The following is a 72,089-nucleotide window of genomic DNA, read 5'->3' on the forward strand; positions in this document are numbered from 1 at the left end:
TTAGACCAAGACTGAATCCTCTGAAAATCCCTTAATGTCAATAAATACCTCTACATAATTAAAAGCATGTTATTGAAGTATAAGACTTTATAACATAACAGACGAGGCAGAGAAGATACTTTTTCCACTGTTCTGCCCTCCAGTGAAACTCACTTTAAGTTCTGGGTATCCCATTTTAAGATTAACTCAAGAGAATCTAGGGGAGAATAGATGAATCATAAGAAGATTAGAAAAAAAAGCATAACATGAGAAATGGTTTAGAGAACCTGTATTTCTTTAAAGAGAAGCCTGAGGAAGGATGCAATGACAGTATCAATATGCAAAAGATTGATATGAAGAAGGCAGTGATCAACTGTCCCACTAGAAGTAGAAGAAAAATAATTGGCTTAATTTGAATCAAAGACTGGGAAAGCTTTAATAACCCCAAGGAGAGTTAAGTAACAGGACCCAGTGACAGGAAGCGGGGCACTGCTGGAGTGCCCTGGCTCGGAGAAGAGCAACAGCCACAGGGAGAGAGCAAACATCTCCCAGAGATGCTTTGCTGGACCCTGGATCCCACAGCAGGAAGGAGGACTAGATGATCTCTTATGGTCCCTCTCCCTCATTGCTATTATTCATGCGACTTGCATGCTGCACTTCGTCACGAGCCTGCAGTGGCATACCAATGTTGTTAAAATGGGTGCTGGAGCTTTACTTCATAGGCTATAAAGTGCCATTGGGTCATCAACTCAAAAGCAAATTAGTGTCAAAACAGTGTTTGTCACACTTGTGTCTACAGCTTTTGCAGACTACCAACTCATGACACTGGTGTGTCAAATTAATTGCTAGCTTTCCTTAGATAACAACCTTTTTTTTCTGGAAATTAATGAACACTGAAGGAGATCACTCCATTATGCTTGGCAGCCCCATAAACTCTATGTCATATTTATTGTAATATGTAGCTAGTTTATGAGTAATGTACATTTAAACAAAGGAGTTGTGGGACACGAGCTTACAGTCACTCTTACTGAAAAATCTTATTGAGTTAAATAGGAATAAAATAAATATGGCTTTAAAGAAATGACTCCAAACCCAAAAGAATAAGATAATTAATGAGATTCTTTCAGCAGATTTTTGTATAAATAGAACTCTATAGCAGTAAAATAACTTTTCATTTATTTTCCATTTGATTTTGTTGGCTGTTTTAGAAATAGTATACAAAAAAAATTTCTTCCATTAGAAAAAATTACATGTGTCTATAAAGCCATTGCTCATAGGCAATGTATCCAGTTAAATCCTATGTTAGGCACACCATTCTCCAAAAGCAAAGAGACTAAAAGAATCAAGAAATTTATGCAGAGTTTTCTGTGCCTTATGTAATCATGGGTTGATTGATCTTGGACTACCTCTTGGATTTTGGAAAAACTAATATAGAAATACAAAAATTTGGTAAGTAGTAGATCTGCACCAAAATCAAGCTTTTACTCTTAAGGTAAAAGGCCTGGGAGGTCTGGGCAAAGGGCACTCTGTAGGTCAGCAGTAGGTAGAGCTCTTGCATATGTCACGTCAGCCACTTGTGTTCACAAGCTTTACACAAACAGAGTGAAACTGGAAAAAGAAGGGGTAAAGTATCCAAGATGTCTAGAAATGTCATATTTAATTAAGTCACATTCCACACTAATTTGCTGTATAATTGCCGACTGCCCTGACTCAAAAGTTTATAGTCATAGGAATCATAAGGTTAACACAATATTTCATAGAGTCCTACTTAGCAGCCACCACATGGCTTATCTCTCCTCAGTATCAGAAAGTGATTCCTACTTCTTTTAAAATACAAAAGGGCAAATCCCTTTGTGTACATCACTTTTTAACTGGGTAAGATAAAAATATATACTTACATATTTGTTTCAGTGAAAGACAAAATTCACAGCTTTTTTCAGAAGAGGCCAAGCAATTCTCAGATTGGTGTAGAAAATAAATTCAAGCTACAATAAATATTGTACAAACTTTCATTATAAAGCAGTAATTTGACACTGTTTTTCCTTGATGAAAGATATGTAAGATTATTTTTAAAAGGCTCAGACATGAAATACAAGAATGTGAATTTTCATCTTTTACAGACCCTGATCTTTAATTATAAACAGAAGGTCATATTGTGGTTTCACTTTTTTTAAATAAAATATCCTTAGATATAATCTCATAAGAGAAGCCATAAAAAAATAATATTCTCAGACAGACTGAACCTTCCTTCAAGGTTTAAAAGAATATTTTTAACAAGTACAAAAACATTTTGCTGTCTCCAGCATATTTGGCAATAACATTTCATACATTTTGTAGCCCTTTAGTGCCACTAATTTTGTTCTGTTTTAATCCAAAACATACCATAAGAAATTTTCCATTTTCTATAAAAAATGGAATTATATGAAGAAGCTGCTTGCTTTGGAAAATACCATCAACCTCACAAAACCTGACTCAATGAGCAGAAAATCTGAGAGGACTGAAAGGTCACAGAGAGACTTAGAGGGGGGAATTTCAATAGATGGTGGGAGCTCCATAACTCTGCACAAAATTTCACATAAAATGACTGGCACATAAAGTTTGTGAAGATGAGTCTTCAGAAAAGAAGTAGGAATGGCCCTAAGTAAAGTAGTGGCAAGGGATGAAACAGATATCCTACCAAAGTTACACTTTTCACAGTTGGGTACTTGAGCTCATCAGACTGACCTGGCCATTGAATCTCTCACCCTGGTAGTGCACTCCCCTAAGTGTCCTGGTGATGGAGTGGAGAACTAACCACAGTAAGCAGGATGGCCAGTCACCCTCTTAGGGGCAACACCACCTCCATGCGTGCAGAGGTGGCCCAGAGCCTGGCAATATCTGTGGGAATTTCTGCAGGGACGTCAGTGACAAAAGGCATGGAGCACGGCGCCCATTCAGTTTCCACTTAGGCATGTTCGTGAGTTTAAGGGTATAAAGCAGTCCCAGTTGACTTCAGGCCTTTAATGTTTAACACTTCAAGACCATGGAAGAAAATAAATATTTATTAAAGTAATCTTAATCCTAATGGAGAATTTACCCCCTGCATGTCTGTGGTGATCCAGTATCCAGAGGTTTATTCTGTTGGAGCTGAGAGAATGCAGTATCTTTGGGACCTGGAATGAGAGGTGAGTTAGCAAAATAGACCCTTTGTAAACCATATAGATTTTTATCCTGGAGGTGCGTCTGATAAATAGATTATGAATATTAGGTAGACACTTCAGACTAAATTGTCCTTTAGGATAAAATAAAACCTAAACCATAGCCATACTTGAATACATGAAAAAATAATAAAGTCACAAACATGGTGCTTTTGTGAGATTTGAAAGATTCTACAGAACCTCTAAATTATTAGAATCTTCTTGGACATACTTTTAAGGACTGTTTCTTTTTCCCCTGTTCTCCTATCATTTTAAAAATAATTGTTTGTTTTTGTGACTCTATTCCATCTCCTCTTTTGCCAAATGTTTCTCATTTTAAATTGACATAAAAATGGCTGTAACTGTTTTGCAGGCTGTGAGCTGGTTACATACTGTGTTAACTAGTTCTTGGAGAGCTGAATTTCCTAATTGTGACTAAAAGAAAGATACTTCCTCTTAAAGAGCTGACGCAAACAATTTGGAGAAGAGACAGACTTCAGGAACACAGTGGAAGAACTTCAACAATATGACAAATGACTGCTCCAAACTCTCCAAGTCTCAAGATCCAACTTGAAGTGGTTTTGGTTTTATAAATGAGGAACAGTTCTTGAATAGATTTTTGCTTGCAAGCATATATGTGGCTTCTTCAGATGCAAGCTTTCCATCTCATAAAAAATAGAAAAAAAACCTAAAAAGCTGATAAATTCATTTTAAAACATCCTATTTCATTTTTACATGTAAGGGAAAATAACTCCATACTTAAATTTAGTTGGTAAATTCAAAAAAGTTCAGTACACTGAGACCATCAAAAGTGATTAGGCATTAAGTGTCTGTTTTCTGGCGTATTCATTTTCCAGTGCCTTATGGAATACCTGATTTTCAAAAACTGTGCTTTGAAGTCTCTTAAAAAATCAGATATATTAGAGAGATTGTGGCTAAGTGTTTGTCACTTTTCCGAATGTTGACTTGGATCTCTAAGGAATGCTTGTTCCTGTTATAGTATGATAGATTAAGATGAGTCAAGAGATTCAGTGGCCAGATTTTGAAATGAAATGAAATCCCCAAATGCTGCAATTTCAATACAATGATGTGATTTATAGCCATGAGGGTGTGTCCCAACATGTTCATAAATCTATCACATATGCAGATCTACAAAAAATAACCAGCCACATAAATACAAATAAAGCATATTTATAGTCAAAGTAAAGTTTTATTTTTCTTCAATTGATATAGAATGTATGTGTGTGCCATCCTCTAAATTAAAATGTAGCTGATCTTGGCAGAGTAGGTTGCTCCAGGAATACAGTATGGAAAAAAGGAGTAACTGAAAAACATGCTGTAAAGAAGGAAATAAAGAATAATGTAGAAAAAAGTAGTCTTCTACTTTTATGATTACTAGTAGGAGAAATCTTCCACTGTAATTCAATAACACAAGGAAGTGCAATCACATTAAAAGTTCTTATAGGTAGAATTAAACTCTATTTTGTTTAGAAAAATCCTTTCTTCATTAGCTCAGTGTGGTCTTTGTTCAGGTTAACTATAGAAAATTGCTGTTGAGGAACATCAGTGCAATTACTAGGTCAGGGCAATCATTTGAAGGGCTTATTTATATGAGTAAAAGTAGAAGCTACTTAAAATAGAAAAACAGTCCAAAAAAAGTGTCTGGTCTGTTCATTCCTGTGTTCAAAGCATCAGTTAATGGCGAGGCGAAGTGAATGTCTCTCTGAATGCTTAATGAAATGCAAGGGACCTTTTGAAGCCTGGTACCTGGACTATATCTTTGTAATTCTCTGAGTTTACCTGGAAGTATTTTATGTTTGGTGACCCTAATTCCAAGTGATCTTGGAAAGAAATATGATTCTACATTGATAGAAAAAGATTTAAAAAGTCTTCACATTTCTTTTTCAATTCTGAGACATGCTAGTGTGAAAATGCATTTAAAGCCCTCCTACACTTTCCTGTTTTACCAGCTTTTATTTCACCTTTCTTGAAGAGACTTGTGTTCTAGTTTTCCATGTCTTAAAACAAGGTACAATTAGAATAACTTGTATGATGTTGTCATGATCACCTCTCTCCCCCGAATGCTAGATAACATTGGTGCTATCAGGATTCTGCTTCCACATCGTCTTTTTCTTTAGCATGTCTTTAAATTGTCTCAAATACAGCTAGGTACTTGAAAGGTTCAAGAGCTATTAAGAGATAATCGTTTTCATTTGAACCCTACAGGACACACACTGTTTGAGCAGAATTGGAGCTCGTGTACTCATCAGTATCCATTTAAAGATTCTCAACAGTTCTGCACTAAAGTGAGGTCAAACAATCCAAACAAAAGCAGTAAGTTTTATGATGCCATTGCTTATATCTTTAAAGTCACTGTATCATACGTTTCTTAGCAGAGCTGAAGTTAGAAATTTTTTATTTCCTCAGCAGATTGCCAACATACAAAAATGAGCATTTTAACATAGACACACAGACACAAATCCTATCATAAATGTCCTCTTTTTGGTCTTGCACTCTTTATTCAGGACTTTCCTCAGTAATGCAGTCATTTTTTCCCTCTGAAAAAGTTAGCTCTCCGTGATGACTAAATCGGAAATGAAGGATACGACCTGGCCATTCACATGTTTTTCATAATCTGGGAATAGGTTCCTAAACGGCACATGGCTGTACAGGATGTGTCTCATTTTGCATGCGGGTTCATAACCCCTGACTAACAGGACTTGCAAGGCATATAGTTCCAACAACTTCATGAACTACTGTGATCCTTTTCTAGGGCATTGTGTAATCCAGCTGGGATGGTGAGAGTTGTCCAGAGAATGATCTAAGGGCCATCAAAATGAGAGCTAAGGTTTGGATTTTTCATCTGAACATTGAAAATGGTTGGAGTCCAACACAAGATACTGGAAAATAAAAAGAAAGGTCAAAATTTCATGAAAACAGCTGCTTACTTGAAATTTCATCTCCTCTTACCTTAATCTTCTCTATTCTCCGGTCATCCCTCCTTTTTTTCTTTTTTTCTCTTGGCCCCCACTGCCAGAGTGGCTCTCTTTTCTGGGAAGGTGTTCTCAAGATTGTGTCTTCCATAGGGAGTTGTAGTCTTGGGTTCCCACAAGTCCTTCGGTGAGGGGAATCTGGCAGCATGTTATTTCTTTCATATGCAGAAATTTTCCTAAGGGCAGGAGACTGCTCAAAGTCACACAGTTTTTAGGCAGGAACAATGTGTAATGCCAACTGAAACACAGCAAACGGAGTACCTGAGTACCGATACAAAGGCATATCAGTGCATATAGAAGTAAATGCTTTGGCATATGTTTTCTTCACCATTTTTAGTCAAGATGAGGTTCTGGGGTCTTTGGTTCCACAATTACTGCTATTTATCTCTCACTCTGTACTTCTAGGATGGCTGTTAACTGAGAGGACTCCTAAGAGGTCTAGCTTTACCTATTCACTGTATTTTTGAGGCAGACAGATAATAGTGATCTCAATATGTGCTTCTGTAGTCTACACTGTGAAAGCGTGAGGAGTAGTTAGGACAGACTTCCTCCTCAGAGATGGAAGTTAAATTCAGAGCATTTGAAATCATAGTGAGTAGTAAGATTACATCGACATGTGGTTATCTCCTTCAGCTGCTTGATGCAACTGAACAAAACAATTTAATTCAGGAGAGAGTGCTAAGGGTGGTGGAAATGAATGCCAGCACTGAGTACAGCAACAGACTGCCCCTTCCAAAGAAAAGAGCCCCAGGTGAAGGACGTCATCACATGAGGGATACTTCAACTGGGGGCCTGAGGACAGGTTGAATTTGTTTCCTACAGTGACCTGCACATCCCACAGACTCTCTGCAGAAGATGGCAGGGAGATGATGCTGTGAGGGGTGACCTACAAAGTACATTGCCTTGTGGCATGGGGAAAAGAGGGAAGGGAAGACAGACAATAATGAGATAGACTATTCCCCCAAAGAGAGAGCTCTCTCACCTAATTTGAGAGAAGTTTGGTTCTGTTTTGTTTAAATTGTTATAGAAGAGATGCTTCCACACTTGCAGAAAAATAATGCTTTTGACAGCACACATCAAAAATCTGATATATTGGTGCTTTTGATCTGTAGAAATGTCAAGAAGTTCAGGACTATCATTTTTAAGGTCACAGAGCACTGAAGGAAACTTTGATACTGAAAATATCCTGTAACTAGATTTCTGTCTCTTTAGCTACCTTGTCAGGCTGTGCCTGGGTCAATATTTACCTGGGTCAATATTTACCAAGCTTGGATCAATATTTACCCACATTTCTAGCATAGGAATTCCATTGCTATGGTAAAGAACAGTTTCCTACAGGTGCCTGGAAGAAATCATTACACATAGTGAGGAAAGAGCAGGAGAGACAACCAGTGATATATTAGAGAGCATGGCGAATGTTGTTGTCCTTGGGAGCTTGTAAAGCCCAGGCATCAGATATAGTGACAGTGGCAGTGGAAAGGACCCCTGAGAGGCAGCTAAACATGGGATCTTCTTTCATTCCGTCCTGCTGGAGAGGGGCACTTACCTAGCTGGTTAATGAGGACTTTGAGGCAGAACTGCCTGCCCCTCTTCCTTACCACAAACACTACAAAAACACTCTACGGGCTTTGCTTGTCAAAGTTGGGATCTGTGAGAACGCAGCCCAAGAAAACAGACATTTTCAGGAGAGGAGACTTTGAGCGAGAAAGAACCAAATTTCTGGGCCACGGTGTCCTTGCAGGAGAGATCTTTTCCTCCTGCCTTGGCATTATTCCAGTAACTTTCCAGATTGCAATGAATGCTGTACTTCTTTCCCAGGCACCCCAAAACCAGTGTTTTGTTCCACCCCCTTGAGAGTGGGTTATCTCTCTGTTCCCAGTTTTTCTGAGGAACCTTGCATTCTGCGCCTGCGGCACCAGGGGCCTGCTGGCTGCACCTCTTCCCCGACCCCCAACCCCACGTGCTAGAAGCTGTTCCCCCGAGCACATCCTGTTCCTCACTAGGCAGCTGCTTTTCTCCTTCCTGCAAAAACTGCCCCTGGACCTGGGCACAGCAGCCAACATGAGAGGAGCATGCAGGCTTCCTTTCTTCTCTCCTGCCACTGCCCTTTGGAAGGTCCACAAAATAAGCTATTAGCAAATGAAGCAGATGCTATCCACCAAAATATAATAAAAATACCGTCGTATAAATAACATTAACACGCAGTTGTCTGTAACTTTTGGGGAATCAGTAATTGGAGCAGCATGTAGTCCTACAGGTTTGTTAAGATGGACTAATGAAATCTTACAGAAATCAATTATTCTAATCATGATGTTTTTGTATTGACTAAGCTGTAGTTAAAGTAGATCAGATTGGGAAGGACATCAATCATCATCATTGACATTAAAATAACATAATGACTTTTCTTTTTTTGTAAAAGTGCTTATCTTCTAAGTTACATAGGAATGGGGGTGAGGGATTACTTGTACTGGAAAGGATCACACATTCCCATTTGAGCATACAAATGACCCAAAGAACAGTGTGCACACACACTTAGTAGGGTACTACACCACTATTCAATCTCCCAAGTCACCTTTCTGTTCCTTAGTCCTCCACATATTGCACTTTGCATTTCAGGAGAGGTTGGACATCTAATACATACCCATTCATCTCTGGGTTTTGACAGAGAGAGGAGGCCAGCATTAGTGTTTTCTTAATGGGAGTAACATCTTTCCCCCTCTGACCTTCTTGGGATGGCTATTTTTAAGGAAAAAGGAAGAAAAGTCTCCTTCTGCCTGTACCAGTTCCTCTTCAGGAAGGCCTGCAGCCTCCCAATTCATCATCCACCTGTTTCCACCCTGATATTTATTTTCTGCAGTTATTTTGAGTCTCCATAATGGCAAAGACAGAAAAGAAGGAGATATAGCTGTCCATTCCCTCCCTTGTCTCCAAATAAAGAGATGATTAGGCTATGAAATTATAACACCTCTCGACCCCTTAATAGATATCGGAACAAATGCATTAGGATTTTACTGGGAAAGGATATGAATAGATTTTGTGAAGCAAACTGACAACAAGTTTACCCTGACCTGTTCCTCATCAAAATCTTGCTTTGAAATGTTTTTTAAACAGCAGATGCAGCTGGTGACCAAGGTTCAAATAACTGACATTACTAAGATGCAGCCAAGATTTCAGCAAGCCTCATGGCGACACTTCTGGACAAAGATAAGGCTTTGTTGTAAGCATGAAAGCTTGGAAGACAACTAATCATATGTAGAAAAATGTCAAAACAAAAATCATTAGAAGTCTTGAATGTAGTGGAGAGGAAGAGGAAAGAAGTTAGCTCAAAGACTAGGGAGGAATAAATGATCCTTACTTTTACAGTGAAATACAAAGAAGCTGTAGTATAAAATCTCTGATTACATCTTTGTGCTACACTGACCAGAACTAGCAGTCAATTATTCCACCATGTTTGCTTCCACCAAAGAAAAGAAGCTATAATGGCTCTTCTTAAAATCAAATGAAGAGAATAGCTAAAATTTCAATAGTTTATTGTGTTTCTAAAAATTCAGACTTCTTTTCAACAACCTTTCACATTTTACAGGCTTTAATTTCAGATTTGCACCTGGTCCTAGCCTAGGGGCAGAAATAAAAGGGTACAAGTCAAAACACAGAGACACAAGCCTCCAGCATTTAGACAGGACATCTAACAGCACAGGGAAGCTACATATGTTCACACTGTGTTTGGGTTACTAAATAAATAGTAATTATTGTATTTGGTCTCTTTTGAGCTTGCTGGACTTTTAAAATTGTGCAGGAATAGAGAAACTGCATTTTAGCTTTATTGATATTTGCATCAAAACAGAGATTACTAAAATAAAATATAAATATAAACAATGAGCCAGATAAGTTATTCCATGTATGCTTTATAAAAGCCCCACTGTATCTAGAAAAAAATGAGTTAAAGCTAATTTCCCCTCTGTGTTGCTGCCCTGGTGAGAATGCAGTAAAAAAAGAAAAGTTTATATAAAACAGTCCTAACCACAAATGTTAGAGTCATTCTACTAATGAAAACATGATTTATATATATATCGAAAACATGCCGTAGTTTGAAGAAATACATAAAAAGTTTATTATTATACAGGATAAGAGTAGTATATTATAGGTTATACTACTTGGCTTAGACAATGATTATAGTATAAGCAAAGGCAGGTTGATATCTGTACAAATAGTTTTACCTAAATCCACCCCTTTTTTCTGATGTTAATCTCCGCTTTGACTAACTCTAAGATTAATTTTATATCATGTTCTTGAATTACAAATATTATAAACAAGAGAAACAGCAAAACATTTTTTTTTCTTGGTAATGAATCAGAAAAAAACCATAGTTAAGACCAAAAAAACTTTACTAAGTATATGTTTTGAGGACATAAATAAAATAAGTAAGATGAATTACATCTGAGCATCTGTCATATAGTGTACAAGTAGTTTGGGATCCTAAACAGATGAAAAAGAAATAAAGCAAATGAAAAAAAAAAAAGAGGAAAAGAAAGCAAAAGAGCTGATAAAGTTTCTGGCTACAATACAGGAGACATATCATTACCATATGATCTAATGTGGGTGTCAGCCTGGATTGTATTCATTGAGAGAAACCTTATTTTTTAACTGTGCTATGGAATAGAAGCAGGAGGGTTTTCCACCAAGTGACAGTCACTGAGCTGAACTTACCCCCTCCTCCTTTCCACACCTGCAAAGCCTTTTGCCTGGGTTGAATATTTAGTTTAATTACATCTCAGCTTTGAGAGCTCCTGTTGCAAATCCCTGGATTAAAAGGTATGGTTTTCAGTAATTCTCCTGAACTATGCTGCAGACTAATAAAACTTCAGGCAAGTCTACGGCAAGAACTAGTTGAATTTTAAGAGAAGCAAGAAAAATCCTACTAAATGTTTAGCAATGTTAAATGTTGTTATCCAGCATTTTTGCTTCTTGAGAACATGAGAATGCTTTCTCAAGGGCTGTGCACGTTTCCTACTGTTTGTTTGACTGTTCTGTCTTTTGTTTTGATTTGTATAAGCACTGCTATAGTCCTTTCTTTCTCCTTACTGTAAACTTTTGCAGCAGTATATTCTCTGTTTGCAATCCAGTGTTTAGAGTGTGTGATGTAGTGAATGTAAAAAATGTTTGAGTTCTTACATTTCTGGTCATAAAGTACACTCTGTGAAATGTTTCATTCAGACTTTTTTATATATATTCCAAATGTTTATGAGTATAATTACAATTTCAGAGAGAAAAATGTGCAGTCGATAGTTAAGCAGACTGAATGTATGCCTTTGTAATGTTAGAAAGTGATATGTTACAGTATACAAACAAGCAACTTGCATTTAAAGAAGGTGCCTGTGAATTAAATAGTAGAAAAGGAAATTTCTGGAGCTGAAACTTCTGTCAATAGAGTTTTAATCTCTTTAAAATCCTAGATCCTATGTTTCCGCAGCTAAACTTTATTACACAAAATGGGTAAAACATAATGTAGGGGTTTTTTGGAAACTGTACATATCGTTCAACTTGCCTTTTGTGGCATTATGAGAGATTTCTGACAGTGGATGAACCAATATTTAAAACTTAATATTAAGGCAAACTGACAAGAAGACCACCAATATAGTGGTGACGTGAACTGATGAAGCATATTTCCAGTGCTATTTTGAACTGAAATGTGGCCAAGTCTATCGTATAGTTTCCTCTGTTTGTGGAAAAGTCTTCCTCATTGTAAACACATAATTAAAGCAAATTTAAACAGTTATGTCCTGCAGACATAAATATTGTGTCACAGACATTTAAGAATTCAGATAATTTTTTCCCTCCCTATTTTTTTCTAAGCAAAATGCAAACATTTCTTACTAGTACAGTTCTGTACAAATTTTTAATCTCTGTTTACATTCATTTAGCAATACAAACAATAGGAAGAGATGTGTGTGCATGAAGTAGGAATATGTGTATTAATAAAGATAAGCACACACATATCTATTCCTATTCCTTGACTGATACGTAGTTTTTATCTGTTATATTCTCCACTATGTCCTCAGATTAGATCCTTGGTATCCTTTGTTGTCCTGTAGTTCTCTTTCATATACAACTTTTACTGAATTTATTATAGTTTTGGCAAAGCAATGGACGAAGTAAAAGGCCTACTGCAGTGTTTAACTGATAAGTGAAGTCATTAGTATTAATATGAACAAGAAGTGAAGTGTGAAGACACTTCCAAAGTGCCTTTGAATAGTTTTTCTGGGTAGTAATTTAACTCCAGGAAAGGATCCTGAATGTACACTCTCAGAGTGGATGGTGCTTCAGCAGTGACATTAACAGGAATACAAGCAGGTTTCAAAAAATATAACAATATGTAAAAAAGAGCTGGAGCAGCTCTTTAAAGAGTACTGCCTGCCACTACCAAGCCAGCTTTGGTGTGCGGCGTTCCCAGTGTTTATTGATGCTAATGGGCACTCTGAAATATGGTTTGTTCTCCGTTAGTATTTTATTGATCTTTTCCACAAAGCAGCTATTACAATGAATGGTGACAATTTAGCAAGTTTGTCTTCCTGTTTCAAAGTACTAATAAACTGCATTTTTATTTTACAACTGTGCACACAAAGTAATGATTATGCTAAGCTCTTGGATTAGATTAAACAGGAATAAGAACTCAGCACCGTGTACTAACCGCTTTGCTGTACCATCCTCGCTTTTCCGCATGTACGCCGGACGTGCAGCAGGGGTGTTGCTGGGGAAGGACGCAATCCTGATGCTGGCTGGGGGCCGGGGGCAGGAAGCAGTGCAGGAGGATGGTCCACACAGTGACACTCTGCTCTCTCCCCACTACATGACACGAGCTCTGCCAACAGTAGGGAACACGCTAAAACACTGTGACCCTCTTGTTGCCATCGGGGTCTGCAAAGCCCCTCGGTGCATGTCGTGGGTAATATGGCAGCACGTTCCCACAGCAGAAAATGCCTTCAGGTTTAACTGAGAAACAGGCTATGTTTCTCACAGAGGCAACTAAAATAATGTCTGACTGCATGTAAACTCACTTTGAAGTCACTAGGACATCTAAAGATGTTAAATACCTGTCTTCCTACTAGGTGAAAGACAGAAATGTTAGCTATGATTTTAAAACACTAGCATATTTTAGACGGTAACCTTATCATCCACTCAAGAGTGAGGCTCAAATGCTTAGCAGGGTTGCATTATTGGCATCTGTTTGTACAAATTTATAAAGGAAATTGAACTCAGGCACAATATAGACTGCAAGTTGTATTTATTTAGCTTTTTTATACTAACCAGTCCCTTTATAATACCTGGATGTGGTATTCTAGAAAGAGAGGCCCCAGTATATCATGCTCACTGAATACCAGTTGTCTAAGGCATCTAGTCCCACCTAGTAGGTTCCTTCTGTCAGTGGAGGCAGGGAGATGCTCATCCTCCTCTTCCTCTCCCCCAGGATGTTTTATCTCTCCATTAGTCAATATGGAGCTGAGAAATGTTATACCACAACCCTAACCTTTAGGTAACTTCTGCTAGGTAAGATAAACCCCAGCTTTAGTACCCTGATGGTGCATTTCAGAAGTGAATTTCAGTGACCCAGTTATTGACCTGAAGAAGCAAGTGAACATTTTTGCTTTCTTTACAAAGAGCAATACCTGTATTTAAGACTATGCTATCCATTTTAAGAAGAGGCTCCTAACCAAAGGACAAGTCTGTCTTTCTGTCAATAGGTGACTTGAAGGCAGGTTTTTTGGAGGGTGGTGGTAGTACTATTTTTTAGTCCCATGAAGTGCTGTAAAAGAAAAGCTTCCTCATATAATGCAAATAGTAAAAGAAAATAATTTTCAGAAAATTAGCTGATCTATATAGCCTTGATACAAAACCTGAAAACAGCTGTTGTGTAGTTTCTCTGCAGCACACAACAACATAGGTAGTACAATGTACAATGTATTGAAATGCATTTAGGCCTCAGTCCTGAAAACACATATTTAAACAGTTTTCCATGTTAATATTAGTGGCAATACACACTTATGTAAAGTTGCCTCTGAGCACAAAAGCTTGCAGGATGAGGCCCTGAAGTACCAATATAAAATACGCTGACAATACTACAAGCATGAGTTCAAATGCTTATGCAGTACAAAGCAGAGGATTTTCAGGGTACATTGTTATAAAATCAGATACCCTAGCCAAAAATCTGGAAAGAAAGCCAAGAACATCCCATATAACACAACATTGTATTCAATTTTATTGTGTTATTTAAACTGAGGAAGAAGTATAGCTCATTTAAACAGAGCTTCCTCTCTCTCTCCACCCCATCACCAGATCTTACTCTATTTCCCAATCAGTTTTACTAGGCTATAATTTAAAACACACAGCAAGCTGGAACTTTTAAAAAAGATTTCTCAAGACATGAAATAATGCGTTACAGTGAATTCAGGAACCTCAGGTTCATCCCCAGGGAACAAACTCATTGCTATGAAACAAATGCTAATGAAATCAAATAGACTGTTACGTTGGCAGAAAACATACAAATGGAAAATGTGGCTTATTGTGTTGACTGTTTTGCATAACAAAGTCGACAGTGCTGCCTGTTCCTAATAAATATTAGTCTAAATATGCAAACAGATGTGTTTACAATTGCCTTTTAACTGCTCTGTAAAAAAAGCTTATTGACAAGCAGTTACCAGACTCCTATCACATAACTGCCCTATTTTCAAAATTCAGTTTTCATTTACTGAAAGGAACAGTTATGCAATTGGTGGATATGCTGGACCTCCTTCAGCAGGAACTGTGCAGCTATGGAAAACTGCTACTTTTGGTTTAAATCTCCTGCTTTGATTCCTAGGTCCTGCTTGGCGTCAATGAACTAAGCCATGAGGCTGGCTCTCCTCTTCGTCCTACTGCTGCCAGCATGCTTGGCCAAGCCGTTCCACCAAAAGGGCTTGTTTGACTTTATGCTGGAGGATGAAGGGTCTGCCGATATGCCTCCAACAGAGGATCCTATCCTAACTGGATTTGGACCAGTATGCCCCTTCCGCTGCCAGTGTCACCTTCGTGTGGTGCAGTGCTCTGACCTAGGTAAGCCGCGAAACTACCTTCATAGTATATATATTTACTTTCTAGCTAAGGGTTTGCAGCTAGGATGGCTGGGCTGCTAAGCACTGCCACGCTGTAACTAGGTTCTTGTCAAAGAAATATGTTAAGGTTACAGTTAGCTAGAATGAACTATATGAGTAGGCCATAAAGCCCTGACAAGCTGGACATTTGTTGTGACCACAAAATGTTAGATCTTTCATGTATATTTTATATAGATATATTTTATTCATTCTTTGAAAGACCACAGATTTCTCTTGCAGGGAAGATCACTTTTCAAGGCTGTTCCCCGAAATGCATATTAAATAAATTCAATGAGGTTAGATGTAGGGTTGGAAACATTTTAAAAAGTTCTAAATTGTATGGTCCAGATTCCAACACCCTCAATCATACTGACTAGTACCTCAACATAGAAATTGTCCTATTTCCATAGGATTACATGAGCATGGAATAACCAACCCTGAATCAAATACGCTGGGACTAGTTCTTTGGAGGAAACAGTCTGGAAACACTCCAAAGCAATGAAAACATTTTTGGAACTCTTTATAAAACATCTTTCTTAGACAGTGTTCAAGCTTAAACCATGAGAATCCTTCTCCCAAACTCCCCTTCCTCAGTCATGTATGATGGCTTGTCTATACAGTCAGACCGAGAATGTGAAGCCATGCCCACATTATTGTGTTCTGACTTTCTCATGCAGGAATCTCAAGTAATGAAGCTGACTTCAGTGAGACTGCTCTTGGTTTAAGCCAGTATTATTCAGTCTTCGTAAGTCTAGTGTAGTGCAGAAAATCAGTTAAAGATGGTTTTTACTCACAAGAAAATTAGTCAGTTTATTCACTGGACAGACAAAGAACTGCTCTTACAATTTTATACAGTATATTTTTTAAAAAAGTCTTCTCTCAGCTGTTTCAATATAGTGCTGGGTGTTTCTGTGTTCCTATGTTATAGCATTTCCTTTGGTAATTACTGTAAATCATGACTCAAGTCTGCCTATTAGGATTTAGGTCTCATTGCGGTGGGTATTGTATAATTACAGAAAGGAGGGGGAAAAGATATTTACATCCTTAGAAACTTCTGTGAACTTATTAAAGTAAGCCATATAATTACACAACAGATTTTGGCAAAAACCCAGTGAACAATGCAAGCCAAGTTGCACAAATGAGCATGGACTAACCTACCCATGAATTCATAAAGCTTTCACAATACTAGCCCAGTTCAAAGATAATTTCTTTTTTACCGTTTAGATACCAGATAGTAGCAATTACAGGCTGGCTGGGAAGTTGCCACATATGCCATGAAGACCTTAGGCTTTTATTTTTGTAACACTGGCTAACCTTCATGGAATTTAAATTATTTTGGGAATCTGTCCCCAGCCTGCTTCAATTCTGCAGAATGTAAGAAGTTTTCACTCAGTAAAAAAGTAGAGATATTCACACAAGGGCCCTTTGTTGCTATACTTGCTCCCATATTCATTGGGTTCTCCTTCACACACGTATGGTTTCCAAAGAATTGTTGAATCCACTACATACAATTGCTCCTGGGTTAATAAATTTCCATACTGTCAAGGAGACTCTGAAATAAAGTGATTAAAACCTCCATTCTGTGTTTCCCAGATAATTTCAAGAGGGGTGATAAGAAAGAAATACATTTTCAGCTTGGTTTAAGCCCACACAGTGCAGATATGGGAATGAGAAGACTGTGCTTTTGAAGTGGCTGGTCTGATAACATCCAGCCTCTGGGCACCAAGGAAGAGAGATCTTCCTGGGGTTAAAATATATAGACCTGAAAAATCAGTAATATTTCCCTGGCAGAGCTCAAGGAAGTAATAATTATTAATATTTCTCCAATCTTAGCATTAGTTTAATCCATCCTTGTCACATATGCCTATTACAGCCCCTTATGGGTTGTTACCCAAATGCGAGGATCATCAGGACCCAGAGCAGACGGCCACCCCCAGAGAGCAGAAGCAGGATAGCTGTGTGCGCCAGGGCAGATATCTGCGTGCTCACAGGGGAATCTGCCCTCAGCTCTCCGTTTCTCTGGCCTCTAATTCATTCTCTGTGACTCAGACTCTTTCAGTATCAAATTAACCCTCTGACTTGAGGAAAGCTGGAAGTCGGATCTAAGAGCTCCAAATTGTGTTTCAAACTGTGGAGGTCCCGCCAGGACAACGCAGCATGTTCTTTGGCTGTCAGATGAAGGGGCGCTCAAGGCGCAGAGATCAGAAATGCAATATGCACACAGAAGCCATGAAACCCCACAATGAGAATTCCACCTCCACGCAAACCATCACTTTTGGCTTGTGTTTCCCTTAAACTCTAGGCATTTTCTACCCAACCAAATTAGCTACCTCCCTCCCCCCAGATTATCAGATTTAATCATCTAGTCCCATGGGCACTCACTGAAGAAACACTTGCAAGCAATAACAGAACCCTCCCAGGGTTATATTAGGAACATACTGCATTAAATCCCTGCCACAAAGAAGGCTGAAATCTGGATCCTCTCTTCCACACCGTATCTGTCATGGAAGGAGGGCCCTCTGCAGCCACGCACCCTAGCGTACCATGGGCAGGTCAGAGCATGCTGGCTGTGGGGAGCATAGACCATGGGAGGCATGGGGCAGCCACAACCTCCGTTCACCCAGGAGACCCTGAGCTGGCAGAGCTTCAGAAAGCTGCTAAACCAAGTTTGCCATTGACAGGTCTCTGGGATAATACAAGGCTTCTCTCACCACCTGAACTTTTGGAACTTGGCTGAGGTGACCCCTAACACTGGTTACTTAGGGTGAGCTCTCCCCTTTACTGCATGCTTCATTTTGTGCCCAAAGAGGCATTTACTATTTGTTAACTATTGCTGCATAAGGAATGAGCCCACTATTGGACTCAGAGTTATATGAACAGGGCAACAGGAGAACTAGCAAATCCAGGGTCCAGAGATCATCTTTGCCCTTTTTATTGTTACCCTTCTTTTGTCCAGCTGCCACATCCCATAAACACTGAATGGAAATATTTTTTTTTAAGTCCAAATTCAATAAAAACAGTGAAAAGTGCCTGGTGGTCCAGTTACGCTCATGTCAGCTGAATTTCTGCATTCCTGTATTTTTAAGCTTCAGTCACATCTTCCTAAGCACATGCCTTTGAATTAATTTATTTTGCCTCCAAGCCAAAAGCTGAATTAGCAGGAAGGAAAAGGCTGTCCTCTCACACTCTGAAGAAGAATTCTCTTAGAGTTGTGGTTACTGACAGATCAAGACCAGGATCCAATCTATCTACCTCATATAAGATTTATTACCTTTGTGCAACAGGCCCAAGGATCTCATCAAAGAAGGCCACTGTAATATAGAAGTGCTGCATTTTCTGAATCTGCCTCCTGTTGCCAAACGGGAGCCATTGGTTCATTTTTTAATCACGTCTTGGTATGTGGCATTACTATGGTATAGTCAGCCTTCCCTTAGAGATCACAAACATCTTCCTAATTAACATGCACTACAGATATAGGGGGTAGCCAATATAGCTGATCAGAGGCAGCTCTTCATGTATCAAAATGTATCAAAACAATAAATACAGAGAAGACATCCAGTCAGCTGGCCAGCCAAAGGTGCCTCATAAAAGAACGAGGAAGGATTAATTGTTCCACTTGAAGTCCTAGCCTCCCAAAGGGAGTTGCAAGAAGAGGTTCCTCCCAGAGGTCTCTGGTAGGCAGGAGGACATGTGTGCGATTATATAGCCTTTCAACAGATGCAGAATACTCCATAAGTGTATTCAGAGGTGTTGGCTAGCACTTTATATCACCTCACTTTTCTCCAATGAGTCTGTCAGCCCCCTACGAAGCAAGCAGACTTTGTATTCTGCAGAATGCAAGAAAAAGCCTGTGCTTAGAGACTGCACAGGACATGACGGGGGTCCCTCCAGCCCTCTTGTCATCAACACCATGGGGATTTTTTGGTCTCCAAAAGGTGCACAAGAGATGCATGTCAGTAATTAAAGTTCAAGCCATATTACAGCTCAAGCTGGAATTTTACGCACAGCTCAGAAATGCAGAGTTTCTCCAGCTGTAAAATAAAGAAGGGTGTATTAAAGCTCAGCATGGATGCTGGAGTGTGTGTTTGAAAAGCACTTTGAGATCGGTGAGTGAAAAGCTCACAAATGTGTAAAGCATTATTCCAGGGATCCAGTAACACGAGACATTTTATCTGAAAACATATGGTGTCTAAACTGTATTAACTGAAGGCCCTTCAACACTTGAACCACGGTAATGTGACAACAGCTAATTTATTTCTTCATGAAACACAATTTATCTCCTTGCATAAAATCTTCCAGAAACATCTGAAAAATCATTTTCTGATCATGAATCTGTTTGGGAACCTCATCTTTCTATATAAAGGAAATTAAGTTCCTTTGGGACATAACTTGATTTGAACTTCCCTTGTCAACAAAAAATCTTTTTAAAGAAAAATAATATGTACCTCATTGGTGATTGATGCCAGTCATTTATGAGTTCAAGAAAACAGATGGGATTACTTACTATTGTGTACTTAGCTTTAAAATCTGTGTCACTGGTTGAATGTTTACCTTTCTTTCAAAAACATAATGTTTCAAGCTAAAAGTATTGCTCAAAATATGATGGGTTTCTAAACAGGTAATAAGAGAAAACATGAATACTTATATGACCAGACATTATCAAATACAATCTTAAAATTAAAAAGGTTTTGTTAATTTACATTCTACTTGCTGAGCTTGCAGGATAAGTTATTGCATGTTTTATGCATTTTTCCTTTTAACAATGAGGACTAGAGATTTATTATTATTTTGTTTAATAAAAGCTGAGAATGTCATGCAATCTGCTGACTTCAGGAATTGGGACATTTAATTAAATATTATCAATAAAACTGGAACCATAAAATCTGGGAAAGTATGTTGCCACTTAGACTGAGATAAGGCTTTGCATCTAATATCATGGCCTTCACATTGAGACTAAGTGCCTTCCTGGACAATATTCTCTAACCAAACATAACTTATGCTTTGGTCAAACACAAGTCATTGGCCTTACTACAAGATAACTGCGTGAACTGTAATACTCTGATATCTTGGAGATTAGACTGGAATATCTATGTGAGTCTATGACTGTCTTTAAGAGAGCTGCCAGACAGGTCCATCCATGTTGGATGGCCTGTTTCTGTCCAAGCATTTCTGTGTGCTTTATGAGAAGTAGGAGGTGAATTATGAGGAATTTGTATTGGAAATAGAATGGATCTCAGGTAACATTATCTGTCTAAAAGTCATCTCAGCTCCTTCCACAGTCATGGGGAGGGTTAGGCAACCACCTCCTGGGTCAGTTCACCCTGCTGAAAGTGGGTGTCAGTGACAGATAGGATAAACCACGCTGTGGGGAATTCCACTGACTAGACAGGTCTCAATGACCACTTGAGACCACACAACTAACTTTTAGATGAATGAAGTTAGGTGAGATAAAGTTATAGCATGAAAAAGGCAACTCAAATGATTAGCATTATTTTACAGTAAATTTACCATAGATTGTTGAAATTTTAGTATGTATTCTGCTTAGATACAATTTTTGGAATGTCCTGGAAGTTAAACAAAGCATGAATTAAAGCCATACACTTAGTACATCCCAAAGAATTAAGTCAAGAACTCATCAAATCATAAAAAAAACTCTTGATAAGTTGTCCAAAAAAAAAATACTGGCCTGGAAGTAGACTGTTTTATATTTACACACTATCATTAACCTTCTCCGGTGTAACAGTAAAAGACAGGCCTTGTTGCATTGCCATCAGTTTTACAACCTGAATTGCTGATGTTCCAGTTCCAACTGACAGACATGAGTCTGGGCAAATATTAGTCCAATATAAATACTTTATTAGCTGCTTATGCTAAGGTAAGGTTACCACCTCTGTGTGTTTCCTGCTTTTTTTAGATTTGTTTGTTTGTTTCAGACTAAGAAATGGCATTTAAGAAAGTCTAGTGACAGAATGGAAATCCTGACTGCTAAGTGGCACAAGAAGTGACTGTTTTCTGGTTCATATGATAACAAGGGTTCATTTCTAAAATTTCCCACTGCATAAATAAATGACTAATAGATAGCTAATAAAAGGTGAGTCAACTGTTATAGGTCATTATAGTACATAACAGGTGATTAAAGTGTTTAAAATAAATTAAATAATTACTGCTGACATCTTCTACTAACATTACAACCATTTATAATATGTGTATTATGCTCTTAACATCTTTTTAGAGTGTAATACTTAGTAACACCTATACACTATTTAGAAATTATTTATGTTTTCTCAACATGAAGTCTGTGGTGCTCATCTGCTAATGACTCCAGGCCAAGTCTTAGGAAGAGCTAAGGAGCCCAAAAGCTCCTTCCCAGGTTCACTGAGAATCCACTGCAAACTGGGATGAGAGCTAAGAATTTAAGTCTTGCTTGAAGCCATTGACGATTGCGGCAAGGAACTGCCAATGACAGCCTCCAGTCACTCGAGAATATTCTGCTCATACAGACCCCAGTTACTGTGGTATTTAGAAAATATCCTAGTTTTAAGCAGGTCTTCAAAACACCTCTCTCTAACCCAGGTTAGAGAGTGTCATTCTGACCTATCTTGCCTCTTCCTTTCAACTTTGGACTCACTGGTCTGTTTTTCACTTTATCCTGGATCCATTGTGTGATTAAAAGGAAGCAGGCAGAAAGAGGATAATCAGGTTACAGGGAAAAAAGGAGTATTTTTCTCAATATATTTTTGTCCTTTGTTTTTAAAGTTCCAGTTTAAGAATATATTCTTTACAATGCATTGTACTTTTTTTTTTTGAAAGTTATTTCTTCTGCTTTACATGCCTTGCCTCACAAACGGTATTATCAAATGCTAGAACTCTAGGTCTTGTATTTAAGGGTTCATTCTTTCAGAGCATTACTGTCCTTCACACTATGAAAGCAGAATAGATGGAGTAGACCTTACTCATTGGCTTCTCAGTGAGGAAAGAGATGGAAACGCTGAACTTGAACTCAAAGGGACATTAACACAAAGGACCATGCCTGCACCTTCTTTTTTTGAGTTGCAGTTTTTAACCCATGGGATTGACTGCTTCTAACAAGTCTGTATAAATTAAGATTATTGTCAGCAGGGTTACATTTGCTACACAGGCAACTCTACTGCAATCTTCATAGGGAGTATTTAAGAATGAAAAAGGAGAAAAACAGCATTTAAGGACTCAGTGTGCATTCTGTGTACATGCTCTTAGGTAAAAGCATATCCATACCAACCTTGTGTTTGTTACCTGGGATTTATCTGGACTGCTTTGAGTTGCTAGAGAGGATGCTTTCAGTTTTCATTTCAATCTGAAAAATAATGGAATAAACATGAAATATTCTAAAAACAATAAAAACCAGAAACCTCTTCTGCCAACCTAACTACATGACAAATTTTGGGATTTCATTACAAAAACAACAATTGTATAGAGTACTAATGGAAATGCCACAGCATTTAAGACATGTGCAAGTATGACTGGGGTTACAGCCTGCTCTGTATCAGTCAGGATAGAAATGAACTAGGTCACCCCAGAAAGAGCTTTTGCTGCAGCACCTGTCCTAAAATGTGAAAGCCCAGCATGATCTCAATTTGTATGTCAAAGTGCCTGATCCTTTTCATTATGGACATAGCCACAAACATTTAAGGTAATCACTATGTCCAGAAGCTCGTTTTCCTGCAGGTGTTTTTTTTCCTCTACTGCTCCAGCACAGGCCCCAGAAACTAGACAGTCTCTCAATGAATTCAGATTTTAGTGTGACATGGAAAAACAGTGTTGGTATTGGTGTCATTACTGCTCTCTGAAAGAACAGATTCTTTGCTGAATATCTCTGCCCAAGAGGTGTAGGAGCAAAGATATAAGTGAGAGAGCCAAACAGGATGGAAAAAAAAAAGACGTTACCATTCAACTGGGATGCCATTTCTTTTCAGAAGTTCAATTATGCTTTCAGCTTTCATTTCTACAGCTTCAAAACAGGAGGATCATACCTACTTTTCACCCCTGGGAAGAAAGGATAGGAAAAGAAGGGTGATATTACTGTTTGTAGAGTCCAGAAAAACAACCAACAGCAGCGAGGTAGATAAGAGAATAACAGTGAAAGAGGAAAAAGCCAAAGAAGGAAGACCAGGAATACAGATATGATAGGAACACTTCAGAGAAACGAAAGAATGAGGTGAACATGAAAGGGAAAATCTTGTTTTTTCAAGGGAAACAGTAACACAATTTTTTTTTTTTAAAAAAAGAAGATGGATAGAAAGGAAATAGGAAGAAAGAATTTAAGATGAGAAGTGTTAGAAAATCTTACTGTTTTCAGGGTTAGCTAAAAATAATTTTATTTGAGGATAATATTTATTTTCTCTTCTTTATTCTCTCACCCTATGGAAGACAGCTTACATCCTATGGACTTGAGGAGATGGCTGTTACAGTGATAGGTGACCTGCAGAAGGTCTATCACTAAATGGCTAACTAAAAGTAAATAAGTAACAAAGCCATAATATCTAGGATACCCAAGGTAATGTATAGCATCATACTAGCTGATGCTAGTAAAAAGGAAACTAGCAGCTCCACAGACCCCCTGATTCACTTAGGAAATTCTCTCTCAGCCTGTATTTAAATTTTATTAACTATATCCAGACACAGTTACAGTGGCTCTCTTCTGTTGTGCTCTGTTCTGCTTGCATGAATGCAGGCTGAGAGCAATCCTAAAACATCCTGTATGAAAAATGGTCATGATATGTTTAAAAACACCCCAAATAACCAGGAACATACCTCTGTGCCCCCCCCCACACACCCCCCGATCATAAAATGACCATGGTTTCAGGATCAGAAGGAATAAGTTTATTGGAAAGTAGAGAAGATCCCTTCAAACTACTCTTTATGGCTATTCTGCTATGCTAGTGCTAATTCTCCTAAATCTCAAAGTAAAGATTTCAAATGATATCCTTAGATTGGTATCCATTACCTGCTGCTTAAAAGCTAAGCAGACATCAGATTGTATTACCCCAAAGGATCATTCAAAATTTAATATGTTAGAAATGCTCACTTTCCCCTAGATGTTGAAATGCTCTCTTCTGACTACTGTAAATACTTGTAAGAAATAAATATTTCACTTTAATGCATGCATAGCCATAGATATGACATCTGTATTGCATTAACAGTGATTAAAGCCATAATGCACAGTGCTGGCAAATTGCATGAGTCACCCAGGACTGTTGCTCTTCTCTGACGGGATGCTTTATATGCCAGTAACAATGACAGTGGGAATATGTTGGCAATTTTAGCAGTTTTATCAGAAATCTCACAATATTTGAATTTTTACTTACTGCCTTAATCCCTGGAGACCATAACGCTTTCAGAATATTTTTCTCTCCTAAAATACCTTTGTGCTTCTTGATAAGGCACAAATCTTCCAGACCTTTGAAATTACGACTCAGTTAGAAGCAAGACAGAAATAGACATTGTTTGATTTTTAATTTAAAGAACATACCATTACTCTTTTGTATTAGCTTTTGGAGCTGTGAGGTTCAACTTATCCGTACCAGCAATGTGACTAATGCTGAAAAATAATTTGTAACATATGTAGTTTGCAATATCTGTTATACTTCGAAATATGTGTTCACTACACAGAGTGGGTGGAAATGGAAGAGAGCACTTAGAGCAAAGCATTCATTTTAAAACCTTAAAAAACTGTTAGAGCTATCATAATGGAGAATTGTGTGTTTGGGTATGATGTGTGGTTTTCTTTCTATTTTTCTGTTTCTTACTCTATTCAGGGAAGCAATGTTGTGAATGTTTGAACAAACACAATGTAGTAACAAGTCAGTAGGTCTAACTTTGTAAGAGGCCATTCCAGCAGGGGTTGCAGTACATTTTCTCCTTCTTTCCTATGGCAAGGGTCAGAGATGTATAAAAAATAATAAATTGTGAAAAAACTCCCTCCAAAATGGATCTTAATGGACCACGAGTCTTATACATTGAAAAAAAGTCTGAAAAATGGTTGAGAGTCACCTTTAAGAAGATTTATGCTAAGGCTCTCATGAATTCCTATGGATGCTTCAGCTTTTTATCTCTCTCAGAAAAATCACCTGAGACAAATAATTCTCAAGTTTCTCAGTCTTTTTTTTTTTTTTAAGTTCATTAATACCAGTGATTTCATAGCAAGCAAGGACAAAGTAGAGAACAGACTTTTACTTTGAAAATGGGGGAGAGAAGGAGGCTGTGGATAGTTCTCAGTAAAGAAGGACAGTTGTTTCTTATTTTATGGGTGGTAGGATGCAAATAATGAAATTAGCACTATGTGCAAATTCCACACAACAGAGAAAAATTTCCAGTAAATACTGAAGTACATAGCCCGAGAAGGCTTCAGTGGACTCTTCCAAGTCAAAGCATACAAAGCTTTGTTACAGATCCCTGCTGTCCTTCCAAGAAAGCAGTCCTTGCATCGTGTTATTTTCCATGACTCAGTCTCATGACCCCATCATCTTGCTGTTCACTTTCCTGGTCCCAGATCCCCCTTATGGCATGACTACGGGCATTTGCCCCGCAGAGGGCTGCAGCCTGGCTCGCTGGACGAGGCTCCCCATACCTCACCACCACTGCCGGGTCCCAGCTCGGCGTTGAGCGGGGGGCGAGCACACCGCTGCGTGCACAGGAAATGCCAGCAGCTGCCGGAAAGGCCGCCTCCGTCAGGAGAGCAGTCGCTGCGGAGCGCAGTTGGGAATTGCGCGTAGCTCAGCCCAAATTCCTCAGCCGGCAGCAGCTGTTTGTGGAAACTGAAGGAGACTTGAGAAGAGCCCCATTTTACGGCCCCTGTGATAATAATCGTGAGTGTTGCCATGTAATGATACACATGTCTGAGCTACAGTGTTCAGGTCTCTTTCTGCTTTTTGGCCCCTTCTCTCAAGCTAGAGGAGGGAAGGTTTATTACCCTGAATACCCATCCCCGCTTGTTGTAAAATGGATAGGTGGAGAAAAACAAGCAAACAAACCACAAGCTCTGCTGTATTGTTAAAGTTGTTTATAACTGGCACTATTCATATATTTGTTACTTTGACTACGGGTCCTCAGTGTTGCAAGAACACGGTTCCCAGGGAAGTGTCCTCATCTCTGGGCTGCAGGCTCAGACTCCCATTTGCTTAGTTTCTCTCACTGGCCCCATAAATCTGGCATTCCTTTTCTGCACAGTCGTATGGCTTCAGCAGAGAAATGGCCCCATGCCAAGCTGCAGACTAACTTGAGGCTCTCACTTCTGAGAAACGGGAACCAGGAACTGAAGCCCCTGCATACTGAGGAGGGCTCAAAAGCCACACTTCTCACTTTGTGGGTCAAACTAGTCCATAACTGCTTGATTACAGCTTCTGTAGCTGAATAGGCGTTCCCTGAGTTGCAAAAGTAATGAATCCTGGCTTGTATACCAAAACCCCTAATCTTCCTTAGTCCTCACAATATTCCCAAATCCTTGCTACATCTCCTACGCCTGTTTGGCTGGGTAAATGGCAGCATGTGCTATTTGGGCTGGTGCAGCACTACACAGGAACTGGCTGGTTGCTGACTGCTGTTTTCTCATGCAAAGGATAAGGGCTGAATTATACGAGCCTTTGCCTCAAAGTGCCATTACTTTGGCTCTTTTCTGCCTAATTTCTGATCTCATAAAACCCACAGACCCATCAGGCTTCTGTCCTCTCCAGGTGGAAAGGCAATCACAGATAAACAGCCAGACAAAGTAATTGCATAAGTCTAATTCACTTAAGAAACCAGGAGATGAACCTATGTCCCACATAGGATCCCACAAAGGCAAGCTTGATTTCTGCAGGCCTACCTTCTTTTCCGTCCTCCCACAGAGGAGGGATTCCTGGGCCTGTTAGCCTTCCCACAGAGAAAATGTTCGAGATGAATTGAGACCGCAAATGGCACCGTGCCCTTCACAGTGCCTCCAAAAGTGAGTGTGGATCCTAGTCGTCTGCGTGAAAGAAATCCACTGATAATACAGCTCTACTGGACATCTCTCTTATACATTTGACTATCTTTGTTATTCCCAAAATTGGTGGTGTAATGAATAGTGTAAAAATAAGTTAGGAAAACTTGTCATGGATAGTATAAGTACAATTGATCCTAACAAGAGGGAGAATTTCAAGGTTACCTACACACTTTTTTCCTCTTGTAGTTCTGTGGTATTATCTGCTCTTTATGTATTCTCATATGCATGCGTATTTGCGCACATACATGTATGCTGGTGGGAACAGCTGAGTGCTACAGGCTGGTAATGCAGAACTTAAGACAATTCCTACTTGTAGAAAACTACACAGAATAATACTGATCCAACCTGTGCTGCAGGAATTAATGACAGTTTAGTTTATAGTAGGAAGTTATGATTTTTCCTGAAGACATGTCATAGTATAAATGGCAATAGCCTTTATGGCTATGGAAGTGCAGACTTGTTAAGTCCCTTATATTTCCAGAATCTTTAGGTTCTTAATTTCAATATAAGCAAGCTTTTTGGAAGGATGGGGCCATACCATTTTTGCTTATTATGTGAATAATTAAATTAAAAATATATATATTTACCAACTTAAATAATAACTGATCTAGTCTTATTCAATCAAAATAAATAAAATCATATGTAATTTTAATGTAACATACAGTCAGAAAGACAGAAGAATCTAAATCTTTAGTCAGTTATAAGTTAGTCTTCGGAACCAGAGACTTGAAACATTTCCAGGTAACTGAATACCAAACTGTATAACACTGGTAATTCACATGAAAAATTAAACTGCTATGAGAGATTGTCATATGGCTTTTTAGGAAGCAAGCTTTAATACATAAACAGTGGGAATACTTGTGAAAACTGTTCTTAAAACTATTAAACAGTGACTTAATTGGTATTTTCCCACACTAGTTTTCCTTTCAGCTGTTATTACATAAATTTAGCTGGAAGGCATTTGCAGGTGGACATACAGTATGTACACGTGGCTTCAGAAGTATGTGGTCATCACCTGAGTTTCTATGAAACAGGTAGTAAGGACAGCCCACAGTTCCCCTCTAAAAACCTCAGTATCCAAGCTAGAGGAGTCAAAAAAATCCTCATGGCTACTGGTAATTCTAGTTCTGGAGTCAACAGCCATTTCAGTTTCTAGTGGGATTATGATTTGCTAGACTAGGTTTAAATTCGTTTATGCTGTCAAGATAGTACAAAATCCCCCATTCATCTACAGTGCCTGTGTACTACCCTACACTGATGGCAAAGATTCAAAGGTTTGCCCTCCAGGCAGGGAAATTCAAGCACAGGGCCGGGTTTGCACCACGCCACTGCTCCTGCATGCGGTCTAGATGCAACTGGCTCTCAAGACTGGGACCTGCAATCTCAAGCACAGCTCCTGGAGGCAATTGAGATGTGACAAGTGGTGAAACACTTGGATACAGTCCACACCTCAAACACAATTTACTTCTGAATCATTTAGCTGTTGATTTTAAAAGGCAGTGTCCAGATCCGCCCATTTGAAAACTTTTCCTCCAATGGAGAGGCCCTAGTTGACTTAGCTTTCAACTGGTGGATGTATGGCACTTATTAAACTGCTTAATGAAAATTGCACTCGCTCTTCAGCACCAGAGATTCATCTTTTCCTCTAAGCTATGCATGGTGGTTTGTTTTCCACATATTCAAAACTCATACAAGTCAAGAAAAAAAGTCAAATATCATTTCTATAGCCTTTTTTTAACAGGAAGATGTAATTATACATCCTTCTGTTTTTTGAGCTTTATTAAGCTTTTATAAATCATTTTTCACAAATGGATATCTGTTTATTATGTCTATGTCTTATATCTTTAGAATATGAAACACTTAGGAAAGTTTAATTTAGTTGCTCTGAGAAATTCTCAGTTCTACCTCATTTTCAGATAAAGCTTGAGCTTTTAGAAACTGACACGTGAAGCTTGAAATATACAATTTGAATTTGATTTGAAGTTCAGTGTCTATCAAATTATCCCTTCAGTGGCAATCCAAGTATTCTTACAAAGTGTGTTCCAAGGGCATCCAATAATATTACAGATGTATAGCTTTAATATACCTCATTTTTGCCATAAGCGCTTAAATTACAGATACCAGTATATTTAGTATAAAATGTACTGCCAACCAGAACATAATAATATTACTTTGAATGCAAATAATTAAATCAATTTTTGTATTATATGTGAAAAATGCTATAAAAGTTGTTTGAAAACCACCTATAACAAAATTATGATTTTAAACACATAGGGCTTTTGAGAAAAGATGTATTGTTGATATCATTGCTGTCTGCTGAGAACAGACACTGTCCAAAAACAACCAACATGGAAATTATATGGTATCACATTTTTTTATATTTCGTGCTCTAATGCTCTGACCCTATACTTTTGAAAGTAATGAGAGTTTTCCCACTGCATTCAGTAAAAATGAAATCCCCATCTAAATGTGGAGTAGTTATTTTAGTAATATTAAGAACTTTAATCTGTGTATTCATGCACAGAATATCAGTAAGAAAAATAAGATTAGATGTAAACTTTGACTCTTGTCATTTTATATATAGTATATGCTGTTACTAACTCATCCCAGACAGGATGATTCTGTTTAAAACTTCTGGATATTGATGTGATTAAAAATCAGTCAAGTTCATCTACATTGTACTTAGTTTTGATAAATATCAGATCCATATATTTTAAAACTTGTTTTACTAACATTAGAGAACTTGCAGGTGGGAAAACAAATTTGAAAGAGTGTCTTCGATGCTTTAAAATTTGGCAACCAAATTTTGGTAATGCTAGCACAGCAAAATCTGTTTTATAGAGAGTAATAGTATCAGTTAGCAACCAAGATTAAAAGAAACAAATGCTTTCCAAGATTTTAGGCCTCTTGCACTCTCATTTAGATAACTAAAAAAGCAGTCTGTTAGGTGGGGTGAGCTTGTGTTCCCGGAGACACCCACGCCAACACACTAACCCAACATATCAACAGATCAGCAGGATTTGCTAAGCATCCAACAACAGTGGTGGAAACCAGTGGGATATGCCAGATGCTCAAGACTTTGGAAGATTCAGACCAGGTTCCTAAATACAGATTGGACGCCTCATCTACATGCAGATAAATCCTGGCCAAATCTATAATGAATTCTCAGTGAGTTACTAATTGTAGCAAAAACTTCCTGCGCACGGCTCTGTGGCCTTGCCAGGATTTATGGCAGAATTTTGTAATAGTAACTGTAGAATAGTGTCCTTTATGCAAGTTAGAAGGAAAAGTTGGCTGCCAAAAATCATTAAGACTTTGAGGTCTATTGTTTTCAGATTTTGGGGGGATGAAATAAGACAGCTGTAATGATCACCATTTAAAAATTCAGTATTGACTCATGGCATCATGCAGTGGTATAGCCACAGTTATTTTTAAAGCCTGTATGGGGAAAGAACATAGGTAGCATTGTATGATACCTCTAGTTTTTGTAGTCTTGACCCTTCTCCTCCATGAGGTTTTAGCTCACATCTGATGAACACTGAATGAGGAATGCATCAGTCCCGAATTAGGATGCAAGCGGCTGCTCTGTGCCTCCTTCATTCAGAGTTTTGGGGAAGCAGTTAGAGAGCAGGAGGCCTCAGATTCACTCTGTCTGAATGACATCGCCTTGATGGATACATGAGTTTCCCAGCTTTTTCATTCCAGTATAGTCCCAAATTAATCAATGTTTGACATGTAGTACTTGAATTGTAAGCAATTAGTAAACCAAAATGTCTTGATCCGTCAATGACTATTACAAAATTGAATTCAATATGGTACCAAACAGATACTTCCTTTAATGATTTGGCATAATTCACCCAAATAAGAATCAACCTTTTTTTATTTGCAGATATGCATGTATATATATTCTAAAAATGATTAAAAAATACTTTTTTTTGCTTAATGTTGGATTTTTTTTTTCAGAGAAACCCACATTCCAGACTGCACTTAGATCTGTGATGAATCATAAACATATTTTAGTGTGTTTCCAGTGTTGACCTTTAATTTAAATTATACAGATTTAAAAAGAAAAAAAATCATTTGAGAACAATATCATGCAGTCTATCATCATATTGGGGATACACTGAGAAACCAACCTTTCAGAGAGATCTTTCTGAAGAAAGCTCAAGTATATCTTCAGAAATATTTGTTAAAAGCTTTCTTGGTAGAAAGGCTATTATATTGAGATAGCTCCTCTTCTATTAGATGAATATATATCGACTTTAGTAGTATCTGTTAATTATTCCTACCAGCCATTCATCTAGTGTTTCACATTTCGTTTAAAAAAAAAAAAAGACTAGTTAGGAAAGAAGTGGGTCATTTTAATTTTGTGGTAAATCACAATGACTAAAAAAGATTTGCTCTATTCCAAGTCAAAGTATGAAAGGAAAGCTGGGGAAAGCGAGTGTTATTTAACACTAAATAATTTAATTTCCATGACTTCATCGGACTTACATATCAGCTATTCAGAAAATAGTCCCAAAGAGAGTGTTTAATTTAAACTGTCTGATGTTCTTTTGGCAGTTGCAGTGAAACCAAGAGATTTGTTCTCCAGAAAACTTGGACATTGTTTCAGTTGAAAGAAAAGTGGGGGGGTTGGTTTTTTTTAAGGTGGACTTTACTTCAAGTTATTCTGTTACTGTCAAACAAATAGTATCTTTTCTGGAAATGATTATAATTAAGCATCATCCTTCTTTTAAAAAGAGCCTAGTATCTTTTAAAGAGTAGGAAGTGCTTTCTGTTCACAAAAGCTAATACCCAGTGAAATGAATAAATACCATACCTCTTTCTGAAAGCAATTTTTATCCACACAGTTGAGTGGGATTAAATGCATTAGAAATAATTTTGCCAAACCGGATCCTTTGCTTCAAGCTATAACTTAGATATATTCCCAGAAAAGGGCATAATGGAAATGTGAATAAATTAATTTTGTTTTGACATAGCAAAATAAAACTCCCTTTGACTGTGTAGAGACGGAAATACTTTCAGATAAGTCTTTATAAGCTTCTTAGGAAATGAGTTCTAGAAATGGTGGTTTACTGAAAAGTAGAATGCTACTAAGAGAAGTACTGATCCCTATTCAAAGTTTCTTTCAAAGCCAATTGTTTGTTCTTTTCACTGTCCCTAGGTCTGGATAAAGTGCCAAAGGACCTTCCCCCTGACACAACTCTGCTGGACTTACAGAACAACAAAATCACTGAAATTAAGGAAGGGGATTTCAAGAACTTGAAGAATCTTCATGTAAGTGTAAAAGTGAACCGGCATTTGTTACAAAATTGGGGGGGAAAAGTGGTTTTGGCCTCATACACATTATTTTTGAGGAACATTGATAAAATACTCTGTGATCATCCTCCACCAGCCCAGCCTATTTACTTCCTTTTCTATTCCTCTCCTGCAAACACTCTTTTCCTTTTCTTGAATCGCAGAAGTTTCTCATCTGTTTTCATCCCCTTGCGCCAGTGGTTCCAACCTGTCTCCTGATCTCCATTGCAACTTCTTTCACCTATTTGCCTACCTATGTTCTCACTTTCTTTGGCACAGTGACTTGGCAATTTCTGTCTAAAAAGCAAACATTTTTCAACCCTGCCGCGTCACTCACTCACTATTATATCCCTCCCCCTTTCACCTCCCAGCTTATTGAGCACTGTATTTACCATATTTGTCAGCAGTTCTTCTTTACTAATTTTATCTTAAGCATCTTTTCAAACAGTCTGTCTGTCCTTGGCATTACAATGAAACTATTTTTGCCAACAACTGCCTCCTAGCAAAACTCCATCCTCATCCTCCTTTACCTGCTAGTGTCTTCCAACACTACTGTCTGTTTTCCTCTTTGCTGAGTATTTTCCTTCCCTGGTTTCTATGACTGTTTTGTTTTGTTTTGTTTTGTTTTTTTCTCCTGGTTCTTCCCTTATTTTCCAAGTTTCCATCAAAGAACTGCCTTCCTCTGCTTCCAAATTTTTGTTTCTCTGTCTGAGGTCCTCCTCCGTTATTTTTATACTTTTAATCAACATCTTAAAATTCATACCTCATAGACTTGCCTCCAGATCAAAAAAAAAGGGTATTACTTCTCTGCCTTTGAAAGTAATACCCCAGCTATGATGTATTTCAGAATGCTGCCATAAATATTATTTTTCTAGCCTTTCACCAACTCAATTTATTCTGCGTATTATTCCATCCAATCCTTTTTGATTATAACAAATATGAACTACTTGCCCTCACTTTCCTGGCATTTCACAGCTTCTTTCAATTCTATTATTTCCAGTCAATACCAAGAAGCCAGCTCCCACTCTTGATCTGTACATGATGCCAATGCCATCACCCAAACAAGCACATTTTCAAAGAGCAATCTGCATGGTACCTCCCATGCTGTCACTCGTACTTGGAAGAAATATCCCATAAACATTTGTCTCTTTAATATCTTTCAAATTCCTCCTTAAATCTCTGTCTTAATACAACACCAAGAAAAAAAGTTTAAAACCATTTCTAGGGTTCACAATGCCAGTATATCTATAGTGGAGGGAGCTGCATGAGCAAATCATGATGGGGTTCATGTCATCTTATTTTAGCTGAAGTAGGTGTCTACACCAGAACTAGTTACATAGATAACATTTACAATCAACAATTTTTACTAGAATGAGGTGATTTATGTCCCAGAGTTGTTTTTTCAATTCCTCTGCTTAGCTACTAAACCCAGATTCAACACCCTAATTCCTGCCCACCTTTTTTTGCTTTCTTCCACCTTTGAGAGAAATCCTGTGTTTTCAGTAAAGATCACATTCTGGGTGCGAAAAAGAGCAAGTCCTCGTCAGTGAAGTCAGCCTTTAGCAGTCCTTCATGACACCTCATGAAATGAGTCAGAGCATGGTACTACAGATGGAAAGCACTGGCCCCAGTGACCTCTGCCTACTTGGCATGCCATGCAGGTCTCTGCTATACCTCAGCCTGTGCCTTAAGCAGCTGTGAACTATGTCATCTCATGGAGGTTAATTCCATGGATTTTTTTATTTCTCCTGTTACAGAGGACATAATTTAATAGTACCTTAAACAGGTAACTTTTCAGGGAAAATATTATTTCTTCCTTTTAATCCCCAAAGTACTCAGTACACATTTAAGGACCAGTGGAAATCATACAGAAGAGTGACAGCTGTAACATAAGTATTAACAAATGACCTTTAAAACAATGCAGTTTTCCTGGATTTACTCAAGAGAGAGGAAGAAGCTTGTTATCTCCTTCCCAAAATAATAATTTACTCATACAGTGCACTTTATGTAACTATGCACCACCTTTACTCCCAGCAGGCATCATTCTTCTCCTTGTGTAATATCTGGGAATGATTCCCATTCCCCTTTCCAATGAAATATTATTCAGAGTTACAGTGAAAAGGGAATATTGCTTCTAGATGAGTATATCTCAAAAGCTTTATTGCTGATGGAGCACTATTGTCACTTCTGTTATAAAAATTTTCTATATATATGTTTATATATATCTATTTTTATATGTATATGTATGTGTGTGTATACACATATACGTACATATACACGCGTACATACATATACACACACACATACATACATATATATTTAAAACAGATACATCTTTTAATCATATTCCCTGATAAATATGGCTTGGATTAGCTTGGCAGAGTGATGTTCAAAAGTGTCTAGGCTTCTTAGACTTTACTAAAACAGAAGGATCTACAAAAATTATATCTATTATTGTTCCAAAGTCTAAGATCTTTAACACATGCAGTCCACTTCTTGTGTGAAGTGACCACTAAATACTGAAGTGAACATTTCCCTTAATCCCAGTTTCCACAGGTTTTGAAAAAAATGGAGATTAAATTCAGTTTATTCCTTCTGAGTCTAATCCTCACTGCTATAAGCATCATCTACCACAGGTGTACTAGTTTTAGAGGAGACTTTCACAAACAAGTTGGGCTGAACTTAAAGTTCAACTTCTGCTGAAGCCTAGGTAAAGTAAGGAGAAAAAAAAAGGCCTACCTATACCTTTGTCTATGGCTTTTCTTTCTGTACGAATATAACTGCTTAAGCTCCGAGTGTGCAATATTCGGAAATAGAAGAGAAAGAGGAATTAATATCTACAAAGATACTCTGTGTAAAGCAGAACATTTTCTTGAGGAGAAAAAAGACCAATTAAAATTTGCAGCTGTGGAAATATGACGAACAATTAGGAAAAAAAATGCAACTAAGAGAATATGTATTTGCAAACAACAGATGCCTGAAAAAGGAAGACACCAGAAAACTGTATATTCCAGAGCCAATGGTTCTGGTGCACTTGATATTTTAATAGTTTTCAATTAATCAAGGAAAAAGTAGCTAACCTATGAAAGTTTTACTGTAAAAGCTCAGTGAGACTTCACAGCATTTAAAAATGAAACATCAGTTATATCTTTTATCAGAGGACTCAGAAGAATAGGGAAAAAATTGGGGAGAGTCTTTTTTTAGGACTGAAGGCTGAGTTTTGCAGTTTCAGAAAATTGTCTGATGTTATGTAAAAGACATGGTCATGATTTAGATCTGTGTCAAAACAGTTAAAAAGATGCAGCTAGAAAAGACAGGAAAAAATCCTTTATAAAACTGTCAGAATTTTCTAGGCAAACTGAAACTTCTGGAGAGAGTACAGTACTTTGACCCCGTGGACATTATAAAGAATCCAAAATACTACATGAGTATGCCCTCATGCAGAGTGAAGTGGGAGTCTGCAAAAACAACACATGGAGTTGCATGCTCTGTGGCAAAGCCAAAACAAACCAGCATAATGCCTGGCACTTGGAAAAAGAGGTAAAAGAAACTACTGTGTATTAGATCACTGTAAGAACAGCACAAACAACAGAATAGTAACAGCACCCTTTTCCAACAGGAATTTTTCAATGGCACAGTGTTAGTACTGCAAAAGAAGATGAATGCATTATTGGCCTAAAATCAAATGGAACATTGCTTAATTTAAGCTGGCAGAGGTATGCAAAGCCATGGTTCTGCATACATCAGTGCAAAAAACAGTAATATTTATGCTGAAAGAAAAGACTTGCACAAAAGAGATAAAATTTAAACTTGGGACTTAAAGTTATGATCATATTCCTACTAAGGGAATGTATGTATGACTAAATGTATGAGTAAATAAGTGAAAACACAAGTTGTAGTAATATCAGGGGGAAAAACAATGTATTTGGTTAAAAATATTTCATGCCCTCACTTTTTTAGCAAAAGAAGGCACCCTGTGGAAGGACAAGAGCCCACAATAACTGAGGAGAAGTCTAAGAACAGCTTCCAGGGAGACAGAAAAACTCCTAACAGATTAAAAAAATATGAGTGAAAGTACACAGTCTTCTGATGACTCATTACAGCTTCAGTTCCCTTTTCCCAGGCAGAATCAACACAGAAGTTGAATAAACATGCTGCTCTGCAAATCGCAGAATGAAGGCTCAGTAGCTACTGGCCTGCTGTAAAAAAACAAAGACAAATCTTTGTCCTGTTTCTGCCCCTGAACCCTATTCCCATTTTCATCAATAGCAGATAGTCTTAACAGGTGAGAGATACTTTTTTTTTTCCTAGTTGGTGCATCTGTAGGTTTCTGACAGATGTTCTGAGCAAAAATGGGGTTAATCTTTTTGACATGCAGCACTCTGTTAGAGAGACACCATTGCCTCAGACTCTCCTTTGCATTGTGCTTAACAACTGAGATTTTCCACTGAAGCAAGTAATATGTAACATGGGACATGCATGCAAAACGTTTTTAATGTGTAGAGGGTACAAGATCTTTTAGTGTGAGGAAAACAGTAGAATAAAACATTAAGAGGCCCCCAAAATTTTGGCGTCAGAATACTAAACTAAAGATGAAGAAAAAAGGAAATTTTATAGAATGCAACAATAAAATAAAGTACACAAGTAAATTATGATAAAATAGATGACAAAAATGCTTGCCTCACTAGACAGCAACAGGGTTGAAAGGTTCTTTGGAATGCCAGAGCATTAGGATTATTTTTTATTAGATTAAGAAAATGTAGAAGACTGGGGATTCTCACAAGACCCAGCTGTTCCCTGGTCATCTGTGCAACTCATGTTACACAATATTATCAGTGAGAGCTCAAACTTTGTAAAAACTAGATCCACAGCAGGCTCTTTGGCTTAGAGAGATTATCCAAGAAGGCACTGAGGATGTGATGAAACCACTTTCCATAGTCTCCTTTCCTCCATACTGACAAGCTGTTGTTTCAATGCTTTTCCATCTCCATCCACACAGTTTTGTCATTTTTCCCTTTTCTTTTTGTGCCATCCCTTTTTCCTCATCCTAGCTATGTCCGTGTCATTAAACCCCACCAAAGAATTTAAGGAGCAAACAAAAAAGAACCACATTACCACCATGTTTTTCATGGCCTTTTCTACCTTTTTCCTTTTCCTCCTTTAACTCTATAGATCATGAGCCCTTTAGGACACATAACATCTGGAATTCTGTTCAGAGACCTCCTTTTACTCAGGAGCTCTTGGTTCCTTCAGGTTTGCCAATGTTTATCATTTTCTAAATGAATTTTTAAATGAGTGCTTAGTTTGTAAAGCCCTATCTCCTTCTATAATACAATTAGACAAGAAAGTCAAGTTCTAATTTGTGTTTTTTGTTTTTTTTTTTCCTGCAAGTGTGTATCCAGTCCTAACAGTTTTGCAGAAAAACTTGACTGTATGTCTGGAATATAAGTGTGATTTAATGACTAACACCATAAGGCAAACAAAAAGAACAAAATTTATTCTTTTTATTTTTATTTGGATGTCTGAGTCTTGAGCTTACAATTCTTAAGGCATTATGGTTCCTAACAGCCCTATGATAAAATGACAGGTAATAATGTAATAAATAACCTAGGAAATTAAAGAAATTTCACCAGGTCAGTAGACTGACTTTTCAGTGTAAACCCCAAAGGTCGCACGCATCATTAGAGATTTGACGTCAGGTAAGAATACCATCTCCTGCTGGCAAATCAGATGTATTATGGCAGAGAACAATTTGCTGATCATTTTACAGTTCACCTCTAACTTTGACAAGACTGTCTCTTCAAACTGTTCTCCTAAACTAAGAAGGGCAGGCTTAAGGATAGCAACTCCACAGCACAATCTCCTGAGGTTCTTACACAATCATACTACTTCAGAAGACTGGGCTTTATTCCCCCCAGTCATGGCAAAAATCATAAGCTTTGGTACCCTCGAGAAAAACAGCCCTACACTGGTTCCTACCTGATTGCCACACACTCCCTGTGCAATTTGTCCATGTATATTTTGACAAGAGCATGCCAACAAGTGTTCCAAAATCTTCCTGAATTGTGAATCCTCCTTTTTGTTTCCGGGAGTAAATATTTGAGGCAGAAACCAGGCCAGAGGGAGGTAAATGGCCAAACTCCCACTGACTTCAACTGAGCCAGCATCTATTCCTGTCATATGGTGATTTTTGTTTTTCTTACTACACTAATATCAGAGGTGTTTCAGAAAGAGCTAAGCCAGCCTTGGAGCAAAGCTTGGCCTTTTTTTTCCTCTCTGAGCACCACTTAAACTACTGGTTATGACAGGATGGTCTGTAGGTATTACCACAGTGAACTATATAATAATAAACATAACAGGGTCAATGTTTACAGAGGAAACCTCGTGACACATATGAAGTCACGGGGACAAGGGAAAAGTCTTTATCCCAGGAAAATGAGGATGGAAGCTACTTTTTCTCTTATCCATGGAAAATTGCTATGAACCCTCTGGTCCTGATTAAATGGTGTCTTTGATATCAGATTTATTTGATCCTCTTTATTTTCTCCTTCTTTCTTGCCTTTTTTCTTGCCTCTCAGCACCCATACCAAGTCATCCTGAAAGCTGTGTATTGGTATACTCAGCATTTTTTACTGAGAATTGGTGACGTACTTCAACCTTTTTTTCTTGTTTTTGTAAATTTATTTTAAAAGAAGTATTCTTTTTCCACTCCAAAATTGAATGGAAACATGGAAGAAGGTGGATTTTTGAAAGAAGCATCGATTCCTGTGGCTCCATTCAAGTATTGCCCTAAGCTGTCACATTTCTTTCATCTGCCAAATAGCTCTGTACTAGCAGCACTGTAAGTGCCAGCTGTGGCCCAGGACTCAAGCACTTTCAGCACTTTAATGTTAACCCTAAATTTTCCCTCCTAGAATTTCTTGCTCTGCACAGAGTTTGTATACACAGTTATCCTCTAACAAGATGAATATAATGCCCTACAATGCCATTTGTGCTTTATTCAGGCTACTTAGTTCATGTGGCATGTTTTTGCCTAACATCCCTTTCTCAATAGCACTGCCTGCAGATGTTTTCCCTAGGTTTTTCTCCTCTAGTTCCTGTTTTCACTGACCTCTAAATTCCCCTGAGTTTTTGGGGTTTTTTTCTATTTTATTTTGATTTTAACTTTTGTTACAAGCAAACCATAAGGGGCACATTCAGAGGAAAGGAAACAAGAGAACTCCAAGGCTAGTAATTTCTTTCTCTAAGTCTTGCATATAATGGAGTTATTGTGAAGTGGAAAAGGAACACATGGGTATGGCTTGCCAGGTGCTATGCTGCTATGTTATCCTCATCATTTGCTGTTGCTCTGGGAGACAGTAAAATTTCTCTGGCATATTAGGTGTTCTTTTTTTTCTTTACAGCTACACAACAGGGTGAAAAATAATGCAGGCTTAAAACAGCAAGAGCAGGGACTTACACAGCAGGTGTTTAAGTGGGAAATGATGTCTGGGTACAAAACCCATTGAAAACTACAGGCTTGTAATACATTCCCACCTTACACCACCATACATACATTGCCACCCCGAAATCATTATTTTTAAACATATCTTTGGTAGATACCATCATTTGTAAGTGAGAACACTTTTCTGAATGCTTGAATAAAGCAGCATTTTTATGTACTTCCCTGAGAAAACACAGACATAGTCAAGAGAAAACATAGCAAAGCAGAACAGATTAATCCTAGATAATTTCTGGTTCTGGTCAGGACCAGCAGTTCTGCTCTGAAGGAGTCTTAGCAATTCTGTTAACATCAACTAGTCACAGAATATTTACATTATAAATTCCAAAGAAATGTTGACTTAGGTATCTAAGAAAAAAAATCCATGATAAAATCATCAAAAAATAATGCAATTAGCAGTAATACATGCAGTTATTCTATTTATGAAAAAAACAATGAAAGACACTAATTTGCATGATTTAAGCTGTATCCTTCATCATAACTGCCCCAGTATTGTGCAGGTAGCTATATTATACTAAGGCTGGAAGATAGATCTACTTCCAAATTCATTCTTAGGAAACCACAACTGATGTGTCCTCGTGGCACATCTTATAATTCCGATTCAAATAAAAGAGAACTATAGCCCTAGCTTCCACTGGCAAATATACTTATTTTGGGAGAGGCTTATTGTGGGTGAAATATTCTGCTGAACTGTGAGTGACCTTTTCTACCTCCTTTCACAAATGTGGTGTTGCTAGCTAGCATGCAAAATTAAAACCAGATATGTACAGCTTTATGTATACTCTTGTGAAATGACCTACAGCCAAAATGCTGTTTGCTTCACTCAGGATGAGCTGCAAAAGGAGTCCATTGGGGGAAAAAAAAAACATCAAATACAATTTTAAACTATCTTCTCACTTCTCTTTCAATTTTTATGACAGAGGGGTGCTGTCACAGACACTGACAAACTTCTCGACACTTTCTTAATGCTTCACTGATTCCTGAAAGTGTTAAATGCTCTTTTTTTCCTCCAGGAAACAGAAAAAAGTTTAATTACAAAAATATTAAGACTATATTAAAATACACTGAATGTTAACTGTATTATATGTAATATCAAAACTTGTGGTATAGCAGCAACTGCTTTCTTGTGTTTCTGTAAGCAATATGAAGAAGTTAGTGACCAAAGCTATTTATTAGTATTTATTAATATCTCTAGTAATAAAAATAAATAAGTAATGCTATCTATATCTGTACAGCCCCTTCTATCTCATTCATTGCACAAACATGTAACGCTGTAAATCTGATAGATAAGTAGATAGAAAGCAGCTGGAGTGAAAAGACTCATTGTCATACTTGCCATATATGAAATCTCTTCCATTAGACACATGTCTATTTTGACATTAATGGGACTTTCTTCTCTCTTTTTATGTCATAGTTTGTTAAACGATAAGAGAGTTCGCAGTACTGCAAAATTTCCAAATCAGAGTACTATTAGAGGCATATGCAGACCACCTATTTCAGGTATCTAAGTGAGCTGTCATGGAAGCCTCTCTTCGCTGCCTATTTAGAGGGTTACCTTGAATCTAGATATCATAATAGTTGACAGAACTAAATTAGGCTCCTACATATTAAGGAGAATGAATATGGTCCATGATCCCTAACTTCAGGACTTGCAGTATGAGGCTTCAATTTTCAAATTGCTACTACAGTAAGAAACCCTTACTAAGTTACTTTAAGAAAAAAATAGGTTATATCTCTGCAAAAGCAAATATCAATAAGAAGACAGAAATCTAACAAGTGCAATCTGTAAGACTAACAGGATAGTGGTGATTATATATATATATATATATTTATTAAGATAGGCGGTACCTTCACTGTATTCAGTCACAGAATTTTCTGCTTAGGAAAAACTAAATAGTATGTTTGTATGATGGTAGGTAAGGTATAAAAGTATCCTCAGAATAAAAAAAGCAATTACTTCTCTTCTTCTCCCCCTCAAAAACAAACATGCAAATAAAAGTGATAATGTTGTTAATTTTATGTGAATGACTTGTTTTTCACAGCTTTCAAGTGAAAGGATTGTACTTCGTCTTGGATACAGATTATGATTCTCATGGGTGTTAACAGAAGCTGCATGTATCTCAGCAACGAGATACCACCTGTAGTTGTTTTGCAGGTCTTGTTTATCTTTCACTGTTTCAAAAGCCCTCAATATGTTTATTTTAGTACTGTGTTGCGTTTTCTTCAGCTTACTTGGTTGACCATCAAAAAGATTTTATACGCTAGATAGATACACTATTTTTTTTTTAATGCTTCATTCTTAAAATAATTCCCCTAGTGGTCATCTGAGATCTTCTTCTTTATTACTCCACAGGCATTGATCCTTGTTAACAACAAAATCAGCAAAATAAGCCCAGCAGCTTTTGTTCCTCTGAAGAAACTGGAAAGACTTTATCTGTCCAAGAACAACCTGAAGGAACTTCCAGAAAACATGCCAAAGTCTCTTCAGGAGATACGTGCTCATGAGAACGAGATCTCCAAACTGAGGAAAACTGTCTTTAGTGGACTGAATCAAGTTATTGTTCTAGGTACGCGCATGAGAAATTATAAGTAAATCAACCCAGTGTACTGCAGAGTTTTCCAGATGTTGTTCTTAGTTCACATAGAGTGATTTTATGTGAAAAACCAAGAATTGCTCCAGTAAGTTATACCTCCAAATTAACTTTGACCTGGTAGGCACCTGAAGTCTAACAGATATAGATGCATATGCTGCAGCCCAGCTCACAAACATGTTTTGTTGGCAGAACTAGGCACCAATCCACTCAAGAGTTCAGGCATTGAAAATGGAGCTTTTCAGGGGATGAAGAGGCTCTCCTATATCCGTATTGCAGATACCAACATTACTAGCATCCCAAAAGGTAAGAACTTCAATGAATATTTGAGAGATTTGTGCAGGTAAAATATAGTCACTTCTAGTCAGCTGGAGTAACTTGAAAATAAAGAAGTAATTGAAGCCTTTTGCATCAGTCCCTAAAGTATTCATAATTTGACTTCTAGTAAAAGAGAGTGGTGTTTTTTTTTTCTGTTGGCTTTTACTGGTTTGGCAAATTTTATTTTTTCAGTATTAGAAGCTCCACAAGAGGTGCATTTTCAAAGGTAAACCTTTTAATGTCATTTTGCTTTTTTTGTCTCACAGCTGAAATATAAAGTCAAAGAATCTTTTTGCCCTCCAGCCCTACTTCACTAACCTGAACAACATTATACAGATATAAACACATGTAGTGGGTTTGAGCCAAAAGACCATTCCTGCACAAAACAAAAACATTTGTTTTTTTAAAAGTACTTCATTTTAAATTACTACAAAATAAAAACATCTTCAATATAACCTATTCAAAAGGAAAGAAATACAAAATGTTTCTGACCTAGAGGAAATTATAGTCAATTTATTCATACTTTAGCCAACAGATTGTTTTGAAATAGCACTACCTTTTTGAAAGCTAATATTAGCTGTTATTTCTTTCTTCCCACATTTCCTGTTTTGGCTGTTCTTTTGGGGGACCTCAGACAATGAAAATATTTTGTTCCATTTTTTTTCCTGATAAATTTTCAGACTAGTGAGTGCTCTACCTAAGATATGGTTAAAATTATTTTCCCTTATCTTTATAATCTCATCTGCTGCTAGTGTTATTTTTTGTATATTTATATAGGACTGAAATGTTTGTAGATTTACGCAAGTGGATAACCTGGATAAAATGAAGACTCTTTCTCTTATGCTATTGTATATGTCCCATTTATATAATCATGAAGACTAAAATTAATATCTGTGAAGAATTTCATTTAGCTATTTTTTAAGAATTGTGTTGTATGATGACCTTAGAAACTAGGTTGTTTTTCAACAAATAAACAAATAAACAAGTAACAAATAAATTGTCACTTGAAAAATTGTTGTTTTCAGGTTTCCCTAATTGTGAAAGTTCTTTGTTTAAATGAAATAATTTTCAACATACAAATTAAAGAATTTCTATCTCTTTATTGATGATATTTCAGTCTTTAGTAATTCATGGCATTGAGTCTCAGTATAACACAAGTCAAGACCACTAAAAAAACCCCAAAAAATCCAGTTTTACCAAAAGTAATTTGATGATATTCTCTATTTCAGGGCTTCCTCCATCCCTTACTGAACTTCACCTTGATGGCAACAAAATCAACAAAATTGATGCTGACAGTCTGTCTGGACTCACCAACTTGGCTAAGTAAGGATTTGTTTCCTCTGATCACATACAAATATTAGTTGAAACCATAACTACTACACATACAATTAGAAAATATTCTAGGATTCACGATCATGATTATCTTTAAAGTAATACAAGTTAGCAGGAAAAGTTTCTGAGGACTTGCATGCTGACTTAGCAAAATGAAGTACATCTTCTTATCTAACCACACTTTACAACTATGTTCAATTACGAATGATGTATGTCAACAACAAAGATGTCTTTGTTTTTTAAGAATATTTTATAAAGAAATTATAATTTGATCAAATATGTCGTATTTTTTCATTGTATTTCCATGGATTGTTTATGGAGTTTTTATGTGACATTGCATTGCTTATGGGGGAAAAAACACTAAGGGACCAGAACTGCTCTTAACAGTATTTCCTCTGTTTCTCAGAAAAGGCAAGTGTTCAATGAGTCCAATAATATGACAAAAAAGAATCATACAATATATGTGAAAAGGTGTGATTGCACCTCAAGGGTAATTGTAACTTGGTAATCTGTAAATATTGTGTTGAATAATTTTTTCTAACTGTAGGAAAATGTAAGAATTACTGAAAAGCAGCCATAGACATACAGTATTATTCATGAATTAGTTCATGTTAAATAGCATGCTAAAACAATAATATGGGACTGTAATAAATGGCATTTTAATACTATGATACTTTACAATATTTCTATGAAAATGGAATCTTCATTGATCTGAAAGATTGTCCTATTCAGATTCCTGGATCTTCATCTTAATCATTCTGATTGTCATGATGAAGGCAGAGAAGAGATATCAGTGAAAGATTATCAGCCAACAGGAGTTAAATTTACTGCTGTTTATAGTAGGTTGGACAAAAAATTAGCGCAATGAAGTATATTTATTCATTCAGTATAACATATGTATAATTTATACAAATCTGCATATTTTGAATGTAGCAGTTCCAAGTGATAAGCGTTAGAAAAGCTTTCTAGAGCTTGCAAAGTAAAGCATTTCAATACATGCCTGATGTTCAGATTTGATCGCAGATTCATCCTTGCTCAAAAAAAAAAAGGGTTTGCTCCTGGATTTTCATGAAAAAAGAAAAATCCTGTAATTACAGATGAGGGACTATGAAGCAGTAATTGTTAACAATAGCAGCTTAGTATAAAATGTAACATTCTCCACAGACATGATAAAGAAACCTTCCAAAACTAAAACAAGATTGTAATTACTTAGATAGAGAATATCATTTCCTGGACTGTGGGTAGGTCAGTTGTCCTGGGGATAATCGAATTTTGCTGCTGTTTCACATTAATCCTTGGAAAACAATACAGACACCACCACATGGACAACATTGTTGGAATTCCTTCTTAAAACATAAAGTTGCATGTACCAAGTGCTGATGGGTTATTAAAAATATTTAAATGTGGGCTGCTCCTGTTGTGACTATATTAAACTGAGGAGCAAGATAGTGTTGATTGTGGTGTGATTGTGTGGAGCTGCTCAGAGAGGGCACCAACTTTTAAATAACCCATGCTCAATCAGGCAACCTAAATACAGTTGGAAATCCTCTTCTGAAAAGCTGAAAAATAAGGCAGAGTGCAGATTTGTTGAAAAAAGAGTGTGTTAGAAGTGACAGAACAGATAGATGAATAAAGGAAGGAGCAACGGGAGTCACTCTCCAGAACAGCATGTGGGATGAATTTACGGGTCAGTATGCTTTACCTTACTGCTTCACCAGTCCACAGAAACAAACTATCCAAAAAATAGTTTTTATTTATTCGTCTAAGACTTCAAGAACACCAGCATGGGATCAGAGCACTCTCCTCCTGGGTTGTGCCAGCACTGCCCAGCAGTGTAGTGGCTGCCCTAAAGCACAGTTAGCCTTTGGGGAACAGGTTAGTTTATTGACTGTCTGTGCTAGGATGTTTTGAACTGTAAACTGCTCCATACAAGAACTCAGTGTAGATCTGCAGTTTATTTATTCACTTTCGGATTCTTGACTTTTAGTAGACCAGCAATATTTGTCCCTTTTTTGGTTGTTTGTTTTCCTCATAAAATTACCTCTAAGCCCTTCAAAAGTCTTCACGTAGTGCTGCAGTGGAAAAAAAAAAATCTCTTGAATGTAGACTGAACAAAGTCTCTACTGGTTTAATGCAGGAAGGAGGTCCCCAGGAGGATATACATATTACACAGCTGATGTTAATGAAGTCTAGAGTCTACCAAAGTTTATTAAAGTTTACTTAAAAGATCTAGCTACATACAGCGGAAGTTGCATCAAGTTCTGTATAATGATGATGTTCAGCTGCATGAAGTTTGTTAAAGTGCATATGATGAAATGCATATATATATAAAATATATACACTTTTTTATATATGCATAATAAATATATATATAATATGCAAGTGTCATTTTCCAGCTTCCTCCTTTTTTAATCCCATGAGGAAAAGAAAGAAGATGGAGACCATATTCTTTCCTAGCACTCTTAATCAACCTGTATTTTAAACACTAATATTTTCTTGTTTCATTTATAAACATAGCTGCGAGTAACTGAGAGTTCATTTGGGTTCTCTTGTAACACATTTAGATGAAATGCAATTATACATAATTTCACTGCTTGTGAGAGATCCATTTTTATTCGTACTCTTCCAGTTTTTACTCTTTCCCTGAAAGACTTTTTCCTTGCAAGAACTATTCCAGAGTTGGATCTTGTCCATCCTTATGATGAGCAAGGAGGTTACTTTTGTCTCAACAGACCAATATCAAAGCCAAACCTGTGTTTCTCATGCTCTTCTCCTTAGGTGTGACACATCTGCTAATAGACCTGAATATCTAGTGAAATTATATTCTCATGTATGTCCACCAAGAATTTATACAATTGTCTGCCAAAATGTTTTTTCTTGATCCTTCTAAAAACACTCCGTATGAGTACACAAGTCCTTTGTAGGAGTTCTATATGTCTCCAGACCAAATTGCACATGTAGGATCAAATCCCCCAAGCTTTACTAAATCTTGATGGACTGTACTCAAAAGGATTTTCTTCTAATAACTTTTAAATGGGAGTCATGAAAATTATTCCATGACCAAATTTTTAGTAAGGATATGAGATAATGCGAACTGCATTTCTGAGTGAAGTAAATCCCTACTGATGTCAGTGGGAGATCTCATTAAGCTCTCATATGTCCTTTACTAGTTTAATAACATTTCAATGTTTAAATAAGTATGATTATGACTTTGTGTTATATAATACTAGTCATCAAGGATATTTCTTTGACTATTTATTTTTTAAAGGCAATATATAAAATGTGCTTCCATTCTTGGATGAAATTATTTCTGGAAACATCTATGCCATAAAGACCAAATAGGAGTTTTTAGCTCTGTGATTTTATACTAGGTCCAGATTATGGCTTCTGAAACCGGCACAAACCACAAAGAATTACAGGTGGTAGATTATTGTGAATCAGACTTTCTCGAAAAGGATTAATCCATAGCAAATTATGTTATCATCAAGATTCTGATTACTTTTATCAAATTCTTTATTAGATTCAGTAATTAATAAATCTCAGAGCATTTTTTTTCCTGGAAATTAAAAATGATTGCTTAAAGAAAAAAGATAAAGCAAGCTATATGAAGTAGGTTTAGCCTTTATAGAAATAGTTTCTCAAAGGACAACACTTCTGCTGACAGCTCCTGCAGTATAACTACTGAATTCCTCACTGCAGCACAGAATATTGTAACTTATGTTATGAGTTAGTCTTGAGAAGATTCAATAGCTTGGTGACTGCAGATTTGAATAGTATTAGCACAGAAATACACAGGTAGGACCAGGTTTTACAAGTTGGACATAAATTATTCCAATAAGCCCAGAATGTGCATGTATAAATCAGGAAGAATGATTTTCTGGTTAAAGCTCTGGAAACCAGGATAAATGTGTGCACATCCCATTCCTGTGTGCTGCTGAGCAGATCGTCATGTATGACTCAGTTCCAGCTTCCAGTCTGTAAAACGGCTATGTCAATATCTTAGGAAGTTGTGGGGAAGATTTAAAATTAACTGTTCTGGTGAGCCTGGGTCAAGTAGTTTAACAAAGAAAGTTACAGCCAGTATTCCTCCTGTCATGCAAGAAACGTATTCAGCTTTTAAAGAAAGACTGGTACCTACTGCGGTACACAGTGCATCTTACAGTGACATTAGTCACTGAAATATAAAAGTATGAAGTGAAGTGCCATGAACACAAATTGAATCATGTCATGGTAATTATGATAGTTCACATCAGATGTCAAATTTATTTAAATATACTTATCTAAACTAGTTCTCCATAGTAGCTCTGAATTTCATGAATAATTCTGCAAATTAGCCTAATCTATAGTACAGCAGTAGTGTTTAGAAGCAATTATGCTATGAAAGATGATTATCTGGTTTAACATCATTTTTGGTTTTTTGGCTTTTTTCAGACTGGGTCTTAGTTTCAACAGTATTTCTTCAGTTGAAAATGGCTCTCTTAACAATGTACCTCATCTGAGAGAGCTTCATTTGAATAACAATGAACTTCCCAGAGTACCTGGTGGGCTGGGTGAGCACAAATATATCCAGGTAAGGTTTGTCAAACTGCCTCATAGGGCAATGTTTGAAAGATTCTGAATGATATTTCTATGGCTATTTGATTTTGAACAAAATACACAGTATTTGTGCAAAAGGCAACCTGATGCAAGTTTTATAAACCACCGAATATGCATTGAAAAGTTGAAAAGAACAGGAGGACTCCTATTCTATGCTGATTTATGTGTGTGTGGGGGGGGCATAGAGGTATATAGATCTGTAGGTGTGCATTTGTATCTCTGTGTTGTCTGTGGGCATACAACAAATGTGAAATTATTTGTGCATTTTTCTTCCTTCTTTGCTCAGGAAACCTTCTTTCTACGAACATTTCTTCACTTGCAATTGTTTTAGCTCTACTTAGTGGCATTTTTCAAACTTTCCCAAGAACTTTCCCCTTGGTATCCCACAAAATTATGCGTTCTGCGGGGCAAAGAGAGGCAATATGTGTTTCACACCAGCAATGTTTTTAAAGTCTATGTGACTGAATAGCTGGAAATATGGTCCTCTTGGAATCAATTATAATCTGACCTCACTGGAAGTAAGATTTTATTGGAAAGAAAGCTCCCAAAGAATGAAGACTCCCAAATATAAATCACCACTTGCATGTAGCTTGGGAAAGTTCATCAGAACTGGTGACCTTGGAGCAAAGTAATATCCATCAGCTCATTTAAATCATCATTAGTGATTGTTTTGGCTCTGAGTCCTATACAGTTGCACTCATGAGAATGAAATTAGAGTTTGAGAGAAACCAATTAGCACCAAGTAGATCCTTTATATATTGCACATGCTTCTGAATCACAGCACTATATTAATATTTTCACATCTATGACTCTTGTTTCAATTACAGTATGATCAAATAGTATGATCAATAATATTACTGAATTCCCTTGCACAATTTCTACTTTTCTCTATAAATTTTTCTCTATACATTATTTCAAATTGGGTATAATCTTCATAGTTCACAAAATAAGCAGAATAAAGCATATGTTTGAGAAAACTGACATGTTACTCTACATGGTATTGTACAATACTTACCAACTATTTGATGTCAAATGATTTATGTTCTTTACACTGTTTAGCACTATTACTCACTTACATGCTTCTATACGTTCCAGGTAGTCTATCTTCATAATAACAAAATTGCTTCGATTGGTATCAACGACTTTTGCCCTCTTGGCTACAACACCAAAAAGGCTACCTACTCTGGTGTGAGTCTTTTTAGCAACCCTGTGCAATACTGGGAAATCCAGCCCTCTGCTTTCCGATGCATCCATGAACGCTCTGCGGTACAGATTGGAAATTACAAATAGATTTCTAAAGATGGGGTTCGGTTGTATTTCAGCTAAAGTACCTGTTGTAATAGGCCTGTTTAAAAATTGTTTCTAGAATTAAAGCCAAATACCAGAAACTTCACTATAAAGTGGAGATGATCCACTGATGTTAAAGAAATGAATCATTACAGATGTACAAGATCAAGCATACCACCAAAAAGAATTGCCAACTATGCTTTAATCTGATTTATTTCAGCCTTCTTTTCCAGCATGCTTTCTGTGGTATTTATCAGTTTGCTGAATGCTACAGGTTCTCAGATTCCACTGTATATGAGATTCAGGGTAAATATTTGTCGAGCTATGATATATATATAAAAAAAAAAAAGATAGCAGTTGAGGGTATTTTTATAGCCACATAAGAAAAATGGTAGAGGAAAAAAGATGACTCTCAACCTATTCTTTATTCTTGGGGAGAGTTAGCCCCTTTAAACTTACTTCAAGCCCTGGAAGTTTAAAAATATCCACTATAACAGTAAGCTAATTCTGAATGTATCTATTTAGCAGAGGCCAATAAAGTTGTTGCTAATGTCATTATTTGGGGAAAAATAAAATAAAGTCATATTGTACACATACTTCTTTTAAGTTTGCCATTCTTCTTGAGCAATGATATTCAGAATTAGGCTAACATAATCCTATTGAACAAAATAAAGAATAGTTTGCAGTACAAAACATTTAACCTATGTCTGGATCTCACTAATTAAATTTCTCTAGGAAAAATCCCTCTCACCTTAGTCACAAGAGCAGTTCCACTGGTTTCAGTGAGACTACATTGCAGAGTAAGGTATTAGGGTTTAGCCATCAGTACCAATCCATGTATATATCTAAACCAAAAATAACAGCAGTTCACTGTTCACTTGTTCTGCAATGTATATTGGTCTGCATTCCTTACTGTTCTCAGTATTTAAACTATGTTTCTAATTGCCAAGTAGAAATATGCAGGTTCCCCATCTGAAGAATTTGTGGGATTTAGATTATAAGCAAAATCATAGCTATAGTGAAATATGAGGTGAAATAACTACAAGGCCTGGCTGAAAGTTGCTGGGACATCATTCATAGAAGTGTCTTCTCAGAAGGATTTGAAAGCCCTCTGCAAATTGGGATTCTTCAACCCCTACCAGTGGGTAGTAAGCACATCAAAGGTAGGCTGCACATTTCTACTGTCAACCTACAAAGTTAAACATATGCTCAGTCCAAATGTCACACTAAAATAATCTTCTGCAGCCTCTTAATTCTCCAAAGTCAATCTCTCTAATTTGTAAAACTTGTATGTCATTTATATTAAAGAATACTGTAATACAGGCAAACTCCAGAGTGTTTGTCTTTATTTTCTGTTTTGATAGCATAACATAGTGTGTCAGAACTTTAATTATGATTAAGCCCAGAAAAATGAATATCTTTGGCATAGCAATGGTTAAAATAAGAACAAGTTATGTTAAAGTTCTCTTCCCTTGCAAAACAGAAAAATAACATTTCCATGCTTAACACAGTTTTTTTTTATTAAAAAAATATATTTTCTTCATAATTGTCATTTTTTTAGGCAGTAAATAGTTGGAAATGATAGTAAATCACTATAGTCATAAAATACACAGTGTCATTGCACCTTTATTTGATATCTTTTTTATATATGTCAAGAATGAGTTCTCCCTATTTACATCTGATTTTTCTTCTGGTTTTCTCATGTTGGGGGTGTTATTTTAAAATAAAACTAACAGTACATGACATCATTTTGTCACTGGAGGAAAAAAAAACAAAAACCAAAAGCAGCAGTTAGATCTTTTTTTTTCTTTCATTCTTGGTTGGATATCTGATATTATTCACAGGGAGAGGTCATGCAGAAAGCTATGCACTGCACTCAGTAGAGTACAGAGGCATTTTTTTAGCTAGAAAGACTCCACATAGTTTATATGTACATAGTTCAAATTAACAGATCCAACTTATATAAGAAGAGATTTATATAACAAATAATACTTATTACAGAAAACTCCGTATAAACATATGTACACACCCTCCATGGCTTTAGAATCTCTGCAGAATAAGGCTTTTCTTTCAAACCAGAATCAACAATAAGTCCAGAAGAAAATGTCCTAGCCTGGTCCTCCTCTGTCCATGTAATACCCATGGTATGTCCCCATACCAAACATGCCTGCCCTTTGTGTTAAAACACAACCTATTCCTCATAAAATACATTCCCTGCTAACAAGTAAGGGCTGCAAACATAATGAGACTTTCCTGATTCCCAGATCTATGCAATAAAATTGTATAAAGAAATCCTGTAATATGAGACCACAACAAGCTCATGACAAAAGTGTAAAAACACTCTTGGTTTTCTATAAATTGTGAAGCCATACCTACAATGTCTAACTGACTGGACCCTCTCCTAAGTGAGTCCAACCTACACATACAGTATTACAGACACAGCAACTACAAAGACTTCAAAGCAGTGGGAAGCCCAATACTTTTAAAACTGTTTTTCATATAAATACAGAACAGATGGTGCTTCCACTGAAAAAAAAAAAAAAAGAAAGAAAAAAAAAAGAAAGGAAAAGAAAAGAACAAATGCAAAAAAAATGTAAACAGTTGGGCAGAAAGGAATAAGAAAGAGGGTTAAAGTAGGAAGCCTTTAGGCCCAACAGTGCATCCCCAATCCCTCCATAAAGTATGAAAAGTGTAAAAAAACATAAAATAACCTGTAGGATTTGAATCAAACCCATAAAAGAATAAAATTCTGGTCTCCGTGATGCAACCTAAGGCATCTCTGCCCTTCCTGCAACCCTGGGCCACTGAAGAGTCACTACGGGCAAAGAGTGCGACCATCTCTTGGGAGCACTACGAAACTATGGATGTGGGAATAGGCATTCCTAGGGAGCCTATGATGAGGCATATCCATATAATTTGCAAATTTAAGCTGGTTGAAACAGGAGATATGAGAAGAAAAAGGCATAGCAACAGATCGTCAGCTGCTAGAACATCAGAAGAATTTAACTGACTTGCAGAAGCTTCTTATTCCGCTGAATATAGTTACCATAAAAAAAATCATACTAAAATAATAGCCATTGCCTGCCTTTGCTTTTGAAGACAGCTTTGCTCATAACAATTATTCTAATTCCATCCTTTCTGTGATAAAGAAGCCAGAGTAATAAAATTAGAGAGGAAAATGTCTTTTCTGCCATCTTTAGTTAACAATGCCTATGATTCATCACCCTCCTTAGGAATATGCCCAAATGAAAGTTTGGACTTCACTTTCTCCCATTTAAAGAGCTTGTCAGAAGTAAGGCCAAAATTTTCTGCTATTTTGTGATATCTAAATGTGTCATTTTTCCTCCATTCATAAACTTTATTACAATGTCAATTAAAATCCCCGTGCGAAGTTTTTAACTGAAGAAAATAGTCCCTTTCTGTTTTCTCACTGAATTGACTAAATAAGTTCGGAAATGAAAATGATGTTTTGAATTAGTAATGCTTTTTAACCTTCATAATGCCTAGTTCAGTTTGGATGCAATACTGTAAACTTATTCTTTTGCTTTTGTAGTGTCCTTCACACTTCTTTTTTCATTAATGACACCTCTCAGATTTAGGCTTTTCCAAAAGTATGTACAGAATTTTTGTTAGCAAAGCCAAATATTCCTGAAGAATGCTATTTTTCAAGACCTGTCTACAAAGGTCCAGATAAATTAGACCCTTCATATATTCTTGGCTTTTAAGGTCAGAAGGGGGTGGCTGGTTTCGCTTAAAGTGCACCAGGTCAGGTACAGAGATCATAAACTTGATTGCTGTTGCATAAACAACATCATTTCTGGTTTGATTCTAAGGAAATGATCATCCCTTAGTTAACTAGAGACAAATCCAGATACTACCCAGACTATTTTACTCTGATTTCCAGGCCTATAGATCCTCCTCAGTTGCCTCCTTAGACTGCTACTCAAATCTTCCAAACAGCATCTGGCAAGAGCTCTCTGGCCCATAATCTGACTTTTCTGACCTACTGGTGAACCATGATGTTATAATCTCTTTCCATCTATGTTTGTTACCTTTTTTTAAAATGTATAGTATTATCTAATTCAGATTAGTATATACAAATTAGCAGAAAGATGAAGAACTAAGTTTCTGTTTGAGAATAGCATTAATTCATGCATCTATAATATCACACACAAAACTGGAAAAGATTACAAAAGACTTTCTGATCCCACCACTACACTGAAGTGCCATCTAGTGTCACTGAGGCATAGTAACAAAGTTACTGTTCATTAATTGTGAAACCAGAATGAAAAAAGAAGTTCTTGAGGCTTTATGGAAAGAGGCTACATGAATTCACATAGTTATTCTGCCGTGTTTTGCTTTCTTTTAATCAGAGTGATTTTTTAAATCAGAGGGAACTCAGTCATGTTTTTGTATATCCACAGTCAAGTATTCTTGCATTGCACATGGATGTTTTTTGCTCATTTTTCTGAATATACACACTGCACTGAAGTCAGTTTTACTGCAGGAATTGACTGAGATCTCTGTCATTTTGTTTAAAAAGTGGCCATATTTTCCACAGTCATCACCAAGCTATTTCTAGGTGTTGGGTTTTTTTTTTCTCACAACTTTTTAATGAGAACAAAGTGGTTTTGTTGGCTCTAATTTTCTCAGTAGTTCAATAATGAGAAAGAGAAATTAAGGAGCATGTTGGTGATGAGCTTGCACAAGAGCAAACCTGGACTGTGAGATGGCCAATATGAAGCAACTCTTCAAAAAGAAATTGTGGAAACAAAAATACCTGATAAATTTTAGCATAAAATATCACACTAATAGCACAGAAGCAGTCGATCCCTATCCTCCAGCAGTTCCAACTGTAATAGAATATGGAGACTTGTGCATTCCCGGAAAAGTGGCAAAAACTGATGAACACAAACATATGAACTCATCAAAGGATATATTTAAAGTGACACAAACCAGCCTGTTGTATCCTGTCCTGCCACGACTCCAGTAGTTCAGTGCTCTTCACATACCATAAGTGCCGGAGGATCAGGCTGGATGCAAGTGCCCTCGAGGGCTTCTTCCCCTCCTATTCAACTCCACACTTTCCTCTCTGAGAAGCAGCAAAGATGCGGTATGAGTTTCTTCAAAACTCTCTTTTGTCAAGCTGTCCTCTTCCTCACTGTGTACATCATGCTCCTTGAAGGCTTGGGAGATCACCTCTATGTTGGTGTCTTAATTCAGCATATCTAGAAGACAAATTTTAATGCCCTGTCAGCAGCTGCTTAAACTGGAATTAAATTAACATCCATATGTTGAAGAAAGAATGGAATGGGACAAAACTATGAAAAGTGCCATTCTTTTACCACTTTTTTATGTTTATGTACACATCTTTTCAGATTTTAACACACTGTAAGAGAATAAAATTAAGAAATGAACTAATCCCAGAATCGGAGATTCTGCTGAGTGAACGAAAAGCAAACACATTCAGACCTCTGACTTGACACCCAGGGCTGCAGCAAGCAACACAGAACGGCAAGCGGTGAAATTTTAGCAAATAACAAACGTTGCAGGCCTTGAGTCTGCAGCCATTAAGGCACATGAATAATTCCAATGACTTGAGTTAGATGAGCTGAAAGCTACAGATGTGCATTCAAATTGGAAGGGAAAACAAACAATGGATGCCGTCCATTGTTTAAATATGAAAAGCAGCTTTTAAACAAGCAAACAAAGAAACCTCTGTCCAGAACAGTCTGATCCAAACATTGTCTCAGTTACTGTCTTTGGCTCAAGTCCTGAAGAAGAGAAGACTGCATACAGGCAAATTATTATTTCTGGTGATAAAAGGTATGGTATTTTGCTTAGTTCCACAAATACACTTTGGAATTGGTACTTTTCATTGTTCTTACCGTTTGGCAGAATGGACGGTAGAAGACGTACTTCTCTTTTCTGTATAAATGTTTAAAATTTAGTAAACTTTCTATTTTAATATGTAACATGAAATCAAGGAAAACTTTAGTACTTTTTCCATATTTCTGAGTTATTGATTCAACAGCATTAAGATATATCATTTATTATATATCATATTTACACCTTTTATTCATTTTCAACTAATACATTGAAATATATATTATATTTGAGGGAAAGTAAGGTTTTGCCACTATTTTTACAAAATTCAAGTTCGGTCAAGTTGGATTATTGCTTCCAAATGAATAATTGAGACAAAATAGGATAGTGCCTCTCCACACACCAACATTTTGAAAGTGTTCAAATTCCATTAATAAAAGCACGGAAAATAGGGGCCATGTGTCTGCTACTAAATGCATGTTAGAAGAGCCCTTTCAACCGGAAAGCTCAGAACCAGTTAAGCTAGTCATATAGTATTCTGCTGATGAATCCTTTAATCTTTTGATTTCAAGGTGTTGAATCTTTACAGGAATCAAAAGTTTATAAGCCAAATTCAAGAGTGCAGAAAATGTAATTTAAAAATTCATAAAACAAGCCTATCTTGACATGAAAGACAGAATCATTCTATATAATGCTTTGCTGTGTTAAGAACTTTAGACAACTGAATTATTCACTTCTGAGAATAATCCTTCAGAGGTTTGTCCATGCACATCTTCTAATGTGTAAGGAGAAAGTGAATATGTTGCAATGAAGTCTTGAAACAAAGCAGTGTCTTTGAAATTTTGGCTAATGGAGAGCACTTTAAAGATTCCAAACCTCAGGCATTTTACTATTTCATAATACCATCACCAAAATTAAACAAAAAGTATTAACCTTTTGGGTATTTTTTTCTCTTCTCTCCCTTACTGTTCATTTCCAGCACCAAGCTCTTTAAAGTTGTGCCAATCATTTTTAATATCTAGTAGGAGTAACCACATGTACAGGTTACAGGGAGATACTCAAGACTCTGAATTCGTGTTGAACAGAGATCGTCAATTGGATTAAGTTTGGAAGAAGTAGGTAGGTGGGCTCCTCGCTGCTGTCAAAGAAAAGAATTACAGGTAAGTGGTAACATTTCCTTTGAATTTCATTGTCAGAATTCTGACTCACGGGGTTGTTGTGTTCCCCACATTTTAATTAGCGGGATTGTGCTCGGGCTATGGAAAAATACAGTTGCACAATGACTTTAGATTACTCTGCCGAGCTAAAACAAGAAAAAGAGAGTAAGAATAGAAAAGAGAGAAGACATGTCCCATCTTACCAAAGACCTGCAGTGCAGTGGAGGAAGCTGAGGATGTCTACTTAGCCCTCTCTTCTCCCTCCAAGTTCAGGTGAGAGAGAAGAAAAAAATAACTAGAACTTTATTAGCTAAAAGAGCTACACCCCTTTCTATTGAAGATGAAACACAAAGATTAGGTGGGAAGAAGGTGTGACAAGGGGGCTTTGTCTACCACACTGAGTGCCTTTGGTAGCTGTAACCATAGCACACTGCATCTTGCCTGCTCTCTAGTCACTCTGCTATCTGACAGACAGCTCCTGGGCTGGTATGGGAGTCTCCTAGGAGAGCACACATGGTAGGACACAAACATACTCATATCAGGGCCATGAGTACACCAAAAGACTCCAATTGCCCTGACCAGCCTCATCCAGGGCCTCCATGTATCCAGACATCTTCCACCTTCTGGCTCAGGAGCTGCATTTAACTCAGACCTTTGCCCTTTGCCCAAGCTGGTTGTCAGGGAGCAGCAAGCGTGGGCTGCTGTTCAAGCACAGGTGAGCCAGGAGTCATGCAAAGCAGGGCAGCAACCTCATCAGCAAGGTGCACAGTCCTGCAACACCTGATCATGAAGAGCATGGCTGCTTTGGTGATTGCAGCCAGAGCTGGCCAACAGTTCGGTGACAGGTCCATATGGAGGAGGCAGGTTCAAGGACAAGCTCAGAAGTCAAGTCAACAAGATAATGCCAGGACTAACAAGATACAAAACCAGGCACAGCACACCCACAGCACAGCTCAGGCTGGGGGTTGAGTTTAAATATGGCTGCTGGGCCAATAGGGTGGGAGGCTGCATGTGTGAAGAGCCCAGATAAGGGGTGCTTTCCTGAGGACAAGCTTAGTGCCTACCTTAAGAGGCAGTTCAGACATAGACAAGGTGACCTTCACTTGGCTCAGAGGCACACAGTAAAATTTACAGCATCACCTGAGTGAATTAGGAACCTAAATCCTGTTTTCCAAGGCTCTGGAAACATGTACCTTTTCTGAAAATGTTTTGGGATGTGACTGTGGGACAAGACATTAGTGAGGGCTTTCAGGAGGAGAAGGATATTGCACCCATTGGTAAAGCAAGCACCTTCCTCCCTCCACCATGTCCTGAGTCAAAACGTCACTGGCCATCACCTGCCTGTTCCCCACTGGCCTGTAAAGAATCTAGAAAAGTCAGCAGTTTGAGAAACATACATCTTCTCTGACGTGTCTGGATGCAAGGGACATGAGGATTCAGGCTTACACGTGCTCGGTACTGACTTTGCTCATTCTTCATCATTTGTGTGCCTCAGAAAAACCCTCATAATATTCAATCACTTTTGTGCTGAAAGTTCCATGGTAAATGCAAAGATTTAACTGCTAACAAGTGGTTTAAAACCCTTTCATTCACCAGCAAAGCTATTATAAATGTATGAGACTCAGCTCAAAACACAAGAAGGTCTCGGTCTGCTTTCATTAGATAGGTACAGGAGCAGTGAATTTTGCTATACAGCAATTGATGAGCCATTTTGGTTTAGTGATATTATTATGGTTATCTGTGGGATATCAACATGACCTAAATTACAGTGTTACTCATTGGTACTGCTGTAGCTGAATTTGTGTCAGCATTTCTATGAGAAACCAGCTTTTCCATTTAAAAATTATTACTGTGCTGAAACTTGGAATCATATCTTATTCCTGGAACATTATTTTTTTCTCTTCTACAAATTGAAAGTAATTTATGCATCTTCATCAAAACTTTTATTTAAAGCGAGAGTGACATACACATATACATACAAAAAAACATAGAGATTTGAGAGAATGATGAAAATAATGAAATTGTACTCTGGTAAAAATCAAGTTGTGGATCATCCAAGGTCAAGAGACCTAAGGAGCTGAATGCCTGTTTTTTTGATGACCCTGGTTATATTCCAGAGTCCAAAGCTGCATCTGCACTATTAAATGAAATAGTGCCGTTTTCCAGCACTAAACCAACTAGCATGGCCTGGTCACATCTCTACTATAAAACTATCCTTCTCCCCCTGCCCCCAACAGAAAGGCTTCATTTAAACTGTATATGAAAATGATAAATCTCAGACCATGCCTAGGAATTGTTCAGTTTAATCTAGAATCATGCAAGAGCCATTCTAGCAAATTAAAGGTATCAGCAACCAAGTTCCAGTGCCTGGGGCGCTGTCTGTCTGGTTTACTAGTGTACATAGAGCCAAAAGGGAGGCATGTCATCCATTTGCTTATATACAATCATTTTAAACTTGGTAGGGTCAATATTTTGTATGGATCTTTCCAAATATTGACAGTGTTGCTACCTTTCTGCTAATCTAAATGCTTTCCTGTTTTTTTTTTTCTTCAGACAGTTGTAATGCCTTATTATAGATTCAGCACTTCATGACAAAGTTGATGTCTGTCTTCTTCTAAGTTTGAACAACAGCTGACAATATGGAGTTCTGATCTGATGGAGAGTTTGGGGAGTTGCAATATTTGTTGTAATGTATTACTTTCCATACATAGATTACAAGGGAAGTTGCAACCCAGCATTTGAAGAGAGGAGGAAAGAAATTCTCTGTAGGTTAACTGCAGCAGGCATGCTGCTATTCCAAAAAGATGTAGCATCTTTGAAAATGCTATTCTGTTTTTCTCCTGTAATATATCCATATATACAAAAATAACACTGAAAAATTAGAAGGCTTGAAAAGATTATTGGGTGGTTAAAGGGATAGCTGTTGATTCCAGCTGTAGGGCAAAATCAGCTGATCAGTTAGCATGCAGACACACATGTATACAAACATAAATACACCTGGTTACCATGATATATCTGCCAAGTGTTTCCTGAAATCTGAAAAATACAGAGTTAAAGAGTCCCACTCAGTAGACAGAGCTCTAAAATCTATGGGAGATGAAGAAGAACAGTGAGAAAGTGGTGTATTCTCCTCCAACAACAGGGTGAGGGAAGTGTTGGTGCAGCTTGTCCCTTCTTGGGTTGGATGGAGAGCAAACTAGACCTCAAGCACTCTTGTGTAAATAAAAAAGAAGTCCATGAAAGATGGTGATTCAAACCTTGAGAGTCTCTCTTAAATTGTTTCTATCCTTTCTAATGTCTATAACTTATACAAGTATATATGAAATCTATTTAAAAGCTTTGCGTGACCAAAACCAAAGGGAACAACCCAGCGAGGACTCAGGTGATGAAACAATGGAAGCAGAAAATTGTCTTCTCAATTTTAATTGCCTATTTTGGCTTTTTTATTATATTTTTTCAAACACATTAAGTAAATGCAAAATACTTTTGGGGGAATGATCACGACTCTTTGTCTCCAGGCTTGTACATGTCATTTTGCTGTCTCTGTGATATTTCTTTGCAGACATAGGGCTGAATACTTAGCTAAAATAAGTTTGCAGAGATTTGCTGGAGCGAATACAGTTCAGACAGTTTACACAGAGTGAGGATATTACCCTGCCTGTTTATTGTCTTAGGTTATGACTTCAAGAAAGAAATTGAAAGGTTCACCTCTTATTTTACCACAAATTATGAGTAATCCCTTGTAACCAACATTATACATAATCACATATATCTAGGACCATTTCCTGTTATTTTTATTAAATTTACAATGATGTCCACTGAAGGGCTTACCAATCTCTTGAACGCTAATGTGAATTTTCTAATCTTCTTGAAAATATTACTTTATCCTTTCCTCTCTCCTTTAATCCTTCTCATGAGTGTTAAAGTAACAATCTGGTATTTTGGTGACATTTTGTGCATTTGCATTTAAAGAATTTAAGACATATCATAAATATTCTCTTTTAGTTGCTATTACTAATAAGATAATATATGAGAATGTAGACTAGGACAGGACCAATTCAATTAAATGGTGATATATTGATGGAGAGCCATATCTAAGCTCATCTGCACTGGCTTTCAAATTTCTCATATAAACTTTTAGAAATCCAGGCTAGTCAGGGATGCAATGTTTCACAGGCTAATAGTTAAAAGAAAAAGAAAAAGAAAAAGAAAGCTTATTTTTTTATAACATACTTGGCACAATGTGCTAATGTAATATAAATGATTGACCAATAAATACCCAATAGATAAAATTTCAGTAGATTAGCTTGGGACAAATGAGGCCCATCATGCATGACTGGAGTATCAGGCATGCATGACAGCAGGAGTAGGGCAAGAGGGGATTCAGTATTGCAAGGTTCAATAGCTGTATAATGATGTTTGATATAATGATAGACCATTGGTATTTCTGCTGAAGTGTCCATGACCAAAGAAATCAAATAATCTTTCAAAATATAGCTAATATATGTTTTATCTCAAACAAAGAAACGTTAAGAAATAATTTAGAAAGCAAACGCAAGTTCCAGATAGTATCTCACATCAGCATGCAACAGAGACAGATGTGTTGGGCAAACAAGCTACATATTTTTAGTGTCTTAGGGTTCGATTCAGCTGCTCACACATAGGCATCTAGCATCATTAGAGAGGTCCTTGGGTATCTGAGACCTCCTCAAGGACCTGGCATAAATAACAGGATTAAAAGAGATCTCTTTTTTTTCTACAGGGACAGCTGGGGGCCATGCTGGAGTATACACATACACTCCACACATACTGGCCACACTAGGGCACTTCTAACAACCATATGCCATAAAGAAACTTAAACAAGTCTTTAGTGTCACCATTAAATCCTCTCTCAAATGTGAAGTATTTGCCCTCTGCAAAATCTGAGTAGGAATAATCAGACGTCTAAACATCATGAATGGCAGGTCCTCAGAAATCCTTCAGAAAAATAGATTTTATATAACTTTAATCTCTCAGTACTTAGATCTTGAGTTATACTTACCTGCACCTGCTGGGAAAACATTAGCTGCTTAAAGGAATTTGGGAAGCAATGTTATTTGCTTGTTTTGTAATTTAATAATCCTCAGTAACTCCAGATTGAGAATAGGATCTAAAGAGTTCAGGAAGAGACACAAAAAAAGAAACATAGGGTAGGATTACAGACCTGATTAGGACACAGATTTTTAGGTACCTATGTGTGAACTAGGTGTCTGACTTCCCACAAGAGTCAATCTAAGAAACTGTCCGTCTTGTAGATTGGAGATCCAAGGCATCAATTCAGGTGTCTAAATGTAGGTTTTGAGTGCCGTTCTAGACTGCTTAGATGCATCGTGCCCCTACTTCAGGGCAGGACAGGTCTGCTTGAGGTCCTGTGTCATGCTGTCCAGCCCCATGTGACTGTGCCCCATGTGGACAGTCTAAGGCACCTCAGATGGCAGTAGATACCTTTGTATGACCAACTGACTGAAGCCCCAAGGTAACCAAATCCTGTCCTGGTGTCTGTGTTAAAGTGAGTTGAATCACTCCCTAGGCTCCATAACTCTATTTACTAGATCTCCATTGACCATAAGGAATGCTTGGACTCCTAGCATAAACATAGACATCTGTGTTTGCTGTCCCTCAGGAGCAAGAATATAAGATACAGCATTTGAGAACATTTATAAAAAGGATGGACTGCATCTCACAGGAAGGTGAAGGTAGTCTTAAAGAGGGACAAGACTGAGTAACTTATCATAAAAAATACCTTTTAATGGGAAATTTTATATTGTGAAACATTACTGGTAGTGCTATGCTGACCATAAGAAAGTATTAATAGAGTTTCTCAACACTGCACAATTCCTAACACAAAAGGTATTGCATTCAGCATGAGGTAAATCCATTCTGGACCTCATTACGATGAGTAAAGACAAGTTAATCACTGGATTGGAATCTGGTGGTTGCCAAAGCTGACCATTTAATATGAGCAAAAACATATTTCCAGCCAGCATTTCAGAAGAACTGAATATCCCCAAACAGGAAAACAGTGAGCAAATTTTTCTGGGAGGAAAAAAATAGAAAAAAAAATAAGAATACCTATACTTAAAAAGAATTTATGAGATTGCCCTCAAATACCTGTCCTCCCCTGATTTTACTACCAAAAAAGACCAATTTTAGCCATAATCTTATTTATTTCAGTAGAAAAGTGAAATGCAATTAGAAATGAAAGAAAATAGAAACATATGAGACAAATGGAGAATGGGGGAATATGCAACATATAAAATAGTGTCTCTATGCATATTAGCAATGAGGTCAAAATGAAACTGAGTTGCACTGAAGATATAGACATAGATCCATAAACAGAGCAGCTGAAGATAGTCTGAGGAAGCTGAAGTTTATTACGAGCAAAATAAATCCTAGTAATATTATAGAACCACAATTAAGTAGACACAACACAATGGGTAGAATTAAAAACATAAAGAAAATCAATCATTATTGTTCTCTACATTGGAGAGCAGCAGATTGATGTACTTTTATCAGATGAGGATAGTGATGTTCTTTTTGTTAAGAAGTGGAAAAATTAAATAACATTTATAGTGGTAAATACTCTTCTATTGGGCTGTTAAAATAATTTGGACCTAAATGTCCTTAAGAAGCCACCAAAGAGATCTTTGGTTCATTTACAGTCCATTTTCATGAATTTGGGAATACCAGAACATCAGCACAGTGTTAGTATTCAAGCACTACAAATAGTTAGATGCTATAGCTACAAGCCTGTTAACCTGCTATCAATCCCAGGAAAAATAATATAAAAATCTGATACAGCATTCAGTTATTAATGAATTAAGTGACAACTAACTAAGGATAGCGGTAGTCAACTTTCTGGAAAGGAGATATTATCCAGCAAACCTTTACTTGTTAATGAAATTGTAGAGCTGGTGGATAATGGTGTGTATTGTCACAGAAGTAGATTTTTGCAAGGTGTTAGATTTTAAAAATAATACTGTGCAATACTGTTAAACGTGCATGTTAAGTGGCTCCCGAACTGTCAAAATTTAATGGCAAAGATAATATATCATCAAGTGGACATGTTCCAGCTGAGATTCTCATCAACAGGCAGAAGGTCAAACACTATGCACTGGTCATCTAGAAACACGTTCAAAGGCAAGGGACGCGTGGCAGCACACTAGTCAGCTACTTTCTATGTATAGCACCATACTACTATATTATTTTAGGCAAACAGTTGCAGATTGTAAGAACTCACTGGGAAACAGTGTCTGGTGGAGAAGCATGATACAACAAACTACCAGTTGCTTTGCAAAGGGTGAGCAGTTCTCACTCCTGGTGAGGTCTTGCAGAGCAGACTGTTCCAGGAGCTGCTGCCTGCCACAGTGGGCTAGCTACTTGAGAAGGGAAGCAGAGAGTTCCCCAGTACCTCCCAGTATTCACTGGGAGCTGTACAAGGTAGCAACTCCATTAAGTTTGTAGACCTAAAGATGCCTGGAGTTTGTGCTTCAAGGAGAAAAAGGATACCACTAGTGTACTGAGTGGCGGTTCCCTGGGTCTCTGTGAGGCAAGCAGGCCCTCCTTCCCATGAGATGTGCAACTGTCCCTCTACTTCTGGGTGCTGTCTGCAAGCACACATGGGAAGACATGAAGATTAAAACAGTGCTAAGTAAGCCTGACTGAACTGGCTGCCTTAAGGTCAGTCGCTACCGCATGATGCAACCCACTGCCTGCAGATGAGGTGTTGAATGCCCCGTCATAACCTGCCAGCCCATAAAATCAGCTTGGGCTGTTGCTGCTGCCCCTGTGAAGGTGGAATCACGGATGGCAGGTGGGACGGCTGCTGGGGAAGAGCGGGAGGAAGGTGAAGGGAGGCAAGGGAAAAGCACTGTGGCAGCAGCCATGGAGCCGCCCTCTCCAACCTCTTGTGACAGTGGCATGGATCTGTGGGTGGGACAGAGCAACACCGTGATTTCCTGGGGCAGGCAAAGCAAGAGGAGTTCAGCAGCTTGTGCCTCCAGGGGAAGAGCAGAGTTCAGAAGTTTGCACAAGGAGAGAAAGGGGGTTTCTGGGTGGGAGCTGCACAGTTCCCAGAACCCAGGGCTCAGCCTTACAAATGATGGTCCTGGACCACCCCGGGCAGATAATTCTGAGGACAGAGTAGACATACTTGGATTCTTTGGTAACCTTTTCAAATTAAACACATTTTTAACAGAGCTAAATGCAAAGTTTATATTTGGAAAAAAAGAATGCAGATTACTCCTACTAAACAGATTTGAAAGCCATAACTCTGAAAGAGGTAAGAAAACCTTAAATGAAAGAGACTCAGAAATGAGGTCTTAAGACAATCTTGTCACAAAAAGCACTTGCGTGAATCTTGGCTGAATAGCAAAGAATGGAAGGTGTTTTCATTTTGTATAAAATAATGATGCATATAGCCATAGCAAAAGGAAAAATCTTCATGGACCAGATGGTAGCTAAGTTGCATAGCAGGAGATTTGGAGACCTTAGTCTGATCTTTTTCTTTTGTTTTATTTTATTTTCATTTTGCTTGATGAACTACTGGAAGTTTGAGAGGTGATTCAGCTGAAGAGTGCAAGTGTGTTTTAATGGAGGCACCCCTAATGGCTTCTTTCATCTATTAGGAAAAAGGGTAACAAGAACCAAAAGTTGCCACTTAAATTCAGACTTTTCTACAAGTAATAGACCTTTGCAAGCACACTCCCAAACTTGTAATGTCTTAGATCATGCAACATTCTTTTGGCCTTAAACTGTAGTGACCTGAAAGAAAAGACATTGCTAATGCTTAGATTAGAAGATGTTCAGCAGTCAATGATTTACAAGGAGGGTCTATAGTGTTAGGTTATACAACCATAGGCAGTGAGCTAGTTCACTTTACCTCATCCATCTCTCTTTCCCTGTACATTATCTGTGCTGTTTAAGATACATAGCTGCTGTTACAACTTTTACTTGTAACCATGGCTTTCCCACAAATTCAACAATACCTTGAGGTCCTCTTACATTCTTTGCATTAGGTATCTTCTGAATAGGTTCGTATTCCAAGGCCACTTAATGTTCTTTTATATATAGACCTGAATAACATAAATATTATAATACATAGTATAGTATAAGCACAAAGGAAACTGTTTAAAAACAGCAGCTTGCCTTCATCTGTGTAGTTCTTAACATGCAAGGGCTTTGATCAAGCTCTGAACTCCAAGGAATTTTGCCATCGACTCTTAAGCAATTTGAATCAATTTAAATGCCATCCACTACAAAAACAATCTGACAAGCAAAGAAGAGGAGGCTAACAGTACTGGAACATAGAAACTGTCAAGTTTGAATCAAAATAGTGAGTAATATTTCAGAACCTCAAAAACAAAGAGCCATCCTCAACTAAAATATCCCTTGCGGTCTGCTAATAGGTTGTACCACTGTTACCATTTTTGTAAATTTCCAAAGCTGTTATTTCCTTTTTAGGAGAAAGGAAAAAAGATTTGGATCACCACAAATTTTGTAATGCTTATAGTATGTGCTCTAACAATTTCCATTTAACACGTAAGTGCAGTGTAGAGGTTGAACAAATAAAATTTCGATTTAGAGGAATGGAAGTTTGCAGTTGAAATAATAAGCACCTACAGCACTCAGAATCTGGAACTGGGTTGTTTTTAGTGGAACTAATTTGATATGAGTCAGCCTTAAGTAATATTTCCAAAATGCTGCAGGGCTTCATGAGAACATTTAGCTAATTATTACTGGAGTTTTGAGCCAAAATCATATTTTTGTGTATTCACCATATGTAGGCTAAAAGGCTATATATCTGCTATAGGTATGGAAAACATCATACATTTGCAATAATTTATAATAAACACCACACCACCTATTTATAGGCAAAAGGCTTGCGGTAGGGTGCCCATGGAATAACCTTTCCCTTCAATGGAGATTTCTTCACCTTCTGTTGCAGTAAAAGTAGCATACCAGTTAAAATGAACTAGCCTTTGTTTCATCCTGAGAGTAATAAAAGTTAGACACACCTACCAGAGGGGAGAAACTGGCCTGCTCTATTTAATTTAAATTATGCATGAACAGTGGAAAAACTCACAACTCGTTTTATGTGACAATGTGAAAGGTCTTTTTCTAGGGCTTTATGCTTCTATGACCAGATATCCTATTGTTAATTTTGGGAACTCAAATCCCTTGGCTTTTAGGGAAATGACACTAGCTTCTGAAAAACTACTTATAAAAAATAATCATAATTAAGTACTGATATGGTACTTTGCTTTGTACCAGATGGGTTCACAAGTTTAAGGCTAAAAGGAAGCAGTTGGCTTGGGTAATGATTATTAAGTTTTAGCAACTTCAATCTTTTGAGAAATAAAGGATTAAAAGCAGATTGGGAAGGGTTTCTATTCATGCAGAAATTTGTAGAATTTATATAAAAGATAGTTTTACAGAAGAAAAAAGGCAGAAGAGATATTACTGATGAATGGACAGAGAAAACGGTGGCATTGTAACTCTGTGTTTGAAAGCTAGATCTCACTTACAGTGAAGTGATATACTTGCAGTGACCTCTGCTTTCAGATTCTTTCACTAAGACCCATCCAACTACTTGGCCATCTCCAGTAATGAAAATACAGCGTAACAGGAAAAGAGCCTTGAAGAATAAGAGGAACGTTTCTTTTCACATATCACAAGCTAAAGAGAACTAGAAGAGAAATAGTCCTTTGATCACATTTCCCCTTAATGAAAAATTAATAAATAGGAAACTATATAGGAAGAACAAACTGAGATGGCTTAATTAGAACACAGTTGCTGTAAAGGTGAAATTTCTATAATAACACATTAAGTAAAGATGTCCTGACTTTATCAAGTATGAAACATTCATAATTGATTTTGAATTTAGATGTCCTAGGGGAATTTACACAATATTTTATATATTCTGTGAAATTAGCTAGACTATGTTCTCATGCACCTTCATGGCTTTTAAGGATAGTCAAGGAAAATAGGGCCAGAAAAGACTTTTCTGCAGATGAAACTATTCCTGTATTAACTGGACTTTAGACCCTACTTGCTCCCCCAAACACAGGTTTATAATGCAAGTGTTTCATGGGTCAGAACAGAAGGATAAGGAAAGCATATAAAATGATGCTGAAAGGACAGTATTTAAAAACGAAGAGCAGAGAGAAGATAAAAAAATTATTAAGAAAAAGGGAAAATCTACTATGCTATATCTTATTCACAGAAGGCAGGTAATTCTTCCTCTTGACTGTGCAATTTATATAGCTAATTTAAAACAGCCAGCAAGAAGGAAACTATATGAATGAAAAAGTCTCAGCTGAACTTTATGTGACCAATTTTTTTACCATGTTATAATTGCAGAATATCATCACATTTATTTAATAATGTTTTTCTACCAGTTATGGAAGATATGCATGCTCTGTATTTCTGTTAATGGAATGAGAAAAAGGTTGTTGACCGGACTTACAGAAATCAGCGTAATAAACAATTAATACGTAAATATAGCTATGCCAAAAATAAACATGTTGGGCCTGGACTATCCTGCATTTGCATTCAATGTACAGTTCTATTTGCACTGCAAATGTAAAACCACAACTATTACTGAAAGATCATAATCTGCATTAATTTATTGTGATATTGATCTTGTCCTTCAAGACAAACTTTTAATCAGAGAAAATAAAACTAGTGTTTTTCCTGTGAAATTTTAAATTCGTTTTACAAACATCATGCTCCATTGCTCACCTTGCTGCACCCTTCTGCCCCAGAGAAAACTTCTGTATTGACTTAAAGGGCATTCAGATGGATCCCTTCCAGTATTCAAAATCTTTCCTTTTTTGCAGCTGGACCATTCACTGAATGCTCCTGCCTGCTGCCTCCTTTGCAGTTAAGGTTACAGTTTAAATTTTCCTTGGTCAGCTGAAACTAATGATGCAATTTTCAGATAAATATCATACTGCACATGAGAAACTCCATCTGGTCTCTGTTTATCCATATACTGAACAACAACAGCTTTGTCCACTTTCATATTTCTACTCCCTGATCCCATGCACACTTCTGCATCTCCTTATCTTAATTCACTGTGGTAAACTCACTGCTTTAAATGGGAGAAGTTTTCACATTCACCTAACCATTTAGCTGATTTGCATCATTCAAATGGTAATTATGGTCTGACATCAGCTGTTTCGCAACATCTAACTGGTTGTCCCACACCAGGGTGACAGGCATGACGTCAGAACACCAAAGGAATAAAAATCACTCCCTTAGGGCTGCAATGGCACGTGGCGCTCTCTCTTGAGCAAATTTGTTTGCATAACTGTGTTACTGCAGAAACGTAGGAACTGTGGCGCAGAGATCCGTAATCCTGCTGCCTCTTTCCCATTCTTGGTGAAGGGCAGGGAATCAAGGTGAAGGGCAGGGAATCAAGCCAGGCCCTTCCCTGTTCCTAGGGCCCCCCACTGGCCTGCAGGCTTGGAGGCATCAGCTGGCGGATTTGGGGTGAAGACAACATCCAGGCTCCTCTTTTGCAGGAACTTGCTTGACTCCACTCCTACCTCCAGCCAGCCTGCTCCTGTACCATGACTTTTCATACAGGTAGACAATTTAGTTCCTTGCATGGACATGCGAGTTAAGCCAAGACTAAATTTAGCGAAGAAATGGGTAATGAAAAGTCATGAAAAAAGTCATTTACTCCAATAAAGTGATATCAGACAAAAACAATCTGGGCTAAAATGTGAGAATATTTACACCCTTGTACCAACAATGATTACAGTTAAATACACAAGGCACTTTAAAATGTCTTGTGTATGCTTTCCATATGCGTATTTCACACTTGTCCCCACCCAAAGTTGGAAGAGAGAGCTTGTGTCCCATAAAAAAAGGAGGCATCCACCATCAGAGATAAGGAAAGGTTCTCATGGAAATATAAAGACCCATTTTAAACATTTAAACTCTTTTAGTATATTAGTTTTTCCCAGCTAAAATAGCATTCTCATCCAAGCTGTAAGATGCATTCTTGAACGACATCCATGGAATAAGAAACAGACAACGTAAAGCTGAGTAGTTCCAGATTCTGAAAAGTAAGAGAGAGCTCTAAGAGCAAAAATGAACAAATGTTTAAAGTGAGCTCACAGTAACTGCTGAAAAATTGTTTCTAGGATGTGTTTTTATTAAACATGAATGCATTCAATCACCAAAGAAAATCTCCAGACCAAGCAAATTCCTATGCATTGTGGAAGAAACTTTGAACCCAGTATTTTATGTTGGGGAAAAGGTTATAATTCAAAGGTAATCCTGCATCTTTGGTTATGATTATTAAGCTAAAATTTTTATTAACGATATTTTATGTGGACATAAGGTAGTTAAAAAAAAGAAAAAACGAATGAGTCACTTGGCTTAAAAAGCACAGCAGCATTGAGGTCTGAGTGTTATTTGTTAGCTCATGTCTAGCAGTGTAAAATAAGTTGGGAAACAAAAGTCTGTTTGTAATTTGTTTTATAATATAACATCTTCCCTCTGAAATACAAAAATTCCTCGTGTAAGGCTATGGCTAGTGGTCTGAACTTTCTCAGGTCTGTGAAACACTGATCATTTTTCTCATCCCAAAGGAACAGTAGATGGGTTGTCCTTGTACAAAATATGGTATCCACCTGCACCTCATTACAGAGCTGCATTTTTGTACATGCCACACCACAAGATCACCATGATGACATAGCAGCTTCAGAGCACAGCGTGACTAGGGCTTTTTTTTTTTTTTTTTCTCTCTCTCTCTTGTAATACAGAGGATCTGGCAGACGTTTACCTCCTGACACTGTTTACAGCATATATTGGTTGATACAGTCCCTTATTGCATCTGCTCTGGGAATTAAGGAAAGCAGCTTCAAGGCGGTAAGGTAAGTGCTGCTGCATGTTTTAACTGTAATGTTCAGCTATTTGAACGTAGCTGTAATGAGAACATGAAAACATGTCAGGACGAGTTTGCCAGTTCGAAAATTGAACACAAATCAACAGTTGTTTAGTGCATTTGCCTTCTCAGTTTCCTTAAAACAACCTCACATGTTTTGTGCACCAGCGTTGCTCTTTTTTACATTCTGTGCTGTTCTGCTTCAAAGGAAGAAGTGGATGTATGGTGCAAAGAAATTTTTAAAAGGCTACTCATTCTTTACTTACTCATTCACAAATCTATTAGTAATAGCTCCATACCAATCCTCTTCATTTTTTAAGTCATTTGGGCTTCATTTTACAAAAAGACAAGGTATAGAGATATTTAAATAGTTAATCAAGTAAACAGTGAAAGGAAAGTTAGAGGTAGTTTGAAATTTTTAGTTAATCGTTTTAAGACACATTTTAAATACACTCTTGAAACTTTTTAATATTAGCTCTTATGCATACTGTATACTGCAGAATTAGGATATATTTAGTTTAAGGCTAGTTGAATGATATTTATTTATTTATTTATTTATTTTATTTCATGACAACTTTAGAAACAGAGTAGTATAGACCAGTTCCAAAATAGCTTGAATAGTTTGTCTATTCTACTGCAGTAAGTATTTTCCTAAATTTGTGGATTTGCCATTTAGTATGTTCTGGCAGGTTGCCTAAGTAACTTCACAAATGTTTTCACAGATATTTCACAAAAAATCTGAAAAGAACAAACGTAGGTAATTAGTTCAAACGTGCTTATGTTATAAGTTAAGCATGCAAGAATGTAGCTGATGTTATCTTTTGGATTCATATAATTCACTGTAACATCCAAGCATGTGTACACAATTTACTTACCTTTTACTCTTTTGACAGAGAAACACAGCTGCACTACATGTTCACTTTACTGTGCTATTTTGTCACACACACGCTCATAGGCACTTACATTACAG

At 37.3% G+C, this 72,089-nt stretch overlaps 2 protein-coding genes across 2 annotated transcripts in view; both read left to right on the plus strand.

Moving 5' to 3' along the window:
- Positions 1-10,830: 10,830 nt before the first annotated feature.
- DCN (decorin) lies at positions 10,831-50,792 on the plus strand. Its single transcript, XM_026058439.1, has 8 exons — positions 10,831-10,960; positions 15,003-15,235; positions 32,439-32,551; positions 42,427-42,640; positions 42,857-42,970; positions 44,212-44,305; positions 48,746-48,884; positions 50,006-50,792. The coding sequence occupies exons 2-8, from the start codon at positions 15,031-15,033 to the stop codon at positions 50,198-50,200; spliced, it is 1,074 nt and encodes a 357-aa protein (XP_025914224.1). The 5' UTR covers positions 10,831-10,960; positions 15,003-15,030; the 3' UTR covers positions 50,201-50,792.
- Positions 50,793-70,790: 19,998 nt separating this feature from the next.
- The window catches only part of LUM (lumican), an 11,719-nt gene continuing 10,420 nt past the window's right edge, over positions 70,791-72,089 (plus strand). Inside the window, exon 1 of the mRNA XM_026058449.1 lies at positions 70,791-71,108. The gene's annotated coding sequence lies outside the window, so the exon portion shown is untranslated. The remainder of the gene's footprint in view (positions 71,109-72,089) is intronic.

This window comes from Apteryx rowi, unplaced genomic scaffold (assembly GCF_003343035.1).
Source record: "Apteryx rowi isolate R43461 unplaced genomic scaffold, aptRow1 scaffold_147, whole genome shotgun sequence".
Taxonomy (NCBI): Eukaryota; Metazoa; Chordata; class Aves; order Apterygiformes; family Apterygidae; genus Apteryx; species Apteryx rowi.

Coding starts and splice junctions, on each gene's coding strand:
- DCN (XM_026058439.1), top strand. CDS start 15,031: ATGAGGCTGGCTCTCCTCTTCGTCCTACTGCTGCCAGCATGCTTGGCC. Junction 15,236..32,438: donor GGTGCAGTGCTCTGACCTAG/GTAAGCCGCGAA, acceptor CACTGTCCCTAG/GTCTGGATAAAGTGCCAAAG. Junction 48,885..50,005: donor GTGAGCACAAATATATCCAG/GTAAGGTTTGTC, acceptor TATACGTTCCAG/GTAGTCTATCTTCATAATAA.